This window comes from Nannobrachium achirus (genome assembly GCF_963921795.1).
Source record: "Nannobrachium achirus genome assembly, chromosome: 3".
NCBI classification, from domain to species: Eukaryota; Metazoa; Chordata; class Actinopteri; order Myctophiformes; family Myctophidae; genus Nannobrachium; species Nannobrachium achirus.
Window position 1 is genome coordinate 72,438,714 of NC_137812.1, and position 72,089 is coordinate 72,510,802.

General features: G+C 42.3%; 2 protein-coding genes across 2 annotated transcripts; both read right to left on the reverse strand.

Moving 5' to 3' along the window:
- Window positions 1-29,017: 29,017 nt before the first annotated feature.
- On the reverse strand, window positions 29,018-40,341 carry LOC308281442 (uncharacterized protein). Its single transcript, XM_080721619.1, has 8 exons — window positions 38,405-40,341; window positions 38,203-38,264; window positions 37,878-37,993; window positions 34,901-35,192; window positions 33,746-33,843; window positions 32,546-32,806; window positions 31,668-31,747; window positions 29,018-29,237 (listed from the first exon to the last, which is right to left on the reverse strand). The coding sequence occupies exons 1-8, from the start codon at window positions 40,328-40,330 to the stop codon at window positions 29,040-29,042; spliced, it is 3,033 nt and encodes a 1,010-aa protein (XP_080577745.1). The 5' UTR covers window positions 40,331-40,341; the 3' UTR covers window positions 29,018-29,039.
- Window positions 40,342-40,352: 11 nt separating this feature from the next.
- On the reverse strand, window positions 40,353-47,788 carry LOC308282428 (uncharacterized protein; the record flags this gene model as incomplete). The annotated part of the gene is made up of 4 exons (XM_080722773.1): window positions 47,725-47,788; window positions 42,466-42,722; window positions 40,531-41,166; window positions 40,353-40,435 (listed from the first exon to the last, which is right to left on the reverse strand). The coding sequence occupies exons 3-4, from the start codon at window positions 41,135-41,137 to the stop codon at window positions 40,353-40,355; spliced, it is 690 nt and encodes a 229-aa protein (XP_080578899.1). The 5' UTR covers window positions 41,138-41,166; window positions 42,466-42,722; window positions 47,725-47,788.
- Between the last annotated feature and the right edge of the window lie 24,301 nt (window positions 47,789-72,089).

Genomic DNA, 72,089 nt, shown 5'->3' on the forward strand with positions numbered 1-72,089 from the left:
ACTCTGTCAGCTACTTTGAGCCACCCCACGCTTTCGTGGTGATGCTCTAGACCCCTAGGGCAGACACGTAAACAGGGGCGTCAATTGGGTATGGCAGGGGTATGCAGCTGCCATACCCTGGGTCCAGGGGGGAAAAGGGAAAAAGTTACTTTTAAATATAAATCCATGAATGTCTCTTTGTCTATCTGTGCTGGTTATTATGTTGTTAAATTACAGTAAAATAACTACAAAAGCGAAATTTAACAAAATGGTCACTTTAACAAGGTATTATAATTATATTCTCCACATTTGTATTCATCTTGACAGAATGGTATATTCCCAGGTTCCGCAGATCAGCTGCATAGGTGCAAAGCATTATTGTTAATTGTGGTACGTTTACTAACATGCCAAGTTTAGCTGCACTTGAACAACTGTTCCAGGCTGCCATATCCAGCCCAAAAAACTGTAGACTTTACAGTTTACAGTTTATGCATTTAGCAGACGCTTTTAATCCAAAGCGACTTACAATAAGCAGGTAATACATCACTATAATAAAGATAATATGTAAGTACATCAACAGCAATATAACAAATGCAAATGAATATCTATCTAGAAAACAATATAATCAGTCAAGAAAAAAAAGGTTCTAAAAAACCTAAAAACAAATGCTAACTAGCTTCATGTATGGTCACTGAGTGTTACAGTAGTGCTAAGGGTTTAGGTGGAGTCTGAAAAGGTGAGTCTTCAGTCCACTGCGAAAGCTAGTGAGTGAGTCTGTTGTTCTAAGTGCGACAGGGAGTCTATTCCACAACTTTGGGGCCAGGAGTGCAAACTGTTAAGTACATCAAAATGCAAATGAATATCTATCTAGAAAACAATATAATCAGTCAAGAAAAAAAAAAGTTCTAAAAAACCTAAAAACAAATGCTAACCCATTCCGCAGGCTTCATCCATTTCTATTGGCCGGGCCACCTGACAACTTGGCTTTGTTGACTTCGTCGGCATTTGTGAAAATCTCGCACCGGGGGGGACGTTACACCACCGCCCTAGGGGTTCCTCCGAGTTACTACAGCGGGGCCGCCATAATCTTTGTGTGATAGATAGGAACCTTTTTATTTTAATTTATTTTTAAGCAATATTACACGAGAGGGTGTGCATTAAAGGTGATACACCATGAAAATTAACTTTTCCTATTTTAAAACCTTTTTTTTGGGGGTCCCACTAGCACCTTCTATCCTCACAAAGTCTCATTTCAGACCGTTGTGTCTTTCTCTGGTTTTGGGAAGGTGGAGGTTAAAAGCATCCCACGGGTTCTCAAAACAGGCTGTCCAGATTTGCTGCCGTTTGTGACGTCATAAACGTCAGTTTTTGAAGAAAAAAAATCAAACTTTTTTTTTTTCAAAAAGATTTTGGGGGGGTGGCGCAGTTCAGGCCACAGCTGAAAATGCTCTGAGAGCCATTCAAAAATGAGAGGCTCTCTATTCAGGAGTGGTAATTTAGCCTCAAACCTTTTGAAAAACGTTTTTTGGACATAAACAATATGACATAAATACTTTTTAAATGCATGGTGTATCACCTTTAACTTCAGCCCTACCTACGGAACTCGCCTGTCGGCTCGTTCCTGCGGCAAGGCTGTTGTGCCAGATAACCGTGTTAATGGCTGCAGACCCTCAAGTGTAATATTGTAATTATACAACTGTTGCCCTTAAAAAGAAACACGTCAACTTCATTTCATTGTAATTAAGATATTCGATAGGAATTAGTAATTTTTTAATGCCACATTTAGCTACTATGTCCCTGAACGTCACATGAAAACCACTAGCCTAGCCGCCTAGCATAGTGTGGGGAGAGAGGAGCGCTTGCTGTCTTTCGTGACCAACGCAGCTGATTTCTTTACTTGATGAGAGACAGTGCAGTAGTGCTAGTTATATGCGCGGTTGGAGAGCCTGTTTTCCATTGAGAGCCCGACTACCTGTTGTATAATTAACATTAACCACTTGAACCCTAGCATCCTTATTCAGACATTAGCCAAAAATAGCCGATCTACAAGCCCACAACGCCTGGCATCATTTATATGATGATGTGAGATGAATTTCTTCTTCTGCTGCCTCTTGATCCAGACTGTTGAAGGAAGCCATCTCAGTGTTCATCTCTGCTGCACTCTGCCCTCTGGTGGCCTGGAGGAACACAGCAGCACAGACGTTTTACTGACAGGATCACTTTGTAAAACTAGAAATGACAACAGTCATTATATGTTCAGGTCGCACGTGTCGTTTTCCTTAGCATAACAAAGAATAATGAATTACACAGAAATAAATGTGATTTTTATTCGTTCACGTTTGACATACAAATGCAGGCTTCAAAAATCATAAATATTGATGTAATTCACATAAAGCTAACCTGACTGCGCCAGATGACGGCAGCAGCGCTTATGCCTGGCTGCATACCGCTCTGCTTACCATCATCTGGGATCGCACAGGCAGACTCGATGTAATGGGGCCGTCTCTATCACAGTCTGGGATTGTCAACTCCAACCACTCATATTGGCCGGTCTGGATGACGTTACACCCGGAATCCGCCTCCTGGGTTTCCACGTGGTCTGCAATCAGACTCTATTGGCTCAGAGCCGCTCAGAGCCCGCCCGTAGCTGCCGCTGATTCGTCCGGCCCGGGACTTTACGAGCGTTATCAACTCCCCCCGAGAGATCTCAGATGGTAAAGTAGGGCGGTACGCACTACTGCCACCATCTGGCGCAGTCAGGTTAACTCATATGCTGCCATTTAACAATACCTTCGTACTCTTTAACTGCCATTCGTCTCCATAGACTTCCATGTAATTCATAGTGCACGGATCATGCACACCCATGCCTAGATAATGCACCACGTGTGTCCACATTGCTCACAGCTTTCAAACAAAAAAATCCGAATGGAAATCCGTTCAGGCATTCATGAGATAGCAGCCATTATGTTTTACACTGTTGTGAGCTTGGAGGTCTGCTACCTGAGTTGTATGGGGGTTGTATGGGGGTTAAACAAGCAATTTCGCGATCGCTATCATGCCTACTAACGTTTTTGGGGTCCAAAAATTTTTTTTTGAAAAAAAAAAAAAAAAAGAATATTATTATTATTTTTTATTTTTTTATTTACGGGATTCACGGGCGTGGCAGGGTGGTACAACGGGATTTTTAAGGGATTCACGTTTTTGGCAGTTAATGAGTTAACATAAAGCCTCTATTGTCAGTAAAAGGAAAACAGAAAAGCTACCATTTAGTACTGGAATTCCTATTCTGAAACTGTTTTATATCACAACTTCATATTATGTTTTTCTTATTTTTTACCACATACAAACTTAACTCTGATACGGTACCTTCCTATTGGCCCTGAGACGATAGAGGACGATGACGATGATGATGACGATGAAGAGCAGTAGCAGCACAGTGACTGTAGCTGTGATGGTGTTGGACGTCACGTTAGCGGCTGTGAAATTTAAAACAGACAACAGACAACATGTCACATTTTTAGTCCAATTCATCTGTGAAAGAAAGAGCAGATCTACAAACTCACAGCGGGTCGCATGGCAACACGTTGTGGACAGTTCAGAAACCCGCCTACCAGTGACCTCATATCGGTAGGCAGGTTTGGTCATTTCAAACAAAAAGGTTGCGCCAATTCTTGGCCATCTGGCCAGTGATGTATATCGGACCAGTTACCCATATATGGAGACCCCTGCATGACAGTCAAAACATGCCCATATATGGGCATTACCAAACATGGGCATGTCACCTGTGATATCACCTGGGATGTCACGAGTCACAGTGATGTGGCACAGAGTGACAGTGATGGGATCTCCATATATGGGCATAGAGTGGTTCACATATGCCCATACATGGAGATCCCTATCTGAATCAGCCACACAGATATGTGCCATGTCTTGGTCATCTGGCCAGTGATATATATCGATGACATCAGGGATCTTCATATATGGGCATGAAAGGGATTCACAATAGAAATCCTGTGGTTTCTATTAGCTTGGATTACAGAGGATGTCAAATTGTCAATCCTCTCTGTTGGAACTGTTTTCCCCGCGACCCGATTCTGAATAAGCGGTTAAGGATGGATAGACCACCAATCACTGATTTGGACAGTTCAGAAACCCACCTACCAGTGACATCATCGATAGAGTATCCAGGTTGATAGAAACGGTAGCCTTTCTATTCTTGTAAAGTTAGCAGGCTATAGGTTAGCATTAGCATGCTATAAGTTAGCATGCTATAAGTTAGCTTGCTATAGGTTAGCAGGCTATAAGTTAGCTTGCTATAAGTTAGCATGCTATAAGTTAGCTTGCTATAAGTTAGCATGCTATAAGTTAGCTTGCTATAGGTTAGCTTGCTATAGGTTAGCATGCTATAAGTTAGCTTGCTATAAGTTAGCATGCTATAAGTTAGCTTGCTATAAGTTAGCTTGCTATAATAGTAGCCATTGTTCTCAGACAAAACACTGAAATGTTCCAACTCTGAACCGATGATGTCACTGGGAGGCAGGTTTCTGAACTGTCCACAGTCCTCCTCTGAGACACTGACCGAGTTGACAACAATGGTACCATATTATAATGGGCAATTGGATTTGGATTGGGGTCCTTTTGTACTCCATTCATAAATAAAAGGCAAACAATAGGATAGAAGCACACACCAACAGTGAGGAGGTGCTCACCACGGGAGATACACTTGTTGAAAAGAACGGTTCGATTCGATTCCGACTTAGGTCTTCTTCAGGGTGACAATTGGTGAGGACCAATTGTATGTATATATGCTGAACATGGAGTTATCCTTAACCATGATAAAACAACAAAGGCCCTTTAATATCCACTCAGCTCCAAAATAAATGCAGAACTGTAAATATTATTTTGTAATCCAGTCTCTGACAGGCGGCTGGCTAAAAGACTAGACCAGGATTTCACTTCAGTCAAAATAAACGACTTCACTGCTCAGTGCTCACCAAACCAAAGGTAGATGTATCTACTTATGTTTATTTGTATTCGTTATCGTATTTTTTGGCAACATTTATCGGCTACTACGTTATTTGTGTTTTGAAAGTCAACAAAACATGTTGTCAAATCAATGTAAATTTTACATGTGTACTGATGATGTAAAGATAGCCCTTTTTAAAGCCTATTGTACACCACTGTATACTGCCCACTTGTGGTGCAGATATAGCAGAGGTAAATATAATAATTTGCGGGTGGCGTATAATGATGCCCTCAGAATCCTGCTGCGGGTCCCTAGGTGGACAAGTGCCAGCCATGTGTTTGTGAACAGTTGGGTTGTTTGTGAACAGTGGAGTTGTTTGTGAACAGTGGGGTTGTTTGTGAACAGTGGGGTTGTTTGTGAACAGTGGGGTTGCCACTTTGGATGCGGTAATCAGGAATCTGATGTACAGCTTCATGATGAGGCTGAAGGACTCTAAAAATGAAATTATAATGACTTTAATCATGCCTAAGAAGAGCAGCATTAGATACTCCTCTTGTCTCTGGAGACATTGGATTGAGTGTCTGTATGTTTTTTTTGTGCCTTTTCTGTTGTGCCCTGTAGTTGTTGTTGTCGTTGTTGTTGTTTTAATCTCTGTTGTCTCTTGTATAGAGGGTATGCGCGTTACATCACTGTTGCTGGAAGTTATGTGGGAATGCCAACTGAGTGGCAAAAAACTAATTTCTGCCATTGACCGCCCATACATCCAAACAGAAAAGTCCTATCTGATTGTATTAAACAAAGTTAAACTCACCAAAATTGTGGCTGTACTGAAAGCTTGAATTATCCTCTTTATATCTACAAAGTTTTTGTTTCATAAAAATCATCCATAGGCATGTTATGAGCTACTTTCTGTCAAGACATTCTGTGCAGCTGATTATTTTTCCAAGTGTCAGAGTTTGGAAGCACTTGTTTTCAACAACACAACATCCTGCTGCCTCCTGCATTATGTGACATTTAGAAACAGGTGGTATGCAGGACCTTTGAGTGATTTGCAACTAGCACTTCCAAACTCCAATGCTCCATGCTGCTCAGTGTTTTGCCACTCAGTCTAGATTAGGGGGGCGGGGCCCAGTGGACGTGCATACCCTCTATAGTTGATTGTTGATATATGGACCTGTAGAGTCAGAAATAAAGATTGATTGATTGTATTGTGCTACCAATCAACACAATGCGTCGAGTTGTGAACTTGTAGATGGGACATTTTCCAGAAGATGTTTGGTGTAGTGGGGAAAAAAAGGTAGGGGGTCTACTATAGGCACCTGGTGGACTCCGGTCAATATTGATGCACAGGTTAGCTTTCTGAAGATCCGAACCCTGGCAGGTAGGTAGGTGAGTGGGTAGGTATGTTGGTAGGTAGGTAAATTGATTGATTGATTGATTGATTGATTGATTGATTGATTGATCGTAAAGTTTCATAGAGTTGTTGAAGTCTTTGTTACCTGAACAGATCACCTCCAGTCTCTTGTTGGAAGTAAAAGACTGCTTTGTTCCACACTCCCTCACTGCAGACTCAGATCCAACACAGAAAGCATTAATCAACCATACAGGTTCATGTGCAAAATCAGAGGTTGTTTCTGTTGAAACAGCCAAGCCGCAGTCCAGCTGTCGACACACTACAGATGATGACTTCTGGTTCCAGTAAATGGCATCCACTGGTCTCCACTCTCCCTGATAGCTCATCTCCAGTCTACCAGTGCAGTGACTGGTTCCTCCCACCAACCTGACATCATCCGGCTCTGTAGAGACAAGAGATTAAGCATGGAAAATGTAGTAATTCTTTCATTATAAAAATTTTTGTATCCAAACCAAAAGTGTACATTGTCTTTTACCTGAACAGGTGAGTCCAACAGTCTTGTCAGGTGAGCAGGTGTTTCTATTTGAGCCTGAGGTTCCACAGTCCATGAGAACAGACTCACTGCCGTCACAATGGAACTCTTTGGGCCACATCGGAGCCTCCGCCTCTCCATAGAGCGCCCCCTGGAGGACTGACGGAGCTCCACAGCCAAGCTCCCTACAGAGCACCTCTGCATCCTGCTGGTCAAAGTCATCTTCACACACCGAGACCCAAGACTGATAAGACTTCACCTCCACTCTGCCTGAACACGGACCAGTCCCATTCACCAACCTCACTGACTCTGGAGAGAGAGAGAGAGAGAGAGAGAGAGACACAGAGAGAGAGAGAGAGAGAGAGAGAGAGAGATTAGACCACTATTATGGTATAATTGTAAAATTTGAAATTGGCAACAGACTCACCAATAGAACAATAAGAGGTATACAGCATATGACTTTGTGAAAATAGTCTTACATGCGAGTGCAACTTAAATCACGGTAACTACTGTAATATTGCTTAATTGTTTTTTTTTACCTGAACAGGTCAGCTTCAGTCGGTCAGTGGAAGTGACAGACTTCTTGGCTCCACACTCCGTCGGTGAAGTCTCGTCACATTCAGATGTGGTCCACCACACAGTTTGAGTATCCCTAGCACTAGAAGTCCTCTCCATTGCCAGAGCAGAGCCACAGTCCATCTGTCTACACACTACAGAAGATGAGCTGTGGCTCCAGTAAGACAGACCGTCTGCTGGTCTCCACTCTCCCTGGTGTTTCAGCATCAGTGTTCCAGTACAGTCTGTTGATCCCCACCCCTCCAACTTGACATCACCACCAGACTCTGCAGACAGACAATTAGCAGTATATAAAAACAGTATAAAAAAAAATCACACCCAATGTGAAGTGAGCGGTGGTCGTGCTTGCATAACATCTTCAGACTAGGATTTGAGTCTAGGATGTACAGGCTATGCTACACACACGTTTTGCTATGGCAAAACGCTGAGGAAAAAGGCTACAGACATACGACATATGACATCACTAGACAAACATGATGCTACGCACACACATTTTACTATGGCAAAACGCTGAGGAAAAAGGCTACGGACACACGCACAGCTACGGACACACACACACATTTTGCTATGGCAAAACGCTGAGGAAAAAGACTACAGACATACGACATAATGACATCACTAGACAAACATGATGCTACGTACACACATTTTACTATGGCAAAACGCTGAGGAAAAAGGCTACAGACACACGCACAGCCACTCTATGGAAAAAAACATAAACGTTTATATATTTTTATATTGTTAAAGTAATTGTGTGTTACCCGAGCAATGGAGCGGTTTACCACGTTTATATATTTTTATATTGTTAAAGTAATTGTGTGTTACCTGAGCAGATCACCTCCAGTCTCTTAGTGGAACCAGAAGACTCCATCACTGTTCCATCACTGCTAACACACCAACGGAAAGAAGATCCATCACAGGCAGATGATGTACTAATCAACCACGCAGGACGATCTGCAGACCCGGAGGTCCTTTGTGTAGAAACAGCAGAGCCACATCTCAGCTCTTTGCACAGTGAAGACGCCAACTTCAGGTTCCAAGTCCGATGATCAGCTGGTCTCCACCTGCCACTGTGTTTCATCTCAAACACACCAGTACAGTGACTGATTCCTCCCACCAACCTGTAATCACCATGCTCTGTAAAGAGACAATAGAATATATATGCTCTCATTATTACAAAAAAGACACACTCTATAGTAGGGATGTGCGCGAATATTCGGGTGTCCGAGTAAACGGTTTGTAAACCACTATTTGTTTTGAAAATACAATTTGGTTATTCTATTAAATATTTTTTTTTATGAATGAGATATTAACTTTATTAAACATTTACATTTTGCACCCATATTACTGTCAGGTCTTAATTAAATGTTGCTTTTAACAAATAAAATAAGCAAATATTATTCATCATCTGTATTATGGCATGATGGCATGGTTGCTCAGTGGTCGCGCTGACCTGCGCTCAGTGCACGCACCATGCAGGCTGGCAGGCTGTCTTCTGCCTCTGCTAAGATTCATTCATTACGCTGAAAAGTTGCTACAGTGCAAAGTTTGTGTGAATAATTTGATGGCAAAGCATTGTGATGGAGAAATCACATCCAAATAAAGACCTACTGCTGGACGTGAACCATTTGTAAGTTGTTACCTCGAGTAATTGCCCGTTGCCTCTGTGGTGTGTGATCCGGTCCATTTGGAGAATTAATGGTTAATCCATGCATTTTGAGGTGAGAACACAGAAGGCTTAAAGGAGTAGTTCAACCCCCAAATTTTTTTTTCTTCTAATAATTACTCATGCCATGGAGAGTAGAGTTCAATAATATTTTTTGTGTTTTGTCACATTCCTAAGACAAAAATTTGATTTGAGTAAATTTACCCACATTGATTCCGGATGGGGAACGAATGGGGGTACATTTATTGTTATCACTGACAGGATCTGCCAGTTTTCATAGTTAACTGCGACAGAATAAATGGCTGTATAGATTATTGTCATTGTTGAAAACATTGTTACCTGAACAGGTCAACTCCCGTCTGGTGGAAGAACTAACAGCCTCCACTGGACCACAGTCCCTCAGTGAAGATCCAACACACGAAGATGTACCAGTAATCCTCCATACAGGTTGAGATGTAGACTCAGTCCATTTGGTTGAAACATCAGGGCCACATTCTAGCTGTCTACAGGCTATAGATGATGACTTCTGGTCCCAGTAAGACAATCCATCCACTGGTTTCCACTTTCCCTGGTACTTCATCTCCAGTGTACCGCTACAGTGTTGGTTCCGGCCACTGTACCGGCTACTGGTTCCTCGCACCAACCTGACATCAGACTCTGTACAGAGACAATAGAACAAACTTTACAAAAATGTATTTGATAGTAAAGAACATATTGAAATGCACTAGAAAATACATGATCATCATCAGCATTTTTTGATACGTTTTTTTTTTTTTTCTTTTTCATGTATTCCTAAAAATTCTTTGGGAAAACGAAAAAAAAAATACAATAAAATTATTATAAAAAATAAAAGTTATAAAAAAAAAAAAAAAAAACGGCCTGCTCACGTATTAGGAGGGTATTATGAGTCACCAGTACCTTCTGTGGGCTCAGTGGTTCACTTTATACATGAGATTACTGTCATTGTTTTAGTCATTGTTTGCTACAGTACCTGAACAGGTCACTTCCATTCTGGCATCGTCGCTGCTCTGAGAAGACGTCATTGTTGCACACTCCCGCAGTGAAGACTCCGTTCCATCACAGGAAAAGGATGAGATTCTCCATGAAGGTTGTTGAGAACTACCAGAACTTCTTTCTGTTGAAACTACAGAGCCACACTCCAACCTTCGACACACCACAGAGGATAACTTCTGGTCAGAATTATAATTCTGGCCGACTGGTCTCCACTCCCCCTGGTGTTTCACCTCCAGGATACCAGAGCAGTTACTGGTTCCTCCCACCAACCTGACATCATCAGACGCTGTAAGGAGACAAGATAGTAAACAGTGAAAACTGACTGGTGGACTCAGGTAAAAGGCAAACTTCACTTTTTTGATAATTATTCTACACTTAGCAGGGGCGTCACACCAAATTCTGGGCCCTGGGTACAAGGATTCACTGCGGGCCCCCCATGAATGTTAAAGCCATACTGTGTAAGATGCCCAACTAGTGGTCATTAGCCCTATAGCAAACCGCGGTCGCGTCCGCGTCTTTCGGACGTTTTTCGTACCTTCAGACCCCCGCGTCTGCCTCCACCTCGCTGAGATCTATCTTTTAAGGGGTCCCTTGTTCCTGTGCGTTCAGTAATTCCAGAGATACGGACTCCTTCACCCTGCCTGGTAGGCGAAATTACCTAGAGAAGGGATGGTACAAACGGGCGACAACAAATATGGCTGCCATAGCGACCCCACTTCAAGATGCGCTGTGATTGGCCGGCAGTTGTATAACCCTCGCTGTGATTGGCCGGTAGTGTGATGACGCAATTTTGGCGCGAGATCCGGTCCACGGCAAGGATCTCAGTTTACATACAGAGAAGGCTTTACAGGCTGAAATTCACGGCGCGGATCTTCTAAAACTTTTGTGATTTAATAGTTAGGAGAATTTTAAGATTTGTTTTATAAAAAAAGTTACATAGTACAACTTTAACTATTGAAAAATAGCAGATATACAAGCTTACAGCGCGGCACCGAGTGCTGCGCTGCGAGCTTGTAGATCTGCTATTTTTTTTAAATCGTGAAAATGTGTGCAAGAAACCTATGTCAAGGACCCCCAAGATGATATGTATTTGGCCACGGACCCCGATCTCAAAATATTTAGTTCCAGGAACCCCCAGAAGCAAAACTTGAGTTAGAAATGTTCGCTTAAAAAATACATATATTCAAAGATTTTCACACATTTTCACAACTTTTCAAAAATAGCCGATCTACAAGCTCGCAGCGCGGCACTCGGTGCCCCTCTACCTTGTGCCCCAGTAACTCAGTCCCACTTTCCTACCCCTTGTGACGCCACTGACACTTAGCATTAGGACAATAATCCAAAAGTGTCTTTTACCTGAGCAGGTGAGTCCAACAGTCTTGTCAGGTGAGCAGGTGTTTCTAGTTGAGTCTGAGGTTCCACAGTCCATGAGGACAGACTCGTTGCCTTCACACTGGAACTCTTTAGTCCATATTGGAGCCTCCACTTTTCCATAGAGCGCCCCCTGGAGGACTGAAGGAGCCCCACAGCCAAGCTCCCTACAGAGCACCTCTGCATCCTGCTGGTCAAAGTCATCTTCACACACCGAGACCCACGACTGATCAGACTTCAGCTCCACTCTGCCTGAACACGGACCAGTCCCATTCACCAACCTCACTGACTCTGGAGAGAGAGAGAGAGAGAGAGAGAGAGAGAGCGAGAGAGAGCGTGTGTGTGTGTGTGTGTGTGTGTGTGTGTGTGTGATTAATCACAGCTCAAAAAATAATAATCATGATCATTAAATATTTTAACACGATTAATTCAAAAAATGTACCGCAGTTAACACAATACATTTGACAGCTAATATATATATATATATATATATTAGGCCTGTCACGATTCACCGTAAAATCGATTTAAACCGATTTAATTGGGGGACGATTCGAATCGATGTTTTAAAAAAAAAGGAATCGTGATTCGACCAACAGAGGGCGCCCTCGAGTTAAACTCCATTCCTTCTTCAACGTCTCACGTCACTGCGTGTTCAACGTCTTACGTCACGCAGCTACAGCAGGAAGGCGGGTGCGCGTGTGCGTTGTGGACAGGGGCATAGTTCCGCCTTCAAATCTTACCGTAAGGTCGTGGCTACCCATGGTTATTGCCCAATCACCGCCGGTTGCTTCCGTTGGACTCTGAGAGCATCGCACGGCCGTTTTTCTACATATAATCCAATGCATGTCCCCATCTTTAAAGCCTTTTATCTCTGATGTATTTTTTAGGCTAAAACTGTGGCAAGCTGTGGCAAAATGACCAAATTTTGATCGGCAAACAACAGCCATGATCAACACTGGCCCATACAGTGTGTTACACAACAACATCCTGTCTACGGTCATGTGACCAAGTGACGTCATCATGACGCATGCATTGACGCAGCAGGGCCGTTTGCAATACAATGGTGGTGGGTCTGGGCAGTGGCAAACAACTCTGGCGCCACCTAGTGGGCAGCTAATGTGTTAACACTTTCATACATACTTTATGGTTCCAATCGCTAGTTAAAAATTGCCTTTCAATCACGATGATATGCGTTTTGTGAAAATAAGGCCCCATTTATTTTAAAATTGATGATAAAGTTGGGGGGGGGGGGGGGGGCTGTATTTCGGGAGGCTCCGACCACATTCTCCCATGTATCCCTGCGGTTGCACGTGACCGTTGGCAGCCAATAGCATTCTCTGATGCCTTTACCCATGCACCGTGTGTGTGTGTGTATGTGTGCCTGTCACTGTTGCACGGGTCGCGTGCATGCACGCATGCACCAGGTGCGTGCGTGTGTTGTAACTGTGACTATCTCATCTTCCAACAGGTATGGAAAGGAATAAGAATAACTACAGTTGCCAACCCCTGCACAAATAAGTTGTTCAAGACCAAACGCACCCAAATGTTGTATACAAATAACACATACATGATCCCCATACTTCTATTCACCTTATTTTGATGTTACATTTTTTCATTCATCATAAATATACTAGGCCTACTTTCATTTCAAAGTATGATGTAGGTCTGTTGTTATTTCATTTCTACTGATCAACTATATTCACAATTATAGCGAAGCAATCCTCCTACACATTGTCTGTCTGTTTCAATAATATGCACTCCTCGATCAATGGGCTGCTCTTTACATTATTATGCTCCTAAGAGGGTAAGAGTTGTTGTTATGCCTTAGTTTGTGCCTGGCTTACAGTACAGTTGGCTTGCTATGTACCACAGAAAAAAGGCGTTCTTTGATACAGTATTGAAAAGAGGGTAAGAGTGTTGTTTTTAAAAAGAACAGGATTTGACATTAAAGAATTTTACACTTTTTCGTCATTTGCGATTTGCGACTGTATAGAGGACAGTGTTGGGCAATATTACTTAGAAGAGTAATCGTTACTTATTACTTATTACTCCTTGGAAAAAGTAATAATATTATATTACTTATTACTTGGAATCAAGAGTAATATGTAATATATTAAGTTATATTACTTTTTTTTTTTTACCTGCAAAATCTGTTTAGCCAGCTCCTTTTAGAACTGAATCCAATTTATTGGAACAATAAGAGTCTCTGGGATGCGATTAAAGAAATTATAATTGCAGGCTTTGTAATTTATTAATCTCAATTAATCACATTTTAATCACACTTCAATATTTGACCTGGGAACAGTTAGAAACTTTTTTAATGGATTTTATCAATTAATAATTAAGACATATAATATATAACCCAAAAAAACATTGCTTATTTTTTATTACATTTAAAACTCTCAGCTCTGTTGAAGACCCCTGCCTATCCTTAAATAATAGGCTACATATTTTCTTTTCTGCCTAAAAAGTGTAGGCTACTTTAGATGTGAGGTGCAGGGGCTCTGGGTGTTCCCACTAAGGAAAGTAGGCTTTCAACTCCCTAAAACCGTCTATTTCGGTGAGTAGTTTTACATTTTATAACAGACATGAGGCTTATTGGGCTCAGACAGTGGAGGCTACGCTAACTGGCTATTAGTGGCTAACAGCAGCAACTCAGTCCGCAGTGGTCCACGGTGGTCCCGCTGAGCTCCGCGGACGGTCCGCGGCGGATCCCCGCGACGGACCCCTCCGCGGCGGACCCCCGCGGACCCCTCCGCGGCCGAGAGGAGTGCTTGTAGATTGTAAATGTCCCATCCATGTAAGCGCGTCGCACGCTGATGCTCGCTCTGTGACTGTGACAGGCAGGAGGCAGCGCAGCGCTGTCACTGGTCCATGCACTGGTCTCATGACATAAGCAACGTCATAACTGTGCGCACTGCGCAAATGACTGATCTACAAGCTACATCGCATCTCTGTAGAAGTGTAGATGTATGTTGATGTCTTGTAGATCTGTTCTTTTTCTGCAATCGGCTAAAATGGCTAGTAACGGAGTAGCGAGGCTTTTTTTTTGCGGAGTAAAGCGTTATATATTACCATTTTTTTTAGAGTAATACCTTACATTACTCGTTACTGGAAAAAGTAATAATATTACAGTAATATATTATTAGTAATTCGTTACTGCCCAACACTGATAGAGGATAAGAGAACATCTAAAAGATACAGGGTTCATTGTAAGAGAAGACAAGAGAACTATATATATATGTGTGTGTGTGTGTGTGTGTGTGTGTGTGTGTGTGTGTGTGTGTCACCGTTAGATCGAGAAACGGTTAAATTGAGAAACAGAGCGCTCGTCGTGCGGCGCGGGGCGGAACAATTGCGGTCACAACAATGACAACGACAGCGTAGCGCTGGCAGGAATGATAGCGCCTCACCCCACGGAGGTTAGGGTTAGGGTTAGAGTTAGGGCTGTTGTCGCCATCTCATGGTGACAACGCAGAATTACACAGGTGCGCTGATATCAGTGAATTGATCCAGGTGGTGGTAGGGGTGTGTGGTGAACTACAAAACGAGCGCTCTTACCACGATCTAACTGAGTTACCCAATCTAACTGTAACATATATATATATATACCATTTTCTTCAAAACATGACAGAGGCCATTATTTTAAGAAGGCTTCTGTCATTGTTGAAGTCATTGTGTGTTACCTGAACAGGTCACGACCACACCGTTCTCGTATCTGCCAGACCTCTTTGGTCCACACTCCCTCAGGAAAGTTTCAGATCCAACACACGATGATACTCCAGGCCTGAGTCCAGGTAAAGTCCATACAGATTGAAAACGGTTGCGTGTTGAAACTGCTGAAACAGCAGGTCCACAGTCCAGTTGTCTACACACTACAGATGATAACCTCGTGTTCCAGCCATTGTCCCCAGCCGGTCTCCACTCTCCCTGGTGATTCAACTCCACTGTGCCAGTACAGTTGCTGGTTCCTCCCACCAACCTGACATCATTAGGCTCTGTACAGAAGCGATAGAATTAGCAGTTTAAAAAGGGTGAACAAAGAAAGAAAGAAAGAAAGAAAGAAAGAAAGAAAGAAAGAAAGAAAGCTTTAAATTCTGAAGAGCTACGACCCCAGAACAACTCCATCTTTCAACCACCTTGGCAACGGCGGCCATGTTTGTTTACATATGAAGACAACACGTGTTTCCTAAACCCACCAGGCTTGAGCTAAGACCCGCCTCGCGGAAACGCCTCTCTCAATAATCTTAACTCATTGAGTGCCAGCGCCCTCTAGGGGCCAAAGAATGCCAGCGCATCTCTCATAGGCGAGCGCTTTAGCTTCCAGGACCTAACCTTCCAGGACCTCACGTGCTCACGTTGAAGCACGGCATGGAAATGTCCCGGATGAAGATGCTAACAGAATGGCTATTCCCATTTGGTCATCTAAAAGATCATTTTTGGGCGATTTCACCGTAAATAAACCTCGTGCCGCTTCCAGAGCACACAATCCAGAGATATAAGCCTTTAAAGATGTGGTCTTTCATTGGATTAGGCGGAGATTGGCGATTTCGTTCGCAAATAACGTCCGGCCGGGACGTTGTTAGCTTTCGGCTAGTAGCTACAAAAATCAAGCCAGGCTTCAGAAGGCCTCTTATCATTTTAATCCATTTCATTAAATATCCCGGACTAGTTCGGGATAGGCACCCTGGAATACGTCGCGCCGCTTACAATGAACATTGGGTGAACATTTGGGGGGGTCTAAACTTTATTTTAAACCATTTTCAATGGAATATATCGTCGGACAGAGTAGAATGGCTTGCTGGCTAGCGGCTAGCGAGCCGGGACCACCCACGTTGCTCCAAGCAGCTCGGGGTAAGTAAAATAGCAAATAAAAAATTGTTTTTGATCCCGAATATCCCGAACTAGTACGGGATAGGCACTGTATGAGTTAAGTATGAAAGTGCATACAGTGCTCTTAGTGCAAAGCAATACAATAGGCCTACCTACTACCTACTGATCCATTACAATAATACACGCAGCATAATATACCCAAAGCCAAGATTGTCTTCAAGCCTTTACTAGGTCTGACTTTATCCACCCTCCATGTGTCCAGCAAGGATTTACTAGGTCTGACTTTATCCACCCTCCATGTGTCCAGCAAGGATTTACTAGGTCTGACTTTATCCACCCTCCATGTGTCCAGCAAGGATTTACTAGGTCTGACTTTATCCACCCTCCATGTGTCCAGCAAGGATTTACTAGGTCTGACTTTATCCACCCTCCATGTGTCCTTTACTAGGTCTGACTTTATCCACCCTCCATGTGTCCAGCAAGGATTTCAGCCACTCCTGGAAGTTCTCGCGTTTCCCGCGAGGCGGGTCTTAACTCAAGCCTGGTGGGTTTAGGAAAGACGCGAAGAAAACATTATGGCCTCTATATCATGAATACCCGAACAGATCTTTTTTTTTTTTTTTTTTTGAAAGCTGTGAACGGCATGCACACGCGTGGTGCATGATTCATGCACCATCGTGCACGTTAAAAGGTAAGAAAATGGTGGCATGGAATCATACACTACCGGCCAATCACAGCGCGTCTTGCCGTCTTTTCAGGAAGTAGATTGCCTCAACAACAGTGTTTACTCTGGTGTAGGAGTCTAAGCCTGTTACTCCCCAACGCCTGGTCGCAGAGAAAAACTGACGAAAAAAGACATACCGCTACTGACCAGTAGTTGAGCAACTTCCATAGTATAGCTTTAAATGAAGAAAAAAGAACAGGGGTGTAAGATGGTACCTGTAGATGCAGGGTCCTGCGTTTGGGTGTCCGGGGATGATGGACACACTGATCATAGAGAGAGAAAACAACAACAACTATGTTGAGATACTTGAAATAGCATTTCATGGTTTGTACAAGATACATGGACGACGTGATGTACCAGCAGCCCCCCCCCCCCCCCCCCCACACACACACACACACACACTTTTGTGAAGAAGAAAAGGCGAGTGAGGTCTCTGCCAGGCCGGGTTGCCTACCCAGGGTCCGCGAACTTTGAAAAGCAATCATATCCACTTGGAATTCACCCTTTGTTAGCATTCTGGTTGGTCCCCGACTGACCAACCAGCAGGCTCTTTCTGCCCTCGTCTTTTTTATGTTGAATTTGCTAAAACATCATTTTTGGATTAATAAATGAAATAAACATTTAAAAACATGCTGAGTCACTATGCTGCCACTGAGCAGCTACATTTTACTGAGACCGAGTTTGAAATTAGAATTGAACACAACAGTATAACAATTCAAAGCAACTGAATTAAAAATGGTAGTGGATGGAGTGTCCCACCAAGACACAGCAACCAATGGGTGTGAAGAGGGGCGGGACAACGGGCGGGACTTGACAAAGGGTGATTTGGGTCTGAACGAATACATCTTGCTCACATATATTTTTGCCCCAGAGACAAATTGGCCTCATGGTGGCGCTACATCGCATGCATGGTCATAAAGTCAACAATCTTATTCCCCCGGATTCATCGGATTGTGATGCAACTCTCTGTGTAGGCCTGACAAGACTTTTCAACATTCCTACAGATGTTGTTAAAAACGAGGCATGCACGCACAATACTGTCTACATCAGCACTTAAAGGACAACTTTAGTTTTTTACAACAAGGGTTCATATTTTAGATTGTAATTAAAGAATATAAAAGATGAGTGTTAAATTGATTTCATTTACTTCTTTCTATTGTTTTAGAGATTCTTATTTCAGTGGTTGTGGGCATGCGTACAAGTGGCTAAATATGTAATTTTACACAGAATAAGCCCATTCCCAAAATACAACGCAACCTTTCATGGTTGGATGTGACTTATGGGGGATAGAAGTGTTACTGTAAATAGCAATAATGAAACTACTGGCTTATTGTGTCTAAAAAGACATATTTAGCCACTTGTACGCATGCCCCCATGCGTACGTATGCCCCACATTTTATCACGGTAAACGCAATAAAACAATAGAACGAAGCAAATGAAAACATTTTAACACTCACTTTTTCTTTTCTCTAATTACAATCTGAAATATGAACCCTTGTTGTAAAAAAACAAAGTTGTCCTTTAAGCGATAGACCAGGGTTCACATCTGGGGTAAAACAGGAAAGTTACTCATCTCATCAACATGGATCTGTCACCTGCTTCTAATGATATCAACGCACTTAATGCGAAATATTCACGTGCTTTCAGACTCTTCAATGCAGAAAGTATCCAGGATACTTGGATATTCAGTATCCAATAACTCACCAATGCAGAGATATTAGTAGTAAAATGTCGACATCTAGTGGTCAACCTCAGAGGAGCGCAAAAATAAAACCTGAGGTGACTCCCAGCCTCGAACCAGATGCCAAGTGTGCTCTGTTCCCCAGTGTAACGCTCCACGCCACTGACCCTGACGGAGCGGCGCGGTATTGGGCGCCAATGACCCCCGTGAGTCGCCACCGAGGCGAGCGCTAGCGAGCCGAGTTGCCGCGACGAACGGTGGGAACGGCGCCCAATCCCACTCAGCCGCGTTAGCGAGTTATGTGCCGTTATGGACAGAATAGTAAATATTCAGTCCCTCACTATCAACATCTACCCCACTATCCACGTCATAGATAAATGCACAAAAAAGGAGTCACTTCATCTGTTCATTAGCTCAGTCAGTAGAGCACGGATGCAACAAACCCACGGTTTGGGTTCGATTTCCCTGAGGGGAATAATATTCAAGGCGAGAGATATCGGCGCATGCGTACTTCAAAGTATCCACGGAGGATACTCCTCCGTGGATACCCAGTGCATATTCTCTGCATTCAAACGTCTGAGAAATGGTGAAAAAGTCGGATTGAATGCGAAGAGAGCAGTCGAAGCCGGTGCACAAACACATATTATTTGGACACTGCTCCTACACATGAAAAATCACACTCTAAAATCACGCTGCGACCTGACGGTGGCTTATCTCCCGATTAGGGAGTCTTACAGGTGTGAATCAAGTGTGTGTGCGTGCGTGTGTGTGTTGGGGGAGTGGTGGCTTGCTGCTACTGCACTGCTGTGAGTGTTTTTGTCCAGGAAATCTCTGCATGTCCAACAACCCTCCATCCCTGAGTTCTCCCAGCTGCTGGCTCCACTACTCATCCTCTTCCTTTCTGCTTCCCAGCAACACTCATCTCAGCACCATGTTTACATTCTGATTCATTACAACATCGACGCCTCGACATTCTGTTCTCTTTACAAATACATGCGGTACATCATTTGAATCATTTCTACACAGGGTTGACACTATAAGGCCATGTTTGCTTGTGGTGGATATTTTGTCAAAATGCATTGTTTCGCCGCGGACAAACAACATGACCGTAGAATAATATTACCAGAAACACATAAAGAGAGATAGCCCTGAAATGACCATATTACAGCTCAGTAACTCTGAGAGTGTCAACATGGAACCATAACTCTCAGAGTTACGGGGGTCCTTGCAAATAAAACATTTTGAGCGCCGGTGGAAAAAGTACTAAAACATTTTACTTAAAGGCCCGCTGACACGCCCCGAAATTATAATAGCATGATACAGTAGGTCACATGGTCTCTCTGAAAACGGTCTGAAACAGTCTGAAACTCATGTCACAGTGTAATCTGGCCAGCACGTCCCTGCAGGTGGGCAACCCTAACGCCTGTTTCATATCCATAGGACTTGAAATGACGATATAAAATAGCTGATATAACTCACAAAAATATGAGTATATTTTATTGTTACTGTTGTTGTTTAGATTAAATGACGATATAAAATAGCTGATATAACTCACTAAAATATGAGTATATTTTATTGTTATTGTTGTTGTTTAGATTAAATGACGATATAAAATAGCTGATATAACTAAAAAAAAATTGAGTATATTGTTATTGTTATTGTTGTTGTTTAGATTAAAGGTACAAAATCCCGGTGGAATAAGAAAATAAATAAATAAATACCTTGTGGTGACAGCGTGAGTCCAAGGATGAGTACGATGATGATGGAGAGATGCATTGTGTTGGACAGAGAGTTCCAAATGACACCCTGGACAGATCACCTACAGCTTTTATGATGTCTGTGAAGGGGGTGTGGTGTCTGTGGTGGAGAGTTGAGAAACACTGTTCTAGTTGACCATGACTGCTGGGAACTGTGATACTATTACACTGTATAAGGTAGATAAAAACTGTACGCATAGTAATATATATATATTGCTCTAGTGTTATAATCAAGAATCAAATCAAGGCTGTGGACGTTTGTTCATTGATCACAGCAGGTTAACGATTAATGTAATTACGACGCAGCTCTTACCAGAAATCACACAATGTGTCGCTACACTTCCAATAAGGAAGACGTTTAATTACAATACTAAGATAATAAACTATATGGAGAGGGTATGGCCCTAAAAAGGAGGTCACGCGCGCACACACACACCCACACAGAGAGAGAGAGAGAGAGAGAGAGAGAGAGAGAGAGAGAGAGAGAGAGAGAGAGAGAGAGATGTGCTCGTAGATTATTTCTCTATTGTGTAACAATGCTTCCTGGCAATAACTTTTATGCCGTTGACGAGCCCTAAATGGTGTCACATACGGTAAGCTATGTAAGGCAGGGGTTTTCAAACATTCTTTTGACTCAGGTCACCCCTGTAAATAACGTTCTCATCCACAGCACCCCTAATTTACACTGTTAGTTTTCTTTTTTTAGAATCTTCGTAATACATCGTATTACACAACATAAACATGCACATATTTCCACCAGGGATGCGATATAGGCTATGTTACGGAGAAATACCCTTTATAGATGGTGAAGTGAAGTTAGACAGGAAACGGGGAGAGATATATTTTTTATTATATATTTTGATGCATGAAAGCACAATATCTTAACCATTGAAACAAAGGGATATCCCTATGACTGAGGGAAATACTATATGCTTTTGAGGCCATCAGGTTGAGACAGTGAGTCACTCTGCTACATACGTACAGGTATATGCCCAGCGAGGGTTTGAGTGAAAGAGCGATGCCAAGCGATTGAGCGTGGCAAGTGGGTGACGGGGCACCCTGGGGTGCCGTGACGGCAGTCCAGGGGTGCCGCAAGATAAATTGATAATATTTGGAATTTATTTGGACACTTAAAAATATATTTAGTATAATTTTAAATTTGAAGAACAAAGTTATTTTCAGTCAGTTCTAACCAAAATGGCTATTATCTCAACGTTTTCCTCGCAACATAATCACTAAAATATCGTCACTGTCGGGCAGAAACCTCGTATCTCCAAGTTTCAAATGTATACGTATTTTGGTAAAGCAAAGCCCTGCTTCATCATACTCGACTGTCGCACAAGACTAGTTAAAACAGCCGATCTACAAGCACACAACGCCTCGCGATGCGAGGCGTTGTGTGCTTGTAGATCTGCTGTTTTCACTAGTTTAGTACATTTTATAGATGATAAATACAAAACGGTTTTGGACATAAATGTTTCCACCCGACAACGACGATATGCTATAAATATAAGGTGCTGGGAGTGAAAATTATAATGTAGGGGTGCCTCGGATTAAAAAAATATATATTTATGGGGTGCCCTGAGACAAAAAAAGTTTGGGAACCCCTGGTCTAGAGCTCTACAGTGTTTGGGAACCCCTGGTCTAGAGCTCTACAGTGTTTGGGAACCCCTGGTCTAGAGCTCTACAGTGTTGATAAAGAGGAGATGATAAAGAATTGGAATCTGTGGATTGTTGTTCCCCGGGCTTTGTGGAATGAAGTTGGAGTGGAGGCAGGTTTATTCAGGTTTATTCACGTTTATTCACGTTTATTCACAGAGTTACAGCATCATCCCCGAGGCCCAACGCAGGCCTCAGTGTTGACACCACACACAGTACATTTATCAGTCAATGGCATATCGTCGTTGTCGGTTGGCAGGGGCGTCACACCAAATTCTGGGCCCTGGGTACAAGGATTCACTGCGGGCCCCCCATGAATGTTAACTATTGAAAAATAGCAGATATACAAGTTCACAGCGCGGCACCGAGTGCCGCGCTGCAAGCTTGTAGATCTGCTATTTTTGAAAAAGTGTGGAAAAAGTGTGCAAGAAACCCATGTTTCCATGTCAGTGGTGCTCAAACCTTTTCATGTGAAGGACCCCCAAAATGATATGAATTTGGCCACGGACCCCCATCTCAAAATATTTAGTTCCAGGGACCCCCCCGGAAGCAAAATCTGAGTTACAAATGTCCGCTTAAATACATATTCAAAGATTTGCACACATTTTCACAACTTTTCAAAAATAGCAGATCTACAAGCTCGCAGCGCGGCACACACGTATATATATATATATATATATATATATATATTAAGGGTGCCGGAAAAAATCGATATGAATCGATTATCGGTTTCAACACTAGCGATACGGCCGCACCGATGCGCGTTTACCCGGATCGGTCCAAATCGCGGCCGTATCGGTCGATGTATCGGTCCTAAAGTAATTAATCGGATTAATCGGATTTTAGCATTAAATAATTAACCTGCTGTGAAATTCTGAACTTACTTACTCATCGTTTACTGTTACAAATCATTACTTCAAAAGTGAGCGCTCTGCTAGCACAGTCAGTGCTGCAGTGCAACGGAAAGAAAAAAAAGAAAAAGCTGCCTGCTGCTCTGTCCTCCAAATAGAGCTGGGTTTCTGCGTACTGCAGTCACTGTCCTGCGGGAAGCCGCAGATCTACAAGCCCACAGGGTGTTGCATGTGTATGGGTTGTAAACTTATAGATCTGCTACTTCCGATGCAGCGTGTATGACGCTCGCATGTGCGACACACAGCGACTTGTAAACAAACCAACAACGTGGTTGAGTTCCATCACTATGGATTCATTATTCCAGTGGAGAAACGCAAGTTTGGATTTTATAAGAATGCGACAGTAATGGATAGGATTATAACACTTTTCCCAGTAGAACCCGGTTCTACTAGAACCATCAGAAGTCCCTGCGCTTGTCGACAGCAAAGGTAACGAGCACAGGTCTCCACCAGGCCACACAAATCGGCCTGTTATAGCGCCACCATGAGGCTGATTTAAAAAATGTGGGGCAGAGGTTCTGAATTAGCATCCAGGGAGTGTGTGTGCTCAGTTTGGCAGCGATCGGGCCAACGGCGCCGGAGATTAGCTGGTAACAACCAGGCCACACAAATCGGCCTGTTATAGCGCCACCATGAGGCTGATTTGAAAAATGTGGGGCAGAGGTTCTAGATTGGCATCCAGGGAGTGTGTGTGCTCAGTTTGGCAGCGATCGGGCCAACGGTGACTGAGATTAGCTGTTCACAAACTGCGAGGACGCACGGACGCACGGACGGACGCACGGACGGACGGACGGAGGGGAAAACATACTCTCCCTCAGCCTTCGGCTGGTGGAGACAATAATCACAGCATCAGCTTTTGGCTACTATAGAGTATTGGTTTTCAAAGTGGGGTCCGGGGACCCCCAAGGGTCCTTGAGGGAGTTCTAGGGGGTCCTCGGCGAAATGATAGGAACCAAATGGACCCTTGGGTATGTGTAACTCAGGGGAGTGTACAAATGGACCCTAATGGGTCCATTTGGTTCCATTTAAACTTAAGACAGCCTGATCCATGTCAAACTGGGGGTCCTTGACATTGATTTTTTTTAGAACTACTGCAGTAGAGCCATAAGATAACAAGTAGACATGATGTGTGCCAGACTTCAAATGTTGCACTTAGCCTACTTTATACTGCTGTTGTTACTGTTGTAAAGTGGATCTCTTTGAAATGATCTTATTGACTGAATAACAGCAGGCTCCTTTACTAGTTTTATTTGGTGATCTGATCTGTGGCATTGCTGAGGATTGATCTGATCTGTGGCATTGGTGAGGATGTATTTTAGTTTTTCAGTGTTATTATAGCAGCTTTGCAAAGTACAATTCACCGTTTGTCAGCCTTCTGATTGGTCCATGAGACTCCCTGACTGGCCAACCAGAAAAATACATTCACTTTTTGCAAGCGGGGGTGGAGTTCTGCAGTCGGAGAAAGTGGGAGCCGTCTTTCACCGGCTGTCCGCACTGCGGAGCACGGCCAGGCCGCTCGCGACCATAGCGTTTGCGATCATTGTAATGAATAAGCTTCAACAGACTAGTTCACATGGACCTTATCAATGGTCTAACTTGTTACGTTTGGGTACATATATTTTAAATGGTCAGAATTACGAAAAGCCAGCCTATTATGTGAGGAGATGTTGGAGGAGAACAGATTATAGTTCTCCTCTTCCTACCCAAGATGCAATGCGCGATTTCTATTCTCTCTCTGATCCAGAGGATTAAACTAATTAAAACATATATTTTCGGGGGAAAATTACTGTTTTGCTATGTAATTACTGTACCTTTTTCTTCCCTTTTTATTAATATCACATAGATGTGTTTTTTTTGGTACTTTATATAGCTGTAATGAGGCTATGAAGGAAAAAAAATCCCATCCACTTCCACTATAAAAGAATCTGCAATAGTGATTCTGTCCCACTGGGATTAAACAAATTAAAACATATATTTTCGGGGAAACCCCCTGTTTTGCAATGTAACTACTGTACCTTTGTCTTCCCTTTTTATTAATATCACCTAGATGTTTTTCCTTTGGTACTTTATATAGCTGTAATGAGGCTATGAAAAAATAAAAAATCCCATTCACTGCCACTATAAAAACAATCTGCCCAGGGTTAATGTCCCAGCCTAGTAACAGGGCAGAATGGGGCGGGATTTGCAAACTAGTGAATTATTGCACTGTACTGAAGCCTGAAGGGCCAGGCCTTTTGTGTGTTTGTTTTATATTTCTCCACCTGACCAACTGTAACTGCTAAAGTGAAGTTCTTAGAAATGGGTGTGTGAGACAGATTTTCAAACCATGTCAGTAGGCTTTGTAGTTTACATTAATTATTTTTTGTATCTACATGTCTGTGTCTATTTAGAATGAACACAACAATGACATGATACTAAAATGATTTGTCATCCATCTTTCTTTACAATTTTCTGTTATTCCATGGTCTTTTATGAGATATCCATTATTTGAAGGTCAGCAATGCTACTTTATAGATTATAGCTTCTTAATTGAATGGAAAATTAATGTTTCATTAAACGTATGTATCAGATCACACCGTATCGCATCGAATCGTATCGAATCGTATCGAATCCAATCGAATCGCATAAAATTCCACAAAATCGAAATCGTATCGAAATTGCACTGTATCGAATCGTATCGAATCGTTCTGTATGTAAGATGTATCGTCTCTGAATCGAATCGTAGCCCATGTATCGGATACGTATCGAATCGCCTTGTAAGGGATGGATACACACCCCTAATATATATATATAGTAATTACCCCCAATGACTCTGTACATTTATTGTAATAATAAATATATATTATTGAACTCAAGTCTACATGGCAAGAGTAATCAATAGAGAAAAATGTCATTTTGGGGGTCATGGTGGTCACCCTTCTCTGACCTAACCATGACACTATAGGGCTGAAAGTGTTGTTGACTGTTAAAATCAGCACAGTTTGCATCCTGATGGCGAGCAGACTCTTGCATCATCGTGGAGTCTGTGTCTCGACGCCTGGTACCTGTTTCCTCTCTCCACTACTTTTTTAGAAACTGAGAAGAGTAGCTATTTTAGTCCTTCTTGTAACTGTCAGATCAATCTCACCCTAAAAATAAATGGTGCATTTATATATCACCTTTATCCAAGGCACTTTACAACTCAGCACAAAAAGAAAGGAAACTTGACTTCTGTCTATTATTTCTCCCCTTTAATAATACCAATTTGTATTGTGTTTATATCACTTAATCGTTGATTTGTCACTTTTACAATGAGGTACAGCTTGTAAGCATGGGGCATTTGAGGCTACACAGCCAAACGTGTCAGTAGCACCAACCAAAATGATGCCAAAATGGCTTGCAATATACTGTTCTGCTGGCATTTACTCTCATTTTGGGCTTCCTGACACTGAGCTTAAACATTAACAAATTGTAAAAATGGCCAATATGCAACAAAGGTGAACTCCAAAAGAACAATATTGCAGGCCTGCCAGGCCATTTTGACAATTTTTGGAGGGGCGCTACCCACACGTTTGGCTGTGTTGCTCATTCCACGAATGCCAGATCTTTACAGGCTGTACCTCATTGTAAAGGTGACAAATCAACGATAAAAATGATATAAAACACAATACAAATTGGTATTATTAAAGGGGAGATATATTGGACCGAAGTCCAAGCTATCTTTCTTTTTGTGCTCAGTTTAGATTGTGCATTATATTCACCCATAAGTAAAAGTCTGAACTCTAAATGTACTTAAGTAAATGTACAAAAGTAACGGTATCAAAATGTAATTAAAGTACCAAAAGTAGAACGTACTCATTGTGCAGAATGTCCCATTTCAAATCTTTTGATAATAGATCTACCGTAATCGGCTATTTTCAAATAGCCGTTAATGTATGTTTTATAATAATAAATCTATACATATATAAATAAACAAGCCAGTTTTGGCCAAGGTGTGCTGTTTTAGTTTTTCTACCTTTCAGTACACAGTGGATTGTGACATTTTCTATTATGAAACATAGGGTTTTAGTAACATTTTCTATGTGTATGTTTCATTGTGCTGCTACATTTCATGATCTAAATTCACATGTGTATACTAAGGCAGTGGTTCTCAACCTTTTCAAGCCGCGGCCCCCAAAATCATAACATTTTAACCCCCCCCCCCAATATTTCACTATTTTAACCCCCCCCCCCCCCCCCCCCCGACGAGCACTAAGAGTTGAGGCATTACATTTTGTATAACACGGTTCTATTGTGAAAATAGCCGATCTACATGCTTGCGAGGCGTTGTGAGCATGTAGATCTGCTATTTTCACAATTTCTGCCTCTAATATTTGACAATTTGGACAATGTTTAATTTGTCATTTTAGAGGTATTAAAATGTCCTTAAATTGTCACTTTAGAAATGTGCAGATACCCTCTATACACTTAAACTTTATGATGGATTGTTTGCTGTTGAGAGTGAAAACAATGTTGCACATAAAGTTAATCATCTGAGGACTCCCCAAAATAATTTGGCATTGCAATAATTTAACATTGGTTCTCAACCCACAGGTTGAGAACCAATGTACTAAGGCCAATACTTGTTTCAGATGTTAGGTAGATGTATGAAACTATGAATGACATCCGAGAAAGATTTTGAGTTGCCAAAATCAGTATAGAAGAAATGTACAAGCAAAAACAGCAGCACAAGATTTACGTTTTTTTGTTATTCACTTTTATATACAATTCTGTCTGCTGACAAAAATCGTACAGGTGCCAAAGTCAAACAAGTCATCAACATTAGCCATCAACAAAAAGCACATACAAAGGGAAATACTATTAGGATATACACATGTACATAGCCTCAGCAAGTTCTCACTATAAACCCCCCATTAACAAAATAGCCGGATGTGTTGCCAGAGTTGTGAGAGGAATAAGCAACCAGGTCTACGAAAACAAGCCTAAAACAAGTGATTCATAGGCCAAATGAGCACGTTAAAGGGATCCCTGGCTAATACAACAAATATGCCTTTATACATTATAATTGTCCTCTATAAATACAATGTAAAATTAAAAACACCTTGATTATTGTATTTCTTCTAGAAATAGCTAATATTTCACTCAATAGGGGAAATGCCTGTTGCAAGTTGATGATGTCATAAATGTAATGTGTGATCTATCCCTATGGAATTTATGGCATGCATGTGCAAATAAAAACAAACATAATACTTCCTATGGTTAATATGAGCATCAAATCAATATTTCAAATGTGTTTTTTGCACATGCATGCCATAAATTCCATAGAGATAGATCACACATGACATTTATGATATCATCAACTTGCGACAGGCATTTCCCCTATTGAGTGAAATATTAGCTATTTCTAGAAGAAATACAATATTTAAGGTGTTTTAATTTTACATTGTAGTTATAGAGGACAATTATAATGTATTAAGGCGTATTTGTCGTATTAACCAGGGATCCTTTTAAAACCAATATACGTCGGCTATTTCAAAATGGCCGCTCTACAAGCTCACAAATGCAACCAAGTGCCATTAATTTACAAGACCTAAGTAACTTGAAAAATAACCATACTGTAAATACCAACTTGAAAAAGAATCGTGATAAGATCGTGCCTCGTGATACCACTTGAAAATAATATTGTGATATTGTATTTTTTCCATGTCGCCCACCCCAGTGCTATACGTCTCCATCCAACGGTCGATAACCGAGGATGTTATCGTCACTGTCGGGCAGAAACCTCGTATCTCCAAGTTTCAAATTTGTAAATTTTTTCGCAAAAGTAAAGCACTGCTTCATCACACAAGGCTGTCGCACGAAAGTAGTGAAAACAGCCGATCTACAAGCACACAACGCCAAGCGGTGCGAGGCGTTGTGTGCTTGTAGATCGGCTGTTTTCACTAGTTTAATCATTGTAAAAATGATTAATACAAAACAAACGGTATTGGACATACAAGGTTTCCATCCGACAACAACAGTATGCTTGACATTAGCATCACACTATGGAGTAGAGAAATCCCCCCACAAAAGCCTTTTTTTTCCCTCTAATTCTTTTCTTTTTTTTGGGTAATAATGGGCCCCGCCTGCCGGTTGTCCACCGCGGGTAAACCAACACAGGACAGTCGGAGCCTTTGACAACGGAGTCCTCTTCTTCATCAGAGGAGGGGCTTTCTTTGCCGTGGTCAGGTGACTCCTTAGGAACGGAAAACAAGGAAAAGGTCAAGCTGAGAACCGTTCAAACTAGAAAAGAAAGATTCTATGACATTTTTAAAGGGATATTTCACTTTCAAAAAAATCTTTTTGTCATTTTATTGTCTAATCAGGCTTTTGGGAACACCTAGGACAGTTTTTGAATAACGTCATTCAGTATTTAGATATTTGATATTCATTTCCCCCATATCTCCCTTCCAGGACCATTATAACTTCAAACTCTATTTTAACCATGATAGATTCAATTAAAACACCTGTCCTTTTTTCTGGTGACTCCTGACACCCTCCGAATATGTGAGCAGGCCGTGTTTTTTCGATAATATTTTTCATTGATTTCTATTATGTTTATTGGGGAAATGAAAATTATTAAATACAATAAAAGCTTATAAAAACATAAATGAAAAAACGTATCGAAAAAATACGGCCTGCTCACCTATCCGGAGGGTGTTCGGAGTCACCAGAAAAAAGGACGGTTGTTTTCATCGAATCTATGATGGTTAAAATAGAGTTCAAAGTTATGTTGGGTTTGTATAGTGTGTGCCAGCGGCTACGTCATTGTAGTCCTTAGCGGCCATTTCTTGGGTAAAAACACAGGTGTTTTAATTGTTTGATTGCATAGAACTAATGCTTTACTCCAATCAGAACACCTGTGTAAGGCTGTGTTTACCCAAGAAATGGCCGCTCTTAGAACTACATTTGGCACACCCTATAGGAAGGTCCTGGGCAAAATGGGGGAAATGAATATCAAATATCTAAATACTGAATGAAGAAATTCAAAAACTGTCCTGGCTGTTCCCAAAAGCCTGATTAGACGATAAAATGACAAAAATAGTTTTTTTGAAAGTGAAATATCCCTTTAAGTGTGCCTGCAGCTTGCTAAGTGTGTGCAACCGTTTTATCAAACACTCCTCATCCAGGGCCCATTCCTATACAAACTCAATGTAACTTCAAACTCCATTTAATCCATGATAGATTCATCAAAAACACACGTCTTTTTACTGGTGACTCATACTAGCCTCCGAATACGTGAGCTGGCAGTGTTTTTTTTTTTTTTTTTTTTTTTTTCATTTTATTTTTTGGGAAAATGAAAAAACATTATTAAAACCTTAAAATGCTATCTTTCATGTATGGTCATTGAGGGTAGACGAGTGCTACGGTAAGTGCTATGGGTTTAGGTGGAGTCTGAAGAGGTGAGTCTTCAGACCACGGTGGAAGCTAGGGAGTGAGTCTGTAGTTCTAATGGAAGCTAGGGAGTGAGTCTGTAGTTCTAATGGAAGCAAGGGAGTGAGTCTGTAGTTCTAATGGAAGCTAGGGAGTGAGTCTGTAGTTCTAATGGAAGCTAGGGAGTGAGTCTGTAGTTCTAATGGAAGTTAGTAGGGAGTGAGTATGTAGTTCTAATGGAAGCTAGGGAGTGAATCTGTAGTTCTAATGGAAGCAAGGGAGTGAGTCTGTAGTTCTAATGGAAGCAAGGGAGTGAGTCTGTAGTTCTAATGGAAGCTAGGGAGTGAGTCTGTAGTTCTAATGGAAGCTAGGGAGTGAGTCTGTAGTTCTAATGGAAGTTAGTAGGGAGTGAGTATGTAGTTCTAATGGAAGCTAGGGAGTGAATCTGTAGTTCTAATGGAAGCAAGGGAGTGAGTCTGTAGTTCTAATGGAAGCTAGGGAGTGAGTCTGTAGTTCTAATGGAAGCTAGGGAGTGAGTCTGTAGTTCTAATGGAAGTTAGTAGGGAGTGAGTATGTAGTTCTAATGGAAGCTAGGGAGTGAATCTGTAGTTCTAATGGAAGCAAGGGAGTGAGTCTGTAGTTCTAATGGAAGCTAGGGAGTGAGTCTGTAGTTCTAATGGAAGCTAGGGAGTGAGTCTGTAGTTCTAATGGAAGTTAGGGAGTGAGTCTGTAGTTCTAATGGAAGTTAGGGAGTGAGTCTGTAGTTCTAATGGAAGCTAGGGAGTGAGTCTGTAGTTCTAATGGAAGCTAGGGAGTGAGTCTGTAGTTCTAATGGAAGTTAGGGAGTGAGTCTGTAGTTCTAATGGAAGTTAGGGAGTGAGTCTGTAGTTCTAATGGAAGTTAGTAGGGAGTGAGTCTGTAGTTCTAATGGAAGCTAGGGAGTGAGTCTGTAGTTCTAATGGAAGCTAGTAGGGAGTGAGTATGTAGTTCTAATGGAAGCTAGGGAGTGAATCTGTAGTTCTAATGGAAGCTAGGGAGTGAATCTGTAGTTCTAATGGAAGCTAGGGAGTGAGTCTGTAGTTCTAAGTGCAACAAGGAGTTTATTCCACAGTTTGGGGGCCCAGGAGGGCGAACGGTCTAGGACGAGTGGATTTTAGCGAGGGTTCTGTCAGCATCCCTGTGTTGGCTGATCTGAGCGAACGGGTGGGGTTGTAGGGGTTGATCAGGCTTTGGAGGTATGGAGGTTCCGTACCTTTGGTTTGCGTCTGGCAGAGTCGTCATCACGTGTGGCAGAGTCACGGGGATGTTTCAAGCTGTCACGAGAAGAAAGTTCTGCAGACAGTGGTGGGAAAGAAAGTTAAAGCATGCCCTGGGCTACATCTGAGCAACATGTTGGCACAAATCCCTAATTACCCCCGACTACCGGCCAATGCTGGATAGTAGTCTGGAGCCTTAGGGGGATAGAATGGTCATTCTGTCACACTGTGTGGATAGTAGTCTGGAGCCTTAGGGGGATAGAATGGTCATTCTGTCACACTGTGTGGATAGTAGTCTGGAGCCTTAGGGGGATAGAATGGTCATTCTGTCACACTGTGTGGATAGTAGTCTGGAGCCTTAGGGGGATAGAATGGTCATTCTGTCACACTGTGTGGATAGTAGTCTGGAGCCTTAGGGGGATAGAATGGTCATTCTGTCACACTGTGTGGATAGTAGTCTGGAGCCTTAGGGGGATAGAATGGTCATTCTGTCACACTGTGAAAAGTGATGACTCATCATTAAACCATTGTTTTGTGGGGCAATGGAAAGTTTGTTGTGCAAAACAAATGTTTGCAATGGATTCAGAATCATGACAAACCCCTAGTCAGACCCCTCACATCCTACTTAAAGCAGATGTTTTATTTTCTGGGTATTTTCCTCCTGTATAAAAAGTCAAAGGGGGCCTACTTGATTTGGCTGCTGTTGCGACCCCGAATGGTCGCCGACTCGGGCTCCCTATCTAAATCATTAGAGCAAGCACTGGGCTACATCTGTGCAAACATATGGTGCTTTTAGACTGATTTGCACAAAATGACCAATTTAACGGTATCCCCCTATAAGGCCCCGGACTACTAGAGAGAGGACAATGCTGACCTGGTGAGTTGCTGCTCCTTCTCTCAGGACCGTGGCTGGTAGAGGAGGAGGAGGACACTATGATGTGATGACCAGGACAGTTAATGGTTCTGCTCTCAGGAGCTCGTCTAGTGGAGGAAGCTGTCCCTTTGTGAAGACCTGGTGAACTGCTCTTCTCTGGTCCATGGCTAGTGGAAGAGGAACCTTTGTGATGACCTGGTGACTGGCTCCTTCTCTTCTCTGGTCCATGGCTAGTGGAGGAGGAGGACCCTTTGTGATGACCTGGAGATAGGGGTGGGCGATATGGAAAAAAAATATACAATATCACAATATTTTTCCAAGCTGTATCACGATACACAATCTTATCACGGTTCGTTTTCATGTTTATTTTTCAAGTTACAACAACCACCTACACTACAAGTTAACAAAAACTAAAAGAAAGTGGAGTAACAGACCATTTAGACCAGTGGTCCTCAAAGTGGGATTCCTTTAGGGAGGTCTAAATTTACAGAATACAAATGAAACCAAATGGACCCTTACGGGTCCATTTAGTTTCATGTGTATACTGTCAGAGTTAAGGGGAGAACTGGACATTTTGAAGTTTGAGAACCACTGATTTTTTACCAAAATGCAGGTTTAAATGAATTCTGCAATGAATCTCTCTATTAAAACTCATCCAGTGCCCGGCATCTCCACTAGAGAGCGCCCAGTGGCCAGAGAATCCACCATAGACATACGCTGTATATGCACAAGCCGTGCGCAGCCATGACGCGCCTGAACACTTTCATTTGTGTCATGAACAGGAACAGGATGAAGTTAGCTTGAAGTTAGCTATTGGCTACCACTCATTTTAGAAGCCCAATTTTTGGCGATTTAGCCATGATTAAACCTTGCGCACCTCATGGATAGGCATAGAACAGAGAAAATTAGCTCCAAAGATCCTGGATTGCATTGGAGTGGACGGCAAATATCGGCGGCGCGACGCTCTCGCGGGCCGATGTAAACAAATCGCGGCCGGCGGCCGGCTCGAAAATTTAGGGTGTTTAAATAATTTTATATAATATCCCGAACTAGTTCGGGATCGGCCCCCCGGACGAAAAAAAGGCTGAAATAAAGCCGAACTAGTTATATGTACAGTATATACGATATCTCTGAAAAGGCATGTTGTGGAGACATTGTATCGTCTCAACGATATTCCTCACCGCATCGCCCATCCCCTACCTGGAGAGTTACTGGTTCTTCTCTCGGGTCCATGGCTCGTGGAGGACGAGGAACCTCTGGGATGACCGGGAGAACTTCTCTTTCGCCTCTCAGCAGTGCTGTCACAATTATGACATTTTACATGACGATTAATTGTCACTCAAATAATTGCGATTGACGATTTAATTGTGTTTTTTTGGTCGTTGGCTTGTGTAGGCTTTGAAGTTGCACATGGCAGATAATGACGCATAACCTAAATATACAAAGAAATGACTGACATATTTGACAACTTTATACTTAAAAAAAGGACATTGATAGTGGGAATAGCCGATCTACAAACTCACAACACGTCGCATCATTGTGACGCGTTGTGAGCTTGTAGATCTGCTATTTCCACTCTTTTTGAAAATGTTTGAAAATATATGTGTCACCGCTAGATCGAGAATCAGTTAGATCGAGTACCGGAGCGCTCGTGGGGCGGAACAAGAGGTCGCGTTGATCCACAACAACGACAACGAAGCGTCGGCAGGAATGATAGCGCCTCATCACCCCACGGAGGTTAGGGTTGGGCATAGTTTTACTGAGGTTAAGGTTAGGGTTAGGGTTAGAGTTAGGCATTGTAAGCTAATGGCTAAACACATCTGAGCTAGGCTAGTAGATAAACAACGAAAGAGGTGTCGCAAACGAGTGACGTCAGCGACTACACAAGTGAATGGCTGTTGTCGCCATCTCATGGTGAATACGCAGAATTACACAGGTGCGCTGATAAGAGACTATCAAAGTGAATTGATCCAGGTGGTAGGGTAGGGGTGTGGTATGAACGACAAAAACGAGCGCTCTTACCACGATCTCACTGAGTTACCCAATCTCACTGTAACATATCGTCGTTGTCGGGTGAAAACCTTGTATGTCCAAAACCGTTTGTTTTGCATAATATCATTTAAAAAAAGATTTAAACTAGTGAATACAGCCGATCTACAAGCACACAACTGCCGTGTCTAGTTTTCACTTGTACGATGAAGCAGGGCTTTGCTTTGCGACAGAACGTACATTTTTGAAACTTGGAGATACGAGGTTCCCAGCCGACAACGACGATATGAATGTTCTTTCAACAAGATTATGACGATTCTGACAAAATAATTGCGATTAGACGATTATGTAATAAGGCAGGCCTACCTCTCAGGTGCATGTCTAGTAGAGGATGAGGAGCCTTTGTGATGACCTGGAGATCTGCTTCTTCTCTTCTCAGGTCCATGTCTAGCGGTGGAGGACCCACTGTGATGACCTGTTGAGTTACTGTTTTTTCCCTCAGGTCCTTGTCTACTAGAGGAGGACCCTTTATGATGACCTGGAGATCTGCTTCTTCTCTTCTCAGGTCCACGTCTAGTGGAAGACCCACTGTGATGACCTGTTGAGTTACTGGTTCTTCCTTCAGGTCCTTGTCTAGAGGAGGACCCACTGTGATGACCTGGTAGATAGATAGATACCTTTATTATCCCAAGGGGGAAAATCAGTTGCCCAGAGGCAGCACAGCAGTATAAGGTTATTTACAAAGTTACAGAGAAGTAAAAAACAAGAACAGAGTACAGTAAAGAGCAAGGTACATTAAGAGAGGGAGCGAATAATATATAAATATATATACATAAAGTGTCCTTAAGCACAACTATCAAAAAAGTACAGTGTCCAAATCAAATTCGTATATTACTAGTAAGACACCTCAGGGTGACTTGCGACCTCAGGGTGACATGCGACGCCCTAAAGGGCGAGGTCGCGCCAATTCTTGGCCATCTGGCCAGTGATGTATGTTACAGTATGTTTGGGTAACTCAGGACGTTCATTGTAAGAGCGCTTGTTTTGTCGTTCACCACACACTAATCACCACCAGATGGCGACGACAGCCCATAGACAGCCATTCACTAGTGCAGGCGCTGACGTCACTCGTTTGCGACTCTCTTTCTTTATTTACTAGCCTAGCTGGGCGGTGTTTAGCCATTAGCTTAGCCATTAGCTTACTATGAGCGTTTATCGTGGGCTTGCCCAGGCCGTAATATAACGATTGCATTCACCACGGCTTTGTAACTCGCGCGGCTCGGGGGCAAAGAGCAGGACCAAGGTCCGCTGGCCTTCGCGCCGCTTGCAATGTCGTGGACAATCGAGCGGCTCCGCCTGGAGGACGTTGTTGTGGGCGACCGCTTGTTCCGCCCCGTGCTGCACGGCGAGTGCTCCGTTTCTCGACCGTACTGTTTCTCTAACAAACCGTGACATATATATGTTACTCATATATGGAGACCCCTTCATGATAGTTATGTTATGTCAAAACATGCCCATATATTACCAAATATGGGCATTCCCATATATGTCCGTAATATTGATAACATAATATCCTTAATAATGTCCTTAATATTGACAATATAGGAATCTCCATATATGGGCATAAAACGTACGTAAGTAATGCCAAGCAGGGCCTTGGTGAGTTAGGGCCTTGGTTTGATGCCTGTGGATCTCCATATACTGTATAGGCATAAGGGGGTACCCTAACATTCTCATTTTCGGCCTGGGGTTTATGACATCAGAAATCTCCATCTATGGGCATAACATATATTGCATGTATATGGATACATACAGTATTATTATTAATAAAGGATCAAATAAAATGAAAAGTCTATATATGGGTCATTCCCAGAAAAAGAAAAAAATTATGCCCATACATGGAGATTTCTTGATGAGCAAGTACAGGAAGTGATGTCACGTGACATCCGTTTTATGCCCATGTATGTCTGCTGTACCACATCACTGTGAGTCACTGACATCACGTGACATCACTTCCTATACTGACAGTCAGACAATACTGACAGTCAGACAAGCTACGAGATTTCTCAGGGTATAGTGCGACCTTCGGTCGCAATAAGTACGTTTTACCAATATAGGGTTTAAACGGTATTGGATAAGCAGCTCAATAAGTACGTTTTACCAATAGAGGGTTTAAACGGTATTGGATAAGCAGCTCGGCAAATAAAAGGTAAATTGATCCCAGTGCACACAACGGAGGACGATTTCACAATGAATTAAATCTCCACGTTACGATTATCGTGAGCGTTTTTTATCTGCCCAAATATGGGCTGGTGAGGTCAGACTTAGTGTGATGCGTAGGTTATCTCCATATATGGAGATTCAACTTCAATGAGTAACCATGGCAAATCACACCGTACACAAATGACCCTTATATAAGACCGGCATTATCTACCGACAGCTGCTATAAGCCAACCCTGGCGATAAGGTCTGAGTCGAAGAAATGCTTCTTTCCTGGCAAGAATTGCCCCTTTATACTGTAGGGCTCGTTTGTGTATTGTATGACATCACGCCACATCATCGGCTGAGGACTGTGTGATGTCATCATATCTCCATATATGGAGACATAAGTTGCTCATGCCCAAATATGGGCTGGTGAGGTCAGACTTATTGTGATGCGTAGGTTATCTCCATATATGGAGATTCAACTTCAATGAGTAACCATGGCAAACTGCCAACTGCCCGTATGTCTTGATAATTGGTAAAACAAACTTTTGGCCTATTTGTGGAGATAAGCGACCAACGGTCACTTATCTCCCGATTAGGGAGTCTTACTGGTGTTAATTCAAAGCATACAGGCATTTTCTTAAAACATTTGGTTGCAAGGAATTGCATGGCGAATCATTGTTGTGGTTTGGGCTTTAAAGCCATCAACCGAGGCATAGTAAGTAAGCCATTATATACAAGACAATCGATAAATGCAGCCCTAGGGCAGTGGTTCTCAACCTGTGGGTTGAGACCCACAGGGGAGTCCCCAAATGATTTTGGGGGGGTCCCCATGAAACATTGCGTTTTCTCACTCTACAGTAAACAAACCAACAGAACGATAATAGAACCGTGTTATACAAAATGTAATGCCTCTTAGTCAGTGTGTGGGGGTCCCCAGTTAAAATATGATTATTTTGGGGTTCGCGGCCTGAAAAGGTTGAGAACCACTGCCCTCCTAGGGTAAGATGATGTGCTTTTCACATCTTATAGAAAGACAGAGTATGATGTTCTCGTGCGCGCGCGTGTGTGCGTGTGTGTGTGTGTGTGTGTGTGTGTGTGTGTGTGTGTGCGTGCGTGCGTGCGTGCGCTATTGCACCTGGTTTCAGTCGCTCCCTCTCCCTCTCCGTTCTCTCTCTCCTGGCTGAGACAGCGCCGGAGGGAGAGCGCTCCCTGGTGGCTGGGAGGTCATCTTGACCCAGGGAGAGTTGAGCCCTATGGTAGAAGAGCAGCACAACGTAGGATAAGATTTGATACAGGATTTACATTGTTCTTTTTAAAGGACATAATTATGTTCATTCTCATATTCTGCATTTGTGGAGTATTAAAGGTGACAAAACAACATTTCAAAATGCTGCTCTTAAAAATGGAAGACAAAAAAATAAAAAGGTTTCTACAGGACAATGAATGAATGATCTCCTCACTTGTTTTGTAGGTCTCTGAAGTACTCGGTGATCTTTGCTTTCTTCACCTGATCACTCCAGTCCTGGAGAGAGAGAGAGAGAGAGAGAGAGAGAGAGAGAGAGAGAGAGAGAGAGAGAGTAGTGTTAAATTCAAAGCATGCAGGCATTCTTTAAAAGAGGCCCACCCATAGACAATGAGACCATATGACACGTTGGCACTTACCTTAGGAGACTCTGAGAGATCACACATGGTGGAGGGAGTGGGTGTCCTCTGGGTGCCGTCACCTGGTTCTGAGACAGAGGACCACGGAGCCGGACGCCAGGATGAGGACGGCTGGTCGCTCCGTGTTTCAGATGAAGAACTAGGTTTGGGACGGTCACTTCTGTAGTCTTGGTCTGGATGACCAGGTCTGGGAGGTAGGGGACATTCTGCCTCCACAGGTGACTGTTTGCTCCTGTGAACTTCACCACTCGACATGTGGTAATCCAGGTATCTGTGTATATTATTTGACACAGTGGGCTGTGCACCAAACTGCCACCGCTCATGCGTTTCTTGTTTAGGAAGCGAGGAGGATGCTGTTTTTCCTTCACTAGACAGCGGCTCTCTCTGTATGAAAGCCTCTCTGCTGCTGCTGAAAACAGTGGTTAGATTCGAATGACCGTAATCAAATGCTTCAGGTGAAGGATTAGGTTTGGGACCGTCCCTTCTGTAGTCTAGGTGTGGATGAGCAGATCTAGGAGGCAGGGGACATTCTGCCACAGGTGACCGTTTGCTCCTGTGAACTTCGCCACTCGACATGCGGTAATCTCGGTCTCCGTGCATGTTTGGCACAGCGGGCTGTGCACCAAACTGCCACCTTTCAGGCGCGACGTCCATTTCTTGTCTAGGAAGTGAAGACGACGCTGGTGGACAAGGAGGAGATGCCATTTTTATTTCATTAGACAGCGGCTCTCTCGGTATGAAAGCCTCTCTGCCGCCGCTGCTGAGAACAGTGCTTAGACTTGAATGGCCGTAATCAAATGTTTCAGATGAAGGGTAGCGATTGAGACCGTCTCTTCTGTAGTCTGGGTCTGGACGACCAGATCTGGGAGGCAGGGGACGTTCTTCTGCCGCAGCAGGTGACTGTTTGCTCCTGTGAACTTCGCCACTTGACATGTGGTAATCCTGGTCTCCGTGCATATTATTTGGCACAGCGGGCTGCGGACCAACCTGCCACCTTTCATGCTGAGGCGTGACGTCCATTTCTTGTTTAGGAAGTGAGGAGGACGCTGGTGGACGAGGAGATTCTCCTTCACTGGACAGCGTCTCTCTCGGTATGAAAGCCTCTCTGCCGCCGCCGCTCCTGAAAACAGTACTTATACTTGAATGGCCGTATTCAATGCAGAGACCGGACGCTTCCGGGGATCGCTGACGTCCCGAGCTTCCCTGCGAGGAGGAAGGAGGAGGAGGCGGCATCGTTTCACGACGGGCTGCGCGTTGTGTGGCGTTCTGAGAATACGAAGAGGAGGAGGAGGAAGCTGCAATGTTCTGCTCATTTGGTTTCCTCCTACCCAGCATGTCCTGAAGGAGGTAGGGTAGTTTATCAGGCGTTAGCTGATCCTCAGGGTACTGACTGAGGAGCTCCAGATCCCGGCTGGAGAGCCCCAAGCCGGCCAAGATGCTCCCCGCACTTTCTCGGACACCCTGCGCAACGCCCACATCTCCACTGTGAGAGCCCCTGGTCTGAGGGAGAGGTGGTTCATGCATCCATGCCTGCTTTTCTCTGACACCTTGTCCATCCACATCTCGACTATGAGAGCCCCTGGTCGGAGGGGGAGGTGGTCCGTGCGTCCAGGCCTGCTTTTCTCTGACACCCTGTCCATCCACATCTCCACTGTGAGAGCCCCTGGTCGGAGGGGAAGGTGGTCTGTGCGTCCATGCCTGCAGACCCGCTGCAGAGTGGCTGCTCTGGGCGGGCTGCTGTTGTTGGGTCACGGTGGAGGGAGGACTGGAGAACGTTTGGCCAGGGTGTTGTTGGTAGTCTGACCGATCCGGCGCCGCACGCTCCAACGGCACGCGCTGGTGGCCCGGTTGGCTCTCGGAGAGACGCTGCGGGGCGGAGCTATAATAGCCCCCGGGTCCTGACCCGTTCGTACGGTCCGAATACATGTCCAGGTCCCTGGAGCTCTTGTTAGGAGGGTACTGGAAGTGACTGTGCTGTTGTTGTTGCTGCTGCTGCTGTTGTTCTTGATGTTGTTGAAGTCCTTGCTCTTGCTGGTGAAAAGGACCAGGCCTGTCGGAGAGAGGTTGTGGTGGACGCTCCTGATAGCCCCCAGATCCTGATTCATTCACACGGTCCGAATCCTTGCCTACGTCCATGTCCCTGGAGCTCTTGATAGGAGGGTACTGGAAGTGACTATGCTGCTGTTGTTGTTGATGTTGTTGTTGATGTTGTTGAAGTCCTTGCTCTTGCTGGTGAAAAGGACCAGGCCTGTCGGAGAAATGTTGTGGTGGACGCTCCAGATAGCCCCCAGATCCCGACCCGTTTGTACGGTCCGAATCCTTGCCTACGTCCATGTTCAACGCCGGCATGTCCAGGTCCCTGGAGCTCTTGATAGGAGGGTACTGAAAGTGACTATGCTGCTGTTGTTGCTGCTGTTGTTGTTGATGTCCTTGCTCTTGGTGGTGAAAAGGACCAGGCCTGTTGGAGAAAGGTTGTGGTGGACCCTCCTGATAGCCCCCAGGTCCTGACCCGTTCATACGGTCCGAATGCATGCCTACGTCCATGTTCATGTGGGCCATGTCAATGTCCCTGGAGCCATTGGTAGGAGGGTACTGGAAGTGACTGTGGTGATGCTGCTGCTGCTGCTGATGTTGATGATGTTGTTGTTGATGTCCTTGCTCTTGGCGGTGAAAAGGACCAGGCCTGTCGGAGACCGGTGGTGGCCCCTCCTGCTGGCTGTGGTGGTGATACATGGTGCTGGGCTGACTGATGCTGTGATGTCCTGCAGAGAGGGGTGGGCGATATGAAGAAAAAATAAATACAATATCACAATATTTTCCCAAGCTGTTTATCACGATACACAAGCTTATCGCGATTCTTTTTCATGGTTGGTTTTTATGGTCATTTTTCAAGTTACTTAGAAGACAACTTTGTTTTGTTATTACAACAAGGGTTCATGTTTTAGATAGTAATTAAGAGAAAAGAGATGGTAGTGTTAAAATGTTTTCATTTTCTGCTTTCTATCGTTTTAGCGAGCTTAGCAATTTTGATTTCAGTGCATGCGTGCAAGTGGTTAAATATGTATTTTAGACACAATGAGCCAGCGATTTCTTTATTACCATTTCCAGTAAAACTACTAGCCCCCATAAGTCACATCTGCCCATCAAAGGGAATGGGCTTATTGTGTCTAAAAATACACATTTAGCCACTTGCACACATGCCCCCACCCACTGAAATCAAAGTAATTAAAATTGCTAAACGATAGAAAGCAGTAAATGAAAATATTTTACACTCATCTTTTCTTTTCTCTAATGACTATCTAAAATGTGAACCCTTGTTGTAAAAAAACAAAGTTGTCCTTTAACAGTACAACCACCTACAGTACAAGGTAACAAAAACTAAAAGAAAAAGGAGTAACAGACCATTTAGACCAGTGGTCCTCAAAGTGGGGTCCAGGGACTCTCTGGGTTCCTTTTGGGAGGTCTAAATTGATCCTTACAAGTATGTAACTCTGACAGTGTACAAATGAAACCAAATTGGTTTCATTTGTATGCTGTCAGAGTTAAAGGGCAAGTTCACCTCTGGGACAACCAGATCTTATTTTATTGTTGTTTGGGACGAGATCAACACAATTCTGAGTTATTTTTTGTGTTTAATCTGTGTTTTGAGATATTTTAGTATTTCCGCATGAATGATGATGCATTTTGCATCATATGAGTCATCATGCTGCATCATATGATGCAAAATGCATCGTCATTCATGCTGAAATACTAAAATATCTCAAAACACAGATTGAACACAAAAAATAACTCAGGGTTGTGTTGATCTCGTCCCAAACAACAATAAAATAAGATCTGGTTCCAGAGGTGAACTTGCCCTTTAAGGGGAGACCTTGACATTTTAACATTTGAGAACTACTGATTTAGGCAAAAATGCAGGTTTCAATGAATTCCGCAATGAATCTCTGTATAAGGCTCCCTCATTGTATCATGATATATATGGTACTGTATCTCTGAAAAGGCATATCGTGGAGACATTGTATCACCTTAATGATATTTATCACAATATCGGCCACCCCTACCTGCAGTTTGTTGCAGTGTTCAACCCCTCCCCCTGGCACCCACCTGCTGAATACTAAGATTCAGACACGTGAGGTGAGGAGGGAGCGAGCAGCACCGCTCTGGTCAGCTTCAATCTGGACCAAACAGCAGAGCTGCCACTGCAGCAGCTGCAGGTCCAGAGGTTATGGTGAATCTCTGGTGCCCTCTGGTGGCGGTGGTGCCAAATGTTTCCGCTGCTCAGGGTCCTTGAAGAGACTGTCTGATAACACAGCTCAATCTGGGAGATAGAACACACAAACACAAATAATATTATATTCAATTATATTATATTAAAGGTCTTATGACATCAAATTGCATTATTGTATTATTTATTTTATTTTGAACTTTCAACATTCAGTGTAATCTGTCGTTTTTTTTTTTATAATTAGCCTGAGAAAAGTGAGTTCATTTGCCTCTGGAGGTATGCAATAGCGACCTTAAGCAACGCTACGGCAACGGCAGATGACAACGGTAACCAGAAATGATCCGCGCTCGATAGATAAACCTGCCGTCGCTGCAGCCGTCTCCACTACGGAGGAAGGTCCCTTCCCACGTAGCGCCTACTGCGGCTGCTGCGTATACGCGTCGCCATGGGAACCAAAGCGTTCAGTGAAAGGGGTGGGAACCCGTCGCCGCCCGCTACGGCGATTACGTCATAGCAGCCGTAGTCCGCCTGGCGTTGCCGTCCTGAAAATCATCTAGCTTAAAGTCGCTATTATCATCCAGGGGAGGGTGTGGTTGTAGGGGAGGGTGAACTCAACAACCAAAGCGGTGAATGGTAAATGGTGCGTTGGACCGATGCAAACACAATGTAAAGTAACAGTAAAGGTGATACACCCTCCCCTACAACCACACCCTCCCCTGGATGATGATGCGTACGTCCAGAGACAAATGAACTCACTTTCTGAGCCTAATTAAAAAAAAAGAAAACTACAGATTACAGAAAAACCAGTGAATGTTAAAAGTTCAGGTCTTTTTAATAGTATGCATACAGCACAAAGCTGCTAGGAGTGTCACAAGTACATTATAATGAGCTTGTCCGGAAGTCTCCGTAGTATCCAGGATAAAGTATCCAGGATAATGGATTTAGATTATCGCCATAATATCGTAAATCGTGATTTCTTTTGTCACAGTCATCGTGATATGACATTTTCATGTCGTCCCATCCCTAGTCACATATAATTATGCTATATTAGACGGACCACCGGTCCTCCAGACCTGGCTACAGTAGGTCCTTCCTCCACCGTCTAGACCTACTGGCATGCGGCCCCCACCTTCACTTACTGCGGCCCACAGGTTAATATCAGAATACTGATGCATTACTAATTTCAGCTGTTACAATTTCAAACATGCAAACATGACCCGATTTAATTACTTCAGTCTATATTAGTAGTTTAATGACTAGTATAGGTCTTTTTTGTGTCCAATGTATTTGTATTTAAGTTCATAAATTAAGTATAATGATATTACATACATTTGAAAATATATCAAAATGTTACAATTCAGGATTCCAATTAAAAAATGACAAAAGACAATTCAGGAATCCAAAACAAAAGGCTCAAACTCGTTCTACAGCTATACCTCTTGATTGATTGATTTAAGAATTTATTAGAAGGTTGCATAGGAAAAAGGTACAGTTTCATGACGGTACAAATCACTGGTACACTGTCAACTAAAAAGAGATCCTAGACATTGAAAGACAAACTGATAGAACATAAATAATAAATAATCAGAAGAAGCAGAAATTGACAGTGAAACTAGCTTGTGGCCCTACCGCATGCCTTAAAGGAGAGAAAACTTCCTTCAAAATCGGTCCTAAAAGTCACCTAAAGACAGCCAATACTCATCTCCCCTTGGCCTTTTCCGCTGTAAATATCTCCCGATTCTTTTAATTTAATTTTCCTTTTTGAATGCTTTTTCCCTATGCAAAGTAGGCCTACTGTGTTCTATCCGTCTGTCTTTCAATGTCACATGAGATCCATAAATTGGTTCCTGTGTAAGTCGAAAAGCTCTTTTTAGTTGACATTGTACCAGTGAACTGTACTGTCATGAAACTGTACTTTTGAAACTGTACTTTTTCCTATATGCAAAATTCCAATATATTCTTCAATCTATCAATCAAAACCAGACGTAAAATACTGCAGACTGCACTAATAACAAAGGCAACTTTGTCTACTTATTTATGCACCACAGAGGCACAGACATGAGCTGTGATTCCTGAAAATGGAACACAACCATCCTTAACACATCGGATGCCCACGTTAATTCAGGGTTTACCCTCACAGGGGCCCATCGTCTCCATGGCAACACGTCATTTACGTACCTTCGCGTCGTGGAAAAAGTATCCGTAATACGTTGAGTAAATGTAATCCAAGTATGTCCAGTTTATTTTCACGATGATCTTTTCTTTCAGTCAGGACAGCTTTTTACCAATCTTGGGCCACAGCGTGTGTATCACGGGCGGTAGAAAGGGTCGCGTTTTGAACATGGTGATTGAAAAAGCTAGACCAGGAGAGGAATCCGCCATGTTACGTTACCTCCGCAGCGTCACTGGGAAAATAGTATCCATGATACGAGTAAATGTAATCCACGGATGTCCTGTTTATTTTTACGATAAAGTTTTCTTTCAGTCAGGACATCTTTTTATCAAACCTGGGCCACAGCGTTTGTGTCACGGTAGGTAGAAAGGACCGCGCATTGAACATGGTGATTGAAAAAGCTAGACTAGGAGAAGAATCCGCCATGTTACGTGTATCTCTGCCGAGACTCCGTTACTGGGAAAATACTAGTATCCAGATACATACGAGTCGTGCTAGCCTGCGAGGGGACGATAGCGTGCAGTGCAGGATAGGAACAGAAGCTTGTGATTGGCTGCAGGGAGACTGCACATCCTGGTCACATGTACCGCGCTGCATTTTGGGAAATGTAGTGTTTTTCCCATATTGTTGGCGTTTGATCACCGTGGTAGAGCCTTCATTGCGGTAGCAATGTACAGTAACTACAGTATTGTAAAACGCGTCAAACGCGTCATGGGCACTGGAGCTGGGCATCCAGAGACATCAAAGAGATTGGCGTGTAGACACCACGTGGGCACCCGATGTGTTAAGGACTACAAACCATAGAATGGAACACAACCATCCTAAGGACTACAAACCATAGAGAATGGAATACAACCACCCTAAGGACTACAAACCATAGAGAATGGAACACAACCATCCTAAGGACTACAAACCATAGAGAATGGAACACAACCATCCTAAGGACTACAAACCATAGAGAATGGAACACAACCACCCTAAGGACTACAAACCATAGAGAATGGAATACAACCACCCTAAGGACTACAAACCATAGAGAATGGAACACAACCACCCTAAGGACTACAAACCATAGAGAATGGAACACAACCATCCTAAGGACTACAAACCATAGAGAATGGAATACAACCACCCTAAGGACTACAAACCATAGAGAATGGAACACAACCACCCTAAGGACTACAAACCATAGAGAATGGAACACAACCACCCTAAGGACTACAAACCATAGAGAATGGAACACAACTACCCTAAGGACTACAAACCATAGAGAATGGAACACAACCATCCTAAGGACTACAAACCATAGAGAATGGAACACAACTACCCTAAGGACTACAAACCATAGAGAATGGAACACAACCACCCTAAGGACTACAAACCATAGAGAATGGAACACAACCACCCTAAGGACTACAAACCATAGAGAATGGAACACAACCACCCTAAGAACTACAAACCATAGAGAATGGAACACAACCACCCTAGGGACTACAAACCATAGAGAATGGAATACAACCACCCTAAGGACTACAAACCATAGAGAATGGAACACAACCACCCTAAGGACTACAAACCATAGAGAATGGAACACAACCACCCTAAGGACTACAAACCATAGAGAATGGAACACAACCACCCTAAGGACTACAAACCATTGAATGGCATCCACACCTACCTACCACATACAGTATATAAACAGAGCTGCTAACGTTGTCTATTATTTTATTTGGTACACTATTGAAATCGTATTGAGAAAAGAATGCTGCTATTTGTGCCAAAAAGCATCATACCCTGGCCTGTATATAGCCTACTGTAAATCAGGGGGTCCTCAGAGTTACTGCAGGGGGTCCTCCAAATCTTCCAATCCTTTTTATATTAACAACTTGAACCCTAGTGTCCATACATTTCTGAGAACTGTAGCCAAAAAATAGCAGATCAACAAGCAGCTCGAGGCGTTGTGAGCTTGTAGATCGGCTATTTTTGGCAAAGAGCTTTGGTGTAGAGGTGGAAAAGAGCAGACTAAGTACAGAGTGAAAGGTCAAGTTTGTTAAGTATTGACGGTTCAAGTGGTTAAATATCTGAAAACACAAATTGACATGAATCCAAAATACACTGATGGTTGTGCTGTCAAACAATGGAACTATATGGAATCTATGAACAGGTTGTGCCTGCTTAATCTCTCTCTCTGAACTAAGGGGGTCCCTGCTTCATCTCTCTCAATAAGGGGTCCCTACTTCATCTCTCTCTCAGCTAAGGGCCTGCTTCATCTCTCTCAATAAGGGATCCCTACTTCTTCTCTCTCTCAACTAAGGGGTCCCAGCTTCATCTCCCTCAACTAAGGGGTCTCTGCTTCATCTCTCTCTCAACTAAGGGGTCCCTGCTTCATCCCTTTCTCAACTAAGGGGTCCTTGGCCTGAAAACATTGAAGAGCCCTGCTGTACATAACAACACATTGTAACATAGGGGGTCCTTCACATCTCCAACTGTATATTACGTTACCCATTTCCAACTGTTTTAATTACGTTATTATGAAACTTGCTTTGGCGATGTAAACCTATGTGTTCTGACTGTTCTCATGCCAATAAAGCTGTCTTTGAATTGATGAAGATGTTATTGTCAGTTTGCATAGGAAAAGGTACAGTTTCATGACGGTACAGTTCACTGGTACAAGGTCTACTAAAAGGAGATCCTAGAAAAGACTAAGCTTATTTCCATAGGAAACCATTAAAGTATCTCATATAACATTGAATGACAGACGGATAGAACACAGTACTATGCAGTAGATTATAGTCAGGGAAAAAAGGGGGAAACAAATAACCTCTCTATCATCAATACAACAAACACAGAGCAGCAGGTTTACCTTTAATGTTGTATTAACTCAACCCTAATACACCAAACAGGTTAGTAGAGTATAAATACCTTTAATGTCGTGTTGTTGTCGTGGAACTCATTATGGAGGTTTAGTAGTTTTGTCTCTGATGTTTACACTCCGTATATGGACTTCCTCCTCCGTCCCCACGCAGCTTCCGGGTATACGTTGAGACGTAAACAGGCGCAGGCTGACTAATCGACGGCCGAGCTCAGAGCTCTCTGTGTGTGTGTGTGTGTGTGTGTGTGTGTGTGTGTGTGTGTGTGTGTGTGTGTGTGTGTGTGTGTGTGTGTGTGTGTGTGTGTGTGTGTGTGTGTGTGTGTGTGTGCGCGCGCCCGTGCACGCGCGTGTCATCTGGAGACCACTGTTTCCCAAACACTGGGTCGGGACCCATTTGTGGGTCGTGGACACATTTTTGCAGGGTCCCCTTAATTTTTGGTTTCCTAGTAGGCCTAAATGATCATTAGCCTAGGCTAGGCCCTATTTCTAAACATGAATATAAAAACTAAAATAAATAGATAGCTAAACATTCAACGATTTTCATGAATAAAAATTAAATGCAATGGTTTTTCTAAGTAATTTCACCTAAGAAATCTAAGAAACGCCAAACAATTGAAAAGTAGGCTAATGTTTAAGAAGTAGGCCAGTGAAAATAGCCGATCTACAAGTTAACAACGCGGCGCGAAGCGTACGTTGTGAGCTTGTAGATCTGCTGTTTTCTCTAGTTTAGGTCCTGGGAAAACACATGCATTTCTCTTTTGGGTCACAAGCTAGAACATATGGGAACCACTTGCTCTACACTGTTAAACTGTCCACTTTCACAGTGAGTCTGTCTCTCAAACCTTTTAATGTGCACAAATGGAACCAAATGGACCCGGCCCAGGGACGTGCTGGCCATTGGGAAAAGCGGGACAACTTCCGAACGGCCGGTTCATTCCCGGCCGGTCCAGGCCGGCCATTAGGAAAAAAAAATTAATAAAATGTCGGCCTTTGTTCCATTTTGGGGGCTGGGCGGCCAACAAAGTAAATCGTCACTGTCGGGCAGAAACCTCGTATCTCCAAGTTTGACATTTGTAGATTTTTTTCGCAAAGCAAAGCCCTGCTTCATCAAACAAGGCCGTTGCACAAAAGTAGTGAAAACAGCAGATCTACAAGCATACACTGTGTGCTTGTAGATCGGCTGTTTTCACTAGTTTAAATCTTTTTTTTAAATGATAAATACAAAACAAACTTTTTTGGACATACAAGGTTTCCACCCGACAACGACAGAATATAACTCATGTAATTGGCCCACTGGCTTGTCACTTGTCATGATCTGAAATGGCAAATCTTTGAGTAGCAGCAGCGCTATAGAGAGAGATCTATTCCTGGCCCCGCCCCCGGCTTCCTGTTCATATCCTGAAAGAAAATAAAAAACATCATTTGGTTTCCTGTGTCCTTGCATTAACGGAAACCCGCACCGGGTGTGTGCTCGGTGTAGTGAGTGCAGTGGGCGTGTCGTTGTATAGTGCGTTCAGTGTGGCTTATTTACGAACGACCAGTTTTAAGAGGCAGCTGTGTGCTTTTTCAGTAGCCTAAACTTTCTGAAAAGCAGCAGTTGCTAAGTATGCTAACGTAACGTTGCTATTGAAAGGAGATGTAATTCATAACATTGGCACACCTCGACACCTGCTGTTAGTTTACATCTTTATGCGTGTGAAACTATCAAGCCCAAACGACCAATTAAGCTGCAAGTGCTGTATTTTGCGGTCATTTCCTCCATTGTACAGCTGAGAAGCATTCGAGACACGGCCATGAAAACCAACCAATCAGAACACCGAACCACCGCACCACACCGCCTAACCCCATCCTCTGAGTAGGGTTGGCGAGTGCGTGCACTCAACACACCAGTGCGCCGCGCACTGGATTTCCGAACGACAACGCACCAAGTGCACCGAATAAACGAACGACAACATGGCACACCAGTGCGTTGAGTGCGCATTTCCGAACGCGCCCAAAGTGTCAGTAGAGGCGCTCTGGGCTCTTGGCTCTGAATGAACCGGTGTTGCCATGTCTGCTTATAATAAGCAATTGGTGTCGTTGTTTATTGGGCTTACTTTCTAATATTTTTTAAACCAGTGGTTCCCAAATCTTTTCATATCAAGGACCCCAGATTAACAGATTTGTCCACAGTCGCAGACCCCCATCTGAAAATATGTGGTGCCAGGGACCGCCACACAGATTTGTGTTGTTAAAATGTTTCAAAAATATTCAAATTATTTTCGTTTTTTCTTTCCTCTATATTTTTTAAATAGCAAATATACAAGCTCACAATGTGTCACAATGTGACACATTGTGAGCTTGCTGATCTGCTATTTTCAAATGTAAATGTAAAGTAGTAAAACTGAACCTAGTTAATTCTATTGGGCTTATTATTCATAGACCTGGCCGCTTGTCTCTGGCAATATCTGGCAACAGACAATTCCCTGTCACTTCCTTGGGATCTCTTGTTCTTCGACTTGGGAGGAAGTGAAAAGATGTTTAAAAATGCTCCAGCGCCCTCTGTAAAAGGAAAATGGCAGCCTCCATAGAATGGCCAGGAATATCGTGAATAGTGCGCAATGAGGGCCTCTCCAACTCTTTTTCCTGGGCTGAATCAGGGGCCCAGCACGTCCCTGAACCAAATGGACCCAGCCTGCCTGTATGTTGGTTCCTATAAGTTAGTAGGCTAACTATCAATCATTTAGCTGCAGGGACCCCCTGGAACCCTCTCCTCAAGGACCCCTGGGGGGTCCATGGACCCCTACTTTGAGAACCCCCACTGCATAAGTATGGAGCAGAGCATACTGTAGTAGGGGGTCCCCACTCCCCAGGGGTCCTTGAGGGGGTCCCCAGCTAAATGTATTAATACATTTTAAAGGATTAGTTCACCCTTAAAATGCCTTTTTTTTTCTCACCATGGAGACTTGAGTTCAATAAAAAAAAATGTATTTGTTGCATTCCTAAGACAAAAAATGGATTATATTCGGGTCCCCATCCGGAATCAATAGGGGTAAATTTATTGTAATCAAATCATTTTCTTAGTCATTTGACAAAAAAACTAAAATATTATTGAACTCAAGTAATTTTTGGGGTGAACTACCAGTACTCATTTAACACCTTTATCTATCTTTTATACTTTAGCTCAGGGTTCCCCGATTAGTTTTCCCCAAGGGCCAAATCATGTCTAGGGTACCAAGCCGAGGGCCACAACATTGCAGGGGGCGACGGTGGCGTTCTCGCTACTCCAGCGACAGTTCAGATATCGTCGTTGTTGGGTGAAAATCTTGTCCAAAACCGTTCGTTTTGCATTTATCATTTTAAAAATGGTTTAATCTAGTGAAAACAGCCGATCTACAAGCACACAACGCCTCGCACCACGAGGCGTTGTGCACTTGTAGATCTGCTGTTTTCACTACTTTTTGTGCGACGGCCTTGTTTGATGAAGCAGAGCTTTACTTTGCGAAAGAACGTACACATTTTGAGATATGGGTTTTCCACCCGACAATGACGATATACTAGTGTTGTTGCTGCTCTTATACCACCATTGTTACTGGGGTTGGAGGGAGCCAGACAGTAGCCCCCCGTGGGCCGCAAATGGCCTGCGGGCCGCCTATTTGGGGAACCCTGCTTTAGCTATTCAGACATAACAGATACAAGCTCACAGCATGTCACTTGTGCCATGCTGCCATCTGTGAACATTTTCAAAATGTTTTTAAACAATTTAGCTCAATCTTCTCTTCTGGGGGTCCATGGCACAAAACATTATCAGATGGGGGTCCGCGGCCATATCATATTAGAGAAAAAGTTTTGAGAACCACTGTTTCATACCACATAACAAAGATCACATTGGATAGGCCTACAACACCATCAACATGGGTGCATCCTGCCACTCCGACATGTCTCCTTTCCGACATGTCTCCATTCCGACATGTCTCCTTTCCGACATGTCTCCATTCTGCCACTAACCCTATCTTTAACCCTAACCCTAAACCTATAGCTATGGGAGTGTCGCCACTCCGACAATAAGAAGTCAATTTCGGAGTGGCGACATGTCGGAATGGAGAGCGACACCCCGTCAACATAATAGCAATATCACAATGTAGAAATACCATTTTAATTATGTATTAACTTTTTTGTGTAAATATTATTATATGTGGATAATATAGTACAGTAAACAAAGCACCTGAAATGCGTTCTTAAATCCAGAAGCTGAGTATAATGTATTATGTAGGCTACTACTTACACACTGACACCACTATGTTGGGCTGTACCTCAGTCTACCACTAGATGGAAGTATTAACTCAACTTGCTGTCAGTAACATCACAGACCAAAGGTTCAGATTGTCTCCAAAACAGACTTTAATGAAACAAATGGATATTAATTGGATTGTTTTTATGTTTCAGAGAAATGTTTTAGTTTAATGGTCAGGACTAAATGGAAGAAAACAAGAAAAACTATAACTATCCTGTGTTACAAGAAAAACTTGAAAATAAACAAAATACAGCAAACATTCTCTATCATATCATCAATCATATCAATAAGAAATAGAATACAATAAAATACCTAAAACTAAAATGTAAATCCAGTATTGTGAGAAATACAGTAGATGCATAATAACATGGTATTAAAATGAAAACTTCATTAATCTGCATGAGACATGGTATTAAAATGAAACAGACATTCTATAGGCTCTGCTTTAACTACACAATTAATTAAAAAACAAATGCACAATGTGACATAGGTCTGTTTACACAATGCTAGCCTTGGCAATGTAAATGTAGGTTTTTCTCATGCCAATAAAGCTCCTTTGAATTGAATAAATTGGTTAGAATCACAAGGCAGACAAACCAAAGCAAACACATAAACGACCACCTGTTAACACACTTATCATGTAGCTGTAAAACACAACACACAACTGATGCAATGTGAACGTGATTTCACTACACAACCTTTTCACACATCCAATGGTAAGTGTTAGTACATGGTGCATCGAGCCATCCTGCATACCCACTAAAATGCCCAGCACAGTTTTGTCCTCTTCCACCATCAGGGTCACCAGTGTTCCAGTACCTGGAGAAGTAGGAACATTGCATTCATTACCATACTGTACATTTACAAGGATGGTTTTTCACTTTCATCTTTTGTTTTATAGACCTGAGGGCCATTCTAAAAACACATTCTAAATCCCACTGGTGGAAAGTAACTAAGTACATTTACTTAAGTACTATATTTTACTAGAAGTAAACTGTTGAGGTTTATGTAATTTACTTGAGTATTTCAAATTCCCAGTACTTTTACTTCTACTCCACTACATCTTGGATCCACATATTGCACTTTTACTCCATTTTTTTTTACAACATGTATTTGAGAACTTTAGTTACTAGTTACATTATAAATTATAATATTGTAAAACTGTAGCCCTATTTTATACAGAGGCTATTTAAAAATAGCCGATCTACAAGTTCACAATGTGTCGCATTGTACTGTAGATTGGCTAATTTCAAACGTTTTGTACTTTTTCTTTTGTACCTATGTTCCCCAGGTTCTATGTTCCCCATTGACACCCCCCCCCCCCCCACACACACACACACACACACACACACACACACACACACACACACAAAAAACACACACAAATGTTAGTTGAAATGAATAAGAGTAGAATGAAGGTATAAAGTCTTACGTTGGTGAGGAGATCAGAGTTCCATCCACCCATTTCCACACTCCTTCCTGCTCGCTGTCGGTCAAACCCAGCCACGTGTTCCCGATAACAACTCTGTTAACAAAGTCCTGGACAGAACAGATGCTGGTTATTGAAACACACACTGTATAATAGATAGGTTACACCACACACACACACACGCGCACGCGCACACACACACACACACACACACACACACACACACACACACACACACACACACACACACACACGCACACACACACACACACACACACACACACACATCATACCTTTTCTTCTTTGCTGTTGATGATGATCAGGTCTGCTTGGTTGTCTAGACACCACTGCCTGCTCACCTCCCAGCTCTTACTCTCAGTAGAGATGTAATAACAGCTGCTGCCAAATCTCTGCCATCCAGGTGATCCTAACAACAAAATAAAGACAGCAAGTGTTTTGTTGTTTAGTTTGTGTCAGTTGTTCACATTAATGACAAATGATGAACAACATGATGTAACAGTGGATAAAAACAGTGATGTCTCACTGACCACAGAGCCTCCTCTTCAGCTCATCTCTCTCTGCAGTGATGATGTTGTATCTGGACTGTAAGTCATCCTTCTGTTTAGTCATCTGGTCCAGGTCTATGGTCAGGTTGTGGTATTTGGACAGTAGATGGTCAAAACCGGACTGGATCTGGTGCTTCTGTGCAGTGACGTTGTCGTATCCGGACTGTAGATGGTCCAGGTAATTGGTCAGGTTGGTCAGGTTGTTGATCGGTTCAGAATCTGTAAGACAGAGAATCAAACAAACTGATGAGTTGTATTTACTAACTGTTCTGCACTGACCTTCTCTACCATTAAAAACAGGGAAGCATCTGTGTCATTTTTGATATTTAGTGTTGGCTATTCAGAAATAGCAGATCTACAAGCCTCTCAGTGCGTTACTTCATGCCGCGCTGTGAGCTTGTACTTCTGCTATTTTTGTTGTAGGCTGTAGCCAACACAAGCCGAGACACATCAGACGCATCCATTTCCCATGTTCTCTTGCAGGGCTGATGACATCATGACAGATGGTTTTCTGGGGTGTGTAGTTCATTTGACCTACGTTGGAGTGTTGGCTCACTGATAGAAAACTACAAGCCAAATGGCTGCCAAGTGGAGTCAAACTACAACATCTACTGCTACTATTCATTTGTATGGGCTATCATATTTGCTAATATTGAGCATAAAATGAATGTTGGATCATCATAGACATATTAAACATTAAAATAAAAGAATGAACTGTAATGAAACTTGACTTACGGAGAGAGAGTCTGAGACCAATGTTGAGCAGAGCTTGAACACCACAAAGCAATCCAACAACCAGTCCAATCAGCTTGCACCGTCCTATGACACACACGCACGCACACACACACACACACACACACACACACACACACACACACACACACACACACACACACACACACACACACACACACACACACACACACACGAGGGAGGGAGGGAGGGAGGTAGATCAGTTAAAATCATTCACTTGTTTGAAAAGTTAGAATTATTTACAGTTTTAGTCGTGGTGATAAAGACGGAAACTTTAAATTAACTAAATGTATATGAATAATGTTAAGCCTGGAACCAAGCCATCCAGACTCATGGTGAATCATGACCATAAAACGTTGATCATGAAAATGTGATTATGTGAAGAACAAAACAATTGAAAAAAGCTAAACAAAGGTATTTATAAAATATATATCATATAGTCTAATTAAATATTTTAAAAAATATATTTCTTCAAAGAATCAAGGTTTTATGTGGTCATGATTTACCAAGATCCTGGATGACTTGATTCTAGGCTTAAAATAATTGATATCAATATTTTTTGGGGAAAATTGAATGCTTTAACTATTGAAAAATAGCAGATATACAAGCTCACAGCGCAGCACCGAGTGCCGCGCTGCGAGCTTGTAGATCTGCAATTTTAGAAAAATCGTGAAAATGTGTTCAAATTTTTCAATATATATTTTTCAAAGCAGACTTTTGTAACTCAAATCTCTGCTTCTGGGGGGTCCCTGGAACAAAATATCTTGAGATGGGCGTCTGCGGCCGAAAAAAATGTAATTTTTACCAATAACATTAATTACATATATCTCTCCAATAACATTAATAATATCTCTTACCAGACTTCTGTGTTGGTTTTGGCTGAGCTGAGGTCTTGGTCCCAACGTTCACATAGTCTGCGTCATCTTCAGCAAGTTCAGCCGTCTTGTTCTCAACATCATCTTCCTCTTGGATCTCGATGCTGTCAGAGTGAAAAGCCACGGCCATTTCTACACCTTTCTGACTGGGATTAATCTGGCAAGTGTTTGATCTTATGGTCCCATCGTTCACCTCTGCATCAAGAGAGAAGTTTGGCCTTTCTTTTATCCCTCTACAAGTCTCTTTTCTTCCTCTTTTCATTTGGCTTGGAAACATTTAGAAATACTTTGTTGCAACAAGTTATTGCTTTTAGAGAAGTACTTACCCATAGAATATATGGTAATTTATAGCACATTGTTGCTTAATTATAATAAGCATGAGCTTGCATGCAGAGAGGTATTGAAAATATCATTTGAATACAACCATTATGTTTTAAAATAAGCTCTGTATAGTTGTAGAGTCCATGGGCCCTTTGGGCCTGACAGTGATTCAGTTTGTTGTTTGTTAGTTTTTTTCATGATGCTAACATGAAATGACATACTGTATATAGAGCTCTCTCACACACAGAGTGGTGTGAGGGACCCCCTCATGTGCTGATACTCGCTGTCACAGTGAGGGACCCCCTGATACTAGCTGTCACTGCAGTGAGGGACCCCCTGATACTAGCTGTCACAATGAGGACCCCCTGATACTAGCTGTCACAGTGAAGGACCCCCTGATACTAGCTGTCACAGTGAAGGACCCCCTGATACTAGCTGTCACAGTGAGGACCACCTGATACTAGCTGTCACAGTGAAGGACCACCTGATACTAGCTGTCACAGTGAAGGACCCCCTGATACTAGCTGTCACAGTGAAGGACCCCCTGATACTAGCTGTCACAATGAGGACCCCCTGATACTAGCTGTCACAGTGAGGACCCCCTGATACTAGCTGTCACAATGAGGACCCCCTGATACTAGCTGTCACAGTGAGGGACCCCCTGATACTAGCTGTCACTTTGAGGACCCCCTGATACTAGCTGTCACAGTGAAGGACCACCTGATACTAGCTGTCACAGTGAAGGACCACCTGATACTAGCTGTCACAGTGAAGGACCCCCTGATACTAGCTGTCACAGTGAGGGACCCCCTGATACTAGCTGTCACAGTGAAGGACCACCTGATACTAGCTGTCACAGTGAAGGACCCCCTGACACTAGCTGTCACAGTGAAGGACCCCCTGATACTAGCTGTCACAGTGAGGGACCCCCTGATACTAGCTGTCACATTGAGAACCCCCTGATACTAGCTGTCACTTTGAGGACCCCCTGATACTAGCTGTCACAGTGAGGACCCCCTGATCAGGCCTGTCGCACCAAATTCTGGGCCCTGGGTACAAGGATTCACTGCGGGCCGCCCAAGAATGTTCTTCATAGGGAGAGGGGTTTAACCCATTTAGACTGGGAATGCATTATTACGCATTTTGTGCTTTAACTATTGAAAAATAGCAGATATACAAGCTCACAGCGTGGCACCGAGTGCGCGCTGCGAGCTTGTAGATCTGATATTTTTGAAAAATTTTGAAAAGTTTTTGAATATTTCAAATCCTTCTAAGGTTTTTTTGAAAAACCTATGTTTCAATGTCAGTGGTGCTCAAACCTTTCCATGTCAAGGCAAAGTAACTCATTTTTAAATAATAATTGTAGTGGAGTAAAAGGTACAATAGCCTATTTGCCACTGAAATGTGGAGTAGAAGTAAAAGTATTGAAAATTGGAAATGCTACAATACTTAGTACAATACTTGAGTAAACATAGCTTCTTAGTGGCTTTACACCACTGGTCACACGTTATAGTTTTATTGTAATTGCATTTAGTTTTGACCCTACATGAACCCATCAGGGTAGGATATGTATTCACCAGCACTTCACATTCTTTCCATCCAACTACTGTATGTCTCAATGAGCGTTGAATACTAAACGCTGTGTGTTCATCACTATGTCTCAATGAGTGTTGACCACTAAACAATAAACTGGTGAAGCAAAGAGGCACCAAATTTCTGCATCCTCAATGTCGGCCAGAAAACTCTGATCTTCATAATCTAACTTTCTTGTGTTTTTTCATAATTTAATGCCCAACAGTGGTTTTCAACCTTTTTCATGTCAAGGTGAAAACATTTCTAAAGAAGAAGAAAAACGACAGCTTGTTATTTAGCATATCAAAATGTACTATTCTGCTAATCTACCAACATATACTATGTTAAATGTCATAATTAAACTTTATAGTGACTACCAACAATATGAAAACATGGCACTTCATGTCAAAAAGGTTGCCGACCCTTAAACTACTCATGGTTGGAATAAAAGTACGTGTGACGTCACATGGCCTTACTAGGAAAAGACCGGAATTCAAAATGTACTCGAGTAAAAGTACAAAAGTATTTGTATCAAAACCTTTGGAAAATAGCAGATCTACAAGCTCACAATGCGTCCCATCGCATAATAAAGTACAATATTTGTACCTCTGAATTGTACTTAAGCAGAGTACTTGAGTAATAGTTACTTTACACCAGTGCTTGCATGCAACATAGAGACGTTTACAAGTGGAAAACAACTTGCACTTCCTCTTAGCTCTCACACAAACTATGTGTTTGTTCACATAAACACTTCCTCTTAGCTCTCACACAAACTATGTGTTTGTTCACATAAACACTTCCTCTTAGCTCTCACACAAACTATGTGTTTGTTCACATAAACACTTCCTCTTAGCTCTCACACAAACTATGTGTTTGTTCACATAAACACTTCCTCTTAGCTCTCACACAAACTATGTGTTTGTTCACATAAACACTTCCTCTTAGCTCTCACACAAACTGTGTTTGTTCACATAAACACTTCCTCTTAGCTCTCACACAAACTATGTGTTTGTTCACATAAACACTTCCTCTTAGCTCTCACACAAACTATGTGTTTGTTCACATAAACACTTCCTCTTAGCTCTCACACAAACTATGTGTTTGTTCACATAAACACTTCCTCTTAGCTCTCACACAAACTATGTGTTTGTTCACATAAACACTTCCTCTTAGCTCTCACACAAACTATGTGTTTGTTCACATAAACACTTCCTCTTAGCTCTCACACAAACTATGTGTTTGTTCACATAAACACTTCCTCTTAGCTCTCACACAAACTATTCTATAAGATCCACAGAACCACCCTTTGATGACATTTAGCCTCTCACACCCAAAATATAGAATTATGTTTTTATCGTTGGATAAAGATTGTGTTGGTACCAAAAACACATTTTGTGTAGAATTGTGCAGACTTCTTGTAAATTGTAATAATTATTTAACTCTTATGCTTAAAATGAAACCAAATGGATCCGTACGGGTCCATTTGGTTTCATTGTATACTCTCAAGAGTTAAAGATCTATAAGATCTATATGATACACAACTTTACATCCCCCTAACATCTGGTTCCGGTAACATGTCCCGCCTTTTAACCTGCCTTGCTGACATCAAACATTGGATGACCCAAAACTTCCTCCAGTTAAATGAATCAAAATCTGAAATAATCCTGTTTGGTCCCCCCAGTTCAACCATCTCCCTCCACTCACAACTTGGTCCCCTCTCCGCTAATATCACTCCAGCAGCTCGTAATCTGGGTGTGATTTTCGATACAGACCTTTCATTCAACAAACACATTACAACCGTTGTCCAATCATGCTATTTCCAGTTACGTAACATCAAAAAAATCAAGCCATTTCTGTTAGCCCCTGATCTTGAAAAGGTAATCCATGCCCTCATTTCATCACGACTTGACTACTGCAATTCCCTCTACTCCGGTCTCACCAAAAAAAACCTATCCCGCCTACAGTTGATCCAAAACTCTGCTGCAAGACTGCTCACAAATACAAGGAAACGTGACCATATAACCCCTATTTTGGCTACTCTCCATTGGCTACCTGTGAGCTATAGATGTGACTTTAAAGTCCTCCTCATCACTTACAAAGCCTTACATGGTCTGGCCCCTACTTATCTATTAGAGTTGCTCCCCCCGTATGAGCCTGGGCGCTCCCTTAGGTCCTCAAATACAGCCCTATTGAAAGGCCACGATACAAATATGGTTACCCGAGGTGACCGGGCTTTTGCTGCCCGGGCACCCAAGTTGTGGAACGCACTGCCAGTGCACCTCAGATTAGCAGCTTCTTTGCCACGTTTTAAATCACTGCTTAAAACATATTTATTTACGAAATGTTTTTCTTAATTTATAGTGATGTGATAGTACCTTTTTTTAATCGATGATTTGTGACTCATTTTGTGTTTTTTTTTGCGTTATGTTTTATAAGTGTTTTTGCTCTGTTACATGATGTTTTAATCTTGCCTTGTACAGCACTTTGTGACCTTGTCTGGAAAGGTGCTATATAAATAAAATTCATTATCATTATCATTATCATTATAAGGGTCCATATATGGTTACAGACTCTCCTTATAGCTGAGGACCAGCTAGAACCCACTCAAGGACCACTGGTGGTCCCCAGACCACTGGTTGAGAACAACACGTTCTCATACCGCCAACGTCAAATATGGCCTTTGGGACAGGATCCGCAAATGCAGCAGTTTGCCGTCGTGGGACGCCTGCACAGGCACGATAAAACATAATGGGTGTTTTTAATGCATCTATTGTGGTTAAAATGGAGTTTGAATGGGTGTGTATGTGGAGAGAGGCCCTCCCACTGCTCCCTGTTGAAAGTGGAATATCCCTTTAAGTACATTTTGACACCAATACTTTTGTACTTTTACTGAACCGGTACATTTTGAATTACGGAACTTGTAAAGTCACGGTCACACTGCACTTTCATTCTACCCGCGAGGACACATTCTGACAATGCATTTCAATGGGAATGGAGCGCTTTGCTTTGCTGCCATTTGAGGATTTCTCTGAGGGTAAAAAACACGTCCCGTTGACTCCTGTTCAAAGCTCTGTCTGGATCAGCCTTCATTCAACACCATCTAACTTTCCATATTTATCCAAACCCCACAATTTCCCAGATTCCATGCCATCCATGAGCATCTTCTGAGACCATCGATGTCGGGATCAGATCCACTCATAAATAATATTCTATGACCGGGGTCTTCAACGTTTCCAGGCCAAGGACCCCTTAGCTGAGAGAGAGATGAAGCAGGGACCCCCACAACCTTTTCACAGATTCCGTAGTTTCATAGTTTGACAGCACAATCATCAGTGTATTTTGGATTCATGTCAATTTGTGTTTTTGGATATTTACTTGAACCGTCAACACCTAATAAACTTGACCTTTCACTCTGTACTTAGTCTGCTCTTTTTCCACTCTAAGCCAAACCTATTTGCCGAAAATAGCCGATCTACAAGCTCACAACTTGTGAGCTTGTAGATCTGCTATTTTTGTCTAAAGTTCTCAGAATATGGACACTAGGGTTCAAGTGGTTAATATAAAAACGCAGGGAAAAAAAGCTTCTATCACACACAGATTTGGAGGACCCCCTGTAGTAACTCTGAGGAGCAGTGAGGACCCCCTAGGGGTCCCGGACCCCCTGTTGAAGACCCCTGTTCTATGATGTTTCAAAGGTTAGTGAAAAAACTGTTGGCAGGAGCAGATCACTGATATTTGAACTGTGGTAAATGGTGTATTCATACAGCCTTTATCTAAGGCGCTTTATACGTAGATTGTGCATTTCATTCACCCATTCAAACACACATTCATTACATTCACCCACACATTCACACACCGCAGAGAAAACCATTCAAGGCACCAACCTGCTCACCGGGAGCAACTAGGGGTTCAGAGTCTTGCTCAAGGACTCTTCCACACTAACTCTGGGGGAGCCCGGGATCGAACTGGGAACCCCTCATGTTCTAATGACGGTTTCTCTACACCTGAGCCACTGCCACCCCAATGAGTTAATGAATATACTCATTAGTGAATATACTCGTTAATGAATATTGAATACACTCATTGATTAACTCACATTATGCCATAAACGACTAAAACGTCTTTGATCTCCAGTGCCATAAACGCACTTTACGTCTTTTTAATTAATCAAAAGTTTTATCTTTCATACCATAATTGTAATTTCAAAAAAATCGCTCTAGAAGTTAGGCATAAGCCTCTATGACCGGAGCGCCACGACCGATTTGACTGTAACACCGGTGAACACAGTCCGACGGGAAACCAGTATAACCGAACATTGGTTCCCGTCCACATTAGCGTTAGCTATACACGTTCGTTTATACACTTGCCGTGCTTCCCAGACGAAGTATAAGTACTCAAAAAACTCGAAAAAATAACGCGATTCCAGCCGTGCCATCCATTCGGCCATCAGAGCCCTTGTTAGCGATCGGCAGGGCTTAGAAGTGTTAGAGCATGTTAGCAAAAAGGCCTGGCCAAAATGTAAACAACTAGGCCACTATCAAAAAAAATGGACATGTCTCTTCCTTCTTCTGATGTGTGATCAGATAGTAGGAGAACACCACCTGGTGGTTTTCAAAGGCCATTACACTCTAGAGAACACACGGGCCCAATGACAGCATGAACATAATTGATGATCAAGACATCTTACACATGTTCTATTGAAGCCCAAATCTAATGATAGGATATATATATAAATATACATTTTTTCCTTTGTAAGAGGGGTAGTGTGGCTTTCGATAGAAGTATAGATTTATATATGTAATTTAAGTACAAAATATGATTTTGGCCCCCATAAAAAGTTGAAATTAAACAAAATGGATGGCACCAGTTTTGAAGATTTTTAATAAAGGGTGGCATTCAGTGGGTTGAACAGATTCATTCATGAATACTCATTAAATTAAGACATTGTTCTTAGTTTTAGAGACCCAACTCTGAGAGAATGGATCCTTGTGGGTCCATTTGGTTCCATTTGTACACCCTCATAGTACAGACCTGTAAGGGTCCATTTGGTTCCATTTGTACACTCTCAGAGTTACAGACCTGTAAGGGTCCATTTGGAGCCGTCTGACAGTGGTTCTCAAACCTGTCCATGTCAAGAACCCCAAATGAATGAATATAAAATTAGATTATAAATGCATCCAGGGACCCCCAGAGAAGATGTTTAAGAAATAAAAACTTTGTTCAAAAATGGCAGATCTACAAGCTCACAGCGCGTCACAAACGTCCTGTGAGCTTGTACATCTGATATTTTTGTACATCTGCTATTTTTAAAAAGCCAACATCAAAAATGAAGTGAAAATGATTGTGATGCTGTATTAAAGGTATATTCAGTGATTGTGTTTCATTCAAATAAAAATATAATTGGTACATTTTCCATTCATTCTCCTCACTAGAATGTGTGCTGACCATATAAGGACTTCCACCTTGGCCCGTGTTACGAGCATAGCTAGATTCAGTTTTTCAGAGGTGGCCAGACAGTCCTCGACCAATCAGGGTAGAGTATGGCCGTAGTTATGTTAAGATGTTTAGTTATGATGGTCAAAATAAAGGTTTTGAGAACCACAGTCGCTCTGAATTAAGAACGTCTGTTAAATGCCTAGATTGTAAACTACTGAACACATAAAATGCCACAGTCTCGTAGTAAATCAGTATCATACAGATCCTGAAGCTGGAGACGTAGGTCTACCGATATGCAGTGATTGGATCAAACAAGAACATTATAAGGGTGTGAACAAATCTATAAAAAACTAAACATTTCAACGCTGTAAGGCCAGTAAGGGACACGTTGACCCCCGGCCACTTTCATTATCACTGAATACACCTTTAACCAATTTAGATGGGGACTCCCCTGGAACCCCCTCCAAGGACCCCTTGGGGTCCCCGGACCTCATTTAGAGAACCACTGATGTACGTACATAAAAATAATGTTACAATAATGATTGATTGAACACGGTAAAACCTTTATTTGACCTCAGTGTTGATTTATCAATGATATCAATCTATGTTTCAGTGTTGATTTAACAATTATATTAATCCATGTTTCAGTGTTGATTTAACAATGATATTAATCCATGTTTCAGTGTTGATTTAACAATGATATTAATCCATGTTTCAGTACAGGGGTGATACAGTGACCATGAGGATTTCACTGAACAACTCTTTCACACATCACACGTTGAGAGTCAGAACATGAAAGGTCACCATATCCTCTATCAGTCCCTCCTCCATTATAATAGTAACCACAGTCCTGGTCCCCTAAATAGCTATCAGGCTGACCAGGCTTCCAGAACCTGTAGAAATAAACAACATGTCATTCATTACAATACATTTACAATGATTTATTTGATCTCTAAATGTTTAGTTGTTTAACCCCTTAAACCCTGGAGTCTATATTTGGGGCATGTTACTATAGATGAACATATTGTGAAAATCTGTCTTCAGTGTTTAATCCTGACCTCAAATGATATGAACTGTCTGTCTGTCTGTCTGTCTGTCTGTCTGTCTGTCTGTCTGTCTGTCTGTCTGTCTGTCTGTCTGTCTGTCTGTCTGTCTGTCTGTCTGTCTGTCTGTCTGTCTGTCTGTCTGTCTGTCTGTCTGTCTGTCTTTCATCTAATGGTCTGTGTGCAATAAACTGTTTGTGTAACTTACTGTCTGTAGACCAACTGTCTGTCTGCTGTGTGTGTGTGTGTGTGTGTGTGTGTGTGTGTGTGTGTGTGTGTGTGTGTGTGTGTGTGTGTGTGTGTGTGTGTGTGTGTGTGTGTGTGTGTGTGCGTGTGTGTGTGTGTGTGTGTGTGTGTGTGTGTGTGTGTGTACACCTTACTGTCTGTGTAACACTATTAATATTTAATAATGAAGGTAAAGTCTTACGTTGGTGAGCTCAGAGGTTTTCCATCAACCCATTTAAAGGATCCTTCTGTGTCTCCGTCACTCAAACCAATCCACACATAGGTACTGCTGGGAACAACTCTGTCAACAAAGTCCTGGAAGAAAAGCTTCTGGTTACTTAAAGCTACAATCAGTAAGTTTCATGTCTTCTCCAGACAGAGGTCTCAACTAGAACACAGGATTTGAACCCAGGTCAGCCGTGTGGGTAACCAAACCTTAGCCGCTCAACCAAGAGGGAATCTGCCCTTTAGTAGGAGAGATACTGAACTGAAGAGCTTCAGACAGGGCTACTGGTCAACCAGTAGGTTGAGTAGGTAGTGTAGTGAGACCACCTCCAACCACTGTACATGTACTGTAACATACTGTACCATACACATTACTGTACATGTACTGTAACATACTGTACCATACACATTACTGTACATGTACTGTAACATACTGTACCATACACATTACTGTACATGTACTGTAACATACTGTACCATACACATTACTGTACATGTACTGTAACATACTGTACCATACACATTACTGTACTGTAACATACTGTACCATACACATTACTGTACATGTACTGTAACATACTGTACCATACACATTACTGTACATGTACTGTAACATACACATTACTGTACATGTACTGTAACATACTGTACCATACACATTACTGTACTGTAACATACTGTACCATACACATTACTATACATGTACTGTAACATACTGTACCATACACATTACTGTACTGTAACATACTGTACCATACACATTACTGTACATGTACTGTAACATACTGTACCATACACATTACTGTGCATGTACTGTAACATACTGTACCATACACATTACTGTACATGTACTGTAACATACTGTACCATACACATTACTGTACATGTACTGTAACATACTGTACCATACATTACTGTACATGTACTGTTACATACTGTACCATACACATTACTATACATGTACTGTAACATACTGTACCATACACATTACTGTACATGTACTGTAACATACTGTACCATACACATTACTGTACATGTACTGCACCATAGATGTGATAGTTGGATGTATTCTTCTATATTTTAATAAAACATTTTACTTTTTAAAGATCTTTACACACAGTGTTGATTTTTCATAACCTGACTTGCGTCAGATTGTGGCAGTAGTGCGTAGGCTACCGCTCTACTTTACCATCTGAGATCTCTCGGTGGGAGTTGATAACGCTCGTAAAGCCCCGGGCCGGACCAATCAGCGGCAGCTACGGGCGGGCTCTGAGCGGCTCTGAGCCAATAGAGTCTGATTGCAGACCACGTGGATGCAGACAGGCCAATATGAGTGGTTGGAGTTGGCACTCCCAGACTGTGACAGAGAGACAGCCACATCCAATCACCTGCTAAAGAATTTCAAAAAATGGCCCGTCCCTTACATCGAGTCTGCCCGAGAGATCTCAGATGGTAAAGTAGAGCGGTAGCCTACACACTACTGCCACCATCTGACGCAAGTCAGGTTAGATTTTTCACTGACGAACAGAAAATAACCAACTAAATATATTGTCATTTTCGTCAAATAAAACTAAACTAATATAAACTAATACTAGAATTTGCTGTCAAAATCAACACCGCACGCACGCACGCACGCACGCACGCACGCACACACGCACACACGCACACACACACACCTTTTTCGCTTGGCTGTTGATGATGATCAGGTCAGCTTTTCTTGCTCTACAGTATTTTCTGCTTTCATCCCAGGATTTCTTCTCAGTAGAGAGGTAGTAACACACTCTGACTCCATCATCCCTTGTAAAACCATCAGACTCTAAAAACAAAAAGAATAAAGACAGTCACGCCAGAGTTTTCTTCTCTCCATTTGCTCAGATTAATGATAAATGATTAACATGATGTAACAGAGAATAAAAACACTGATGTCTCACTGACCACACAGCCTCCTCAGTGTTTCATTGACCGGGGTCACAGTGACTGGGTTTACAGTGACCGGGGTCACAGTGACCGGGTTGCATGTGGATTCCAACTGTTGATATCTGGACTGGAGCTGATTGTAACGGTCAGTCAGGTTGGCCAGGTCGTCTTTCACCAATTCATAATCTGTAAGAAGGAGAACCAATCATAAACCATCCAGCAATACACTGGGTTTGACCCAGACAATTCACATTAACCATATTTTATGACACATTATAGACTCTATAACTCTATGTCTACATAAGTAGTGTATTGTCGACACTACCTTTAGTGTATTTCCGGAAAGTTCTGAACTAAATATTAGACTGAATATTTAAGTAAGAAGTTGCTGTGCATAATTCTTAGCCCTTAATTGTGCTGGAGAGAGAGGACGGAGTCTTGCAGGTTATTTTTGGATTAATACTAGCCCCCCCGCGCCCCCTAGTGGCGAAAAAAATGAAAAGCTTCTGGGAACCCAGATTAGATTAATACTAACCTGGAGAATCCACTCTGTATTTAGCAAACAAGAAGATATTTTATCAGGGTCAGGCCATACATTTGAAAACACATTTTTATTTAAATCAATATAGTCTTCAGTTTGTGTATGATTATTTTAATATTAGGCTAACCAAGGGTGAATTGCAATGACTTTCTATGGGCTGGCTTGCAGTTCACCGTTCTCCCTTACCCGAAGCGGGGCCGCTGTTTCAATTGTGGGCGTGAATTTGTAGGAGCCCGTCTGTCTCTATTAGTAGGGGAGGAAAAGCCTCATGTAGGGGAGGGGCCTCGCGAGGCTGCCATTCAAAAGACGCCTCCCTAATCGGGAGATAAACGACCATCAGGTCGGCAACCTCGTGGTGGCACTAGAAGATGGGCATGTGAGAAATCAGGGGCAGAGGTTGTGTTTTGCCAGCCAAGGAGTGTGCAAAGTTTGGCATGGATAGGGGCAACGGTGGCGGAGATAAGAGTAGGGGAAAAAGTGTGACGTGACATAATGGACAGACGGAGGGACTGACAGAGGGACAGCTGGTGGAGGATTTCATAGTACCTGACGGTCTCAATCAGTGTGTTTGTAATTTCTATGTGTATCTATATGAGGAATATCATTGTTGACAGAATCACTTCAGACTTTTTAGACAGTTGATGTTTTGTATTTTCTCAATACCTGCTTTGAGTTGTTCAATCTTGGTTTCACTCGCAGACAGCTTGGTATCACTCGCAGACAGTCTGGAAGCCATATCTGAAAAATATATATAATCAATATATAATCACAGAGAAAACTGATTAGTGAAATTCAGTAGAGGAACAAGTACTAAAAAGGGAATAGCATTGTTTCTTTTGTTGAGCATTGTTAACCGTCTGAATGTGATTATATACGATGAGTCCCGACCACTTCAATATCTTGCAGTGTGTTCCAGCCATAGTTAACACTCTCCTGCCTGCGTTCACTGTTCATTGTGTTCTAATTACATCCACATTCTTTCTTCAAGGTGGGTGGCATAGCTCAGGGGTAGAGAAACCGTCATTAGAGCACAAAGGGTTCCCGAAGGGTTCCCTGTTCGAATCCAGGCTCCCCCTGAGTTAATGTTGAAGAATCCTTGAGCAAGACTCTGAACCCCTAATTGTTCCCGGTGAACAGGTTGTTGCCTTGCATGGTTTCCTCCGCCATTGGTGTATGAATGTGTATGTGTGTGTGAATGTAAAGCACCATGCAAGGCGCCATGCAAGGCGCTTTACATAGATTGTGCATTACATTCATAAATGCACCATTTACCATTTCTCAAGGCCTCCACGTTGTTGTCACTGTTGCTCAGCTTGCTCTGTAGGACCTGGACCTGGTGTTCAGTGGTGCTCAGCTTGCTCTGTAGATCTGTCAGCTCTTTTTCACTGGCACTCTGTTTGGCAGCCATTTCTGACAAAATTTACAGCACACAGATTAAATGATCGTAAACACACATTAGAACACACTGTACTGTAACAACTTTTTTAAAATTAGGCCTACATTTTGGACAACAAGCGTCATAACACAAGTATTTTTTGACCTGCCTACATTCACTGTAAAGATTGTGTTGTAAATACCTCCACATTCTTTCTTCAAGGTCTCAACGTTGTGGTCACTGCTGCTCAGTTTGTTTTGAAGAAGTTGAACTTGGTGCTGGTAGTCACGGACTTGGTGCTGGTAGTCACTGCTGCTCAGTTTGATTTGAAGGAATTGGACTTGGTTTTTGAGCAACTGGGTCTCGCTGGCAGTGAACTTGGCAGCCATTTCTGAAATAAATAAATAATAATAATAATAATAATAATATATACAGTAATAATATATACAGTATATATATATATATATATATATATATATATATATATATATATATATATATATATATATATATCAATGAACTTAGATTAGCACTTTCAAATGTGTTTATAGTTTCTATGTATCTATTATAGCCCCATTTTGACTGCAGCTTTAGCAACACACTACACGACATGACACTGCACCACATAAAAATATCTACATTTTACATACAAAAAAGTATGCATATGTAAGAAACAAAATGACCCTTTTGACTGTGATTATAACACAATATAAAGTACATTTGTATTACAACTATCCTAATTATAATACAATATAATGTACTATAACTGTGATTATAATACACTATAAAGTGTTAATGCATTACTACTAGTAAGACGCCTAAAGGGTGAGGTCGCGTCATGTCTTGGCCATCTAGCCAGTGATGTTTATCGGACCAGTTACCCATATATGGAGACCTTTGGTACCCATATATGGAGATCCATGTACTGTATATGGAGATATGCTGTGAGAGCCCAAACATGCTTACTCAGTTATTCGTTATGTGAAAGTCCTATGATGTCTATGACATCTGACATCATACATACAATCCCTTTTATGCCCATACATGGAGATGTCTGTAGAACCAGCCACACATATATGGGCTGTCTTGGCCATCTGTCTTGCTCATATATGGATTCTGTTAGTGTGGTATGTAGCAAACCCATATACCTTATAAAAGTGGACGGACATATACGGACAAGATGTGACGGTTCTCTTAGTAAACTGATAACTATAATACACTATAATAAATTATAATAGTGGTTATAACACAATAGAATCTATTATCATGTATTACAACTATATCCTGGTGGTCTAAATGAAAAGTCAGTGACTGATCAGTCATTATGATGTGTTTGGTCCTGTTTGGCCCAGCTCAGACCTACTCTGTAGTGGATACTTTTTAGTGCCATGTTTAGTACCACTTTCACACCACTCTACCCAGGTCCTTGTAGTGTAAAACATGGCAAAAGTGTGTGGTGTGGAGTGGTGTGGTGTTGGGCCATGTCAGTGGAAAAGGGGCTTATGTGAGGAACATCATTGTTGACAGAATCACGTCAGACATTTTAGACAGTTGATGTTTGGTGGAATTTCCTCAATACCTGCTTTGAGTTCTTCTATCTTGGTTTCACTCGCAGACAGTCTGGAAGCCAAATCTGAAAAATATATAAAGTCACAGAGAAAACTGATGTGAAATTCAGTGAAGGAACAAGGAATTAAAGACAACTTTGTTTTTTGTATAACTAGAGTTCATAATTTAGATTGTAATTAGAGAAAAGAAAATATGAGTGTTAAATGTTTTCATTTACTTCTTTCTATTGTTTTAATGGGTCTTTTTAAACACAATAAGCAGGAAATGTCTTTATTACTATTTACAGTAACACTACTAGCCACATCTGCCCATGACAGATTATGGTGCATCTTGGGAATAGCGTTATTGTATCTAAAAATACATATTTATCCACTTGCACGCATGCCCCAACCACTGAAATCAATGTCATTAATAATTGCTAAAACAATAGAAAAACGTAAATGGAAACGTTTTAACACTCATCTTGTCTTTTCTCTACCCTAACCCTAAAATATGAACCCTTGTCGTAAAACAATCTAAGTTGTCCTTTAAAAGGGAATACCACTCATTTTCAACATTCAACTATGTCATAATATTGCTCCTTTCAGAACCTGTCCCTCCGCTTATAGCTCCAAGATGAGGTTCCTGCAACGTAGGTTCCTGGAACCTACTGTATGCCCTATGCCCAAATCGTAAAGCTCCGGAGAAGGTCTGTCCTCATGAACACTACTTTTGTGCACATCGTAAAGCCCTTTGCACACAGGCGCGTTTAACCGCACGGATAAAACGGACAATATAATTTTTTGAAAAGAAAACAATGATTCTCTACGACCTCATGCACACCGGCTCCGAATTAGCCGTGCGACGAGTGGCTGCCGCCGTGCGTTTTTTTCTCGATCGAACCCAGTTCGATTCGTGCGTCTTGTCGCATGCGGTAAAAAACTCATCACTCCTTTTATGACTCCTTTTTGGATCCGCAGCGCCGATTCCGCACAGCCTTGCACACCAAATCCAATACGTTTTATTCATGCCGCAAACGAAAAAAACGCAACTGTCCTGTGTGCAAAGGGCTTAAGTCTCCAAAAACTAAAGGTCCACTTTCCCTCTCTCAGATGTTTACTTTTTAACGTGGAAGAAAATCTAAGTGATGGGGTTGAAACAAGTTTAAATCACTGTATTTGTCAGCTTGTGGACAGTTTTTCCAAATGCAATTTCACAGAAGCAGGAATGTGCATGAGTGACTGGCCACTCATCTGTGTAACAGAAATGTTTCGCCAGCCAAGCGTTCGGGGCGGGGAAACTGTGAAACTGTCCACAGGCTGATAAAAACAGTCTTGTTTTCAACCCCATCGCTTACATGTTCTTCCAAGCTAAGAAAGTTTACATCTGAGGAAAGGAAAGCCGACCTTTACTTGTTGGATACTTACGATGTGTACAAAAGTTAGTGTTCATGACAGCAGAGCTTCCCTGGATCTTTCAGATTTGGGCATGTAGTTCCAGGAACCTCATCTCTACATAGCAGATGTTCTGAAAGGAGAGAATAATATAGTCTTGTAAAGCAGCCTCCTCCAGAAATCTACATTTCTTTTGCTTGAATGTAGATTTCCTGAGGAGGCTGCTTTACGATAGCCTGGTACTGTATCAGCCAGAGTAATAATGTTGATTCACTCAGGCGCTCCTCCGCGGTATCAGTCTGGACTTCGGCCTATAGGGAGTGAGTATGAGAAATCTGAAAATGACCGGGCCAATCGTTTCAACTGAACAGTGAAATACAGTCACTGATTGGCCTTACTTACTCACTCCCTATTGACCATATTCAACTGGCGGCCATGTTTGAAATTTGCATTGAAACCGGGCGGCAACTGGGGTGGCATTTCATTAACTTAATGTCAAGATGGCCGCCGTGTGAATATGGTCAATTGGCCGAAGTCCAGACTGATAACTTGGAGGAACGCCTGAGTGAATCAACATTATCAGTCTTGCTACAGTATTTAATACCAGGTTATGTTCACGAGGCTAGTCATAATATACCTTAGAGCTGAAATAAGAATGCTGGCTTCCTCATTCACCTCATTCTTTCTTATTTCTACACCACAGCTCCAAGGTATATTTATGACATGGTTCAAAATTATGTTGAAAATCTTTGGTATTCCCCTTTAAGTAAAAGTAGTAGGCCTAATACTGAAATGTAGAAATACTCTGTTACAAGTCAAATCCAGTATTCAAAATGTACAACAAAATAATTGGCATCAAAACGTACTTAAAGGGATATTACACTTTCAAAAAACTTTTGGTCATTGTATGGTCTAATCAGGC

Excerpts from the sequence above, each read along its gene's own strand:
- LOC308281442 (XM_080721619.1), bottom strand. The coding sequence starts at position 40,330 with ATGTATTCGGACCGTACGAACGGGTCAGGACCCGGGGGCTATTATAGC. Across the intron at positions 38,265-38,404 it reads ATCTCTCAGAGTCTCCTAAG|GACTGGAGTGATCAGGTGAA; the intron begins GTAAGTGCCAAC and ends CTCTCTCTCCAG. Across the intron at positions 37,994-38,202 it reads TTCAGAGACCTACAAAACAA|GGCTCAACTCTCCCTGGGTC; the intron begins GTGAGGAGATCA and ends CTTCTACCATAG.